Below are 72,089 nucleotides of genomic sequence, written 5' to 3'. Positions count from 1 at the left end.
ACACTTTGAAGTCTCTTTAACACTGTGGATGGTTAATTTTATGTGTGAACATGACTGGGCCATGCAATGTTGGGATATCTGATTAAACATTATTTCTAGGTGTGTCTGTGAAAGTATTTACAGAAGACGCATTTGCATTGGTGGACTAAGTAAAGCCCTTGGCTCTCCCCAGTGTAGGTGAGCATTGTGTCATTCATTGAAGGGCTAAATGGAACAAAAAGGCAGAAGAAGGTTGAATTCATTCTGCCTGACTGTTTGAGTTGAGACTATTTTCTCTTGCCCTTGGTGCTCCTGGTTTCAGGCCATCAGACTTGGACTAAAATTGACACCATTGCTCTCTAACTCTCAGGCCTTTGAACTACACCACTGACTTTCCTGGGCCTCCAGCTTGCAGAGAGCAGATCATTGGATGTTTTAGCTTCCATAATTGCATTAGCCAATACCTTACAAGAAAACTATCTATCTATCTATGTATCTATCTATCTATCTATCTATCTATCTATCTATCTATCTATCTATCTATCATACCTCTATCAATCTATCCATCCTATTAGTTTTGTTTCTCTGGAGAGAAACCTGATACAGGTTTTGGTAGCAACAGTTGCTTTAGAAGAACACAATTTTAAGGGTGAGCTTTTGGAATTGCTTTAGGAGTTCTAAACTTGGCTCTCTAATATGATTAAATTTACAGATGCTAATGACTTTATATGTAGTAGTGAGGAGAGTATTGATAGACCATGATGTGAACCAGTAATAAAGACACACAAAATATATGCATTGGATATTGCTAATCAACCCTTCATAAGAAGCAAGGATCTGGGTGACTTTATATGTAATACATTCAAACATTTTTAGAAAATGAAAAAATACAATGACGTTGGTTGTTTTCTCCTAATGCCACTGGAGAGTGGTAAAAGAAAAGGACGAGATCAAGGATTCCAGTCCCTAGTTCAAGCACCATGTGAAAGAGCGGAGGCCCTGTGTGTGCCCTGAAGGAGACCCTTATCTTCTATAGCTACAGGATTGAGGTTGCTAAAGTCTATATGAAGAAGAGTAATTCCTAGGTTGTCTTCCAGGATTTGTATAGTTTGATGTCTTACACTTAAATCCTTAATCCGTTTTGAGTTAATTTTTGCATATGGTGAAAGGTAAGGTTCCAGTTTCAATCTTCTGCATATGGTTGGCCCAGCACCATTTATTGAACAGGGATCTTTTCTCCATTGCTTTTTTTCAACCTTGTCAAAGATCGTACAGTTGTAGGTAGGTGTGTGGCTAATTTTCTGAGTTTTCTATTCTGTTCCATGGATCTATGTCTCTGTTTTTGTAACAGAACCATACTGTTTTGGTTTTTTTTTTTTTTTTTTTTTTTTTTTTTTTACTTTATTCTGCTTTATTGTCTATCTTTCCTAAATAGACTATGAATTTTTTTTTTTTTTTTTTTTTAACTTTCTATTTTTAATTTTTTTGGGTACATAGTAGGTGCATATATTTACAGGGTACATGACATATTTTGATATAGGCATGTAATGGGTAATAATCACATCATGAAAAATGGGGTATCCATTCCCTCAAGCATATATCCTTTTTGTTAAAAACAATCCAATTGTACTCTTTTAGTTATATAAAAAATATACAATTAAATTATTATTAACTGTAGTTACCACATGGTGCTATCAAATACTAGGTCTTATTATTTTTTTCTAACTATTATTTTTGTACCCAGTAGCCATTCCCATCTCCCCCAGGCCTACTACCTTCTCATTAGTCTTCCCAGCCTCTGGTAACCATCCTTCTACTTTCTGTCTCCATGAATTAAACTGTTTAAATCTTTACCTCTCACAAATAAGTGAGAACACATGAAATTTGTCTTTCCGTGCCTGGCTTATTTCAAATAACATAATGACCTCCAGCTTCATCCACGTTGCAAATGGCAGAATCTCATTCTTTTTTATGGCTGAGTAGTACTTCACTGTGTATATGTCCCATGTTATCTTCATCCATTCATCTTTTGATGGACATTAGGTTGCTTTCAAATCTTGGCCATTGTGAAAAACGCTTGCAACAAACATGTTATCTCTTCAATATACCAATTTTCTTTCTTTGGGGTATATATCCAACATTAAGATTGCTGGATCATATGGTAGCTCTACTTTTAGTTTCTATAAGGAACCCCTTAATTGTTATCCATAGTGGTTGTACTCATTTACATTCCCACCAACAGCGTATCAGCATTCCCTTTGCTCCACATCATGGTCAGCATTTGTTATTCTTTCGATAAAAGCCATTTTAAATGGGTAAGATGTCTTATTGTTGTTTTCGTTTGCATTTCTCTGATAATTAATGATGTTGAGTATCTTTTCTTATGCCTGTTGGCCATTTGTATGTCTTCTTTTGAGAAATGTCCATTCAAACATTTTGCCAATTTTTAATTGGATTATTAGATTTTTTCTTTTTTTTTTTTGTAAGTTTTTGTTTTTCTTTTTTTTTTTTTTTTTTTTTTTTTTTTTTTTTATTATACTTTAAGTTCTAGGGTACATGTGCATAACGTGCAGGTTTGTTACATATGTATACTTATGCCATGTTGGTGTGCTGCACCCATCAACTCGTCAGCACCCATCAATTCATCATTTATATCATGTATAATTCCCCAATGCAATCCCTCCCTCCTCCCCCCTCCCCCCTCCCCATGATAGACCCCAGTGTGTGATGTTCCCCTTCCCGAGTCCAAGTGATCTCATTGTTCAGTTCCCACCTATGAGTGAGAACATGCGGTGTTTGGTTTTCTCTTCTTGTGATAGTTTGCTAAGAATGATGGTTTCCAGCTGCATCCATGTCCCTACAAAGGACGCAAACTCATCCTTTTTTATGGCTGCATAGTATTCCATGGTGTATATGTGCCACATTTTCTTAATCCAGTCTGTGACAGATGGACATTTGGGTTGATTCCAAGTCTTTGCTATTGTGAATAGTGCCGCAATAAACATACGTGTACATGTGTCTTTGTAGTAGACTAATTTATAATCCTTTGGGTATATACCCAGTAGTGGGATGGCTGGGTCATATGGTACATCTAGTTCTAGATCCTTGAGGAATTGCCATACTGTTTTCCATAATGGTTGAACTAGTTTACAATCCCACCAACAGTGTAAAAGTGTTCCTATTTCTCCACATCCTCTCCAACACCTGTTGTTTCCTGACTTCTTAATGATTGCCATTCTAACTGGTGTGAGATGGTATCTCATTGTGGTTTTGATTTGCATTTCTCTGATGGCCAGTGATGATGAGCATTTTTTCATGTGTCTGTTGGCTGTATGAATATCTTCTTTTGAGAAATGTCTGTTCATATCCTTTCCCCACTTTTTGATGGGGTTGTTTGTTTTTTTCTCGTATATTTGTTTGAGTTCTTTGTAGATTCTGGATATTAGCCCTTTGTCAGATGAGTAGGTTGCAAAAATTTTCTCCCATTCTGTAGGTTGCCTGTTCACTCTGATGGTAGTTTCTTTTGCTGTGCAAAAGCTCTTTAGTTTAATTAGATCCCATTTGTCAATTTTGGCTTTTGCTGCCGTTGCTTTTGGTGTTTTAGACATGAAGTCCTTGCCCATGCCTATGTCCTGAATGGTACTACCTAGATTTTCTTCTAGGGTTTTTATGGTATTAGGTCTAACATTTAAGTCTCTAATCCATCTTGAATTAATCTTCGTATAAGGGGTAAGGAAAGGATCCAGTTTCAGCTTTCTACTTATGGCTAGCCAATTTTCCCAGCACCATTTATTAAATAGGGAATCCTTTCCCCATTTCTTGTTTCTCTCAGGTTTGTCAAAGATCAGATGGCTGTAGATGTGCGGTATTATTTCTGAGGACTCTGTTCTGTTCCATTGGTCTATATCTCTGTTTTGGTACCAGTACCATGCTGTTTTGGTTACTGTAGCCTTGTAGTATAGTTTGAAGTCAGGTAGCGTGACGCCTCCAGCTTTGTCCTTTTGACTTAGGATTGTCTTGGCAATGCGGGCTCTTTTTTGGTTCCATATGAACTTTAAAGCAGTTTTTTCCAATTCTGTGAAGAAAGTCATTGGTAGCTTGATGGGGATGGCATTGAATCTATAAATAACCTTGGGGAGTATGGCCATTTTCACGATATTGATTCTTCCTATCCATGAGCATGGTATGTTCTTCCATTTGTTTGTGTCCTCTTTGATTTCACTGAGCAGTGGTTTGTAGTTCTCCTTGAAGAGGTCCTTTACATCCCTTGTAAGCTGGATTCCTAGGTATTTTATTCTCTTTGAAGCAATTGTGAATGGAAGTTCATTCCTGATTTGGCTCTCTGCTTGTCTGTTACTGGTGTATAAGAATGCTTGTGATTTTTGCACATTGATTTTGTATCCTGAGACTTTGCTGAAGTTGCTTATCAGCTTAAGGAGATTTTGGGCTGAGACGATGGGGTTTTCTAAATATACAATCATGTCATCTGCAAACAGGGACAATTTGACTTCTTCTTTTCCTAACTGGATACCCTTGATTTCTTTCTCTTGCCTGACTGCTCTAGCCAGAACTTCCAACACTATGTTGAATAGGAGTGGTGAGAGAGGGCATCCCTGTCTTGTGCCAGTTTTCAAAGGGAATTTTTCCAGTTTTTGCCCATTCAGTATGATATTAGCTGTGGGTTTGTCATAAATAGCTCTTATTATTTTGAGGTATGTTCCATCAATACCGAATTTATTGAGCGTTTTTAGCATGAAGGGCTGTTGAATTTTGTCAAAAGCCTTTTCTGCATCTATTGAGACAATCATGTGGTTCTTGTCTTTGGTTCTGTTTATATGCTGGATTACGTTTATTGATTTGCGAATGTTGAACCAGCCTTGCATCCCAGGGATGAAGCCCACTTGATCATGGTGGATAAGCTTTTTGATGTGCTGCTGAATCCGGTTTGCCAGTATTTTATTGAGGATTTTTGCATCAATGTTCATCAGGGATATTGGTCTAAAATTCTCTTTTTTTGTTGTGTCTCTGCCAGGCTTTGGTATCAGGATGATGTTGGCCTCATAAAATGAGTTAGGGAGGATTCCCTCTTTTTCTATTGATTGGAATAGTTTCAGAAGGAATGGTACCAGCTCCTCCTTGTACCTCTGGTAGAATTCAGCTGTGAATCCATCTGGTCCTGGACTTTTTTTGGTGGGTAGGCTATTAATTGTTGCCTCAATTTCAGAGCCTGCTATTGGTCTATTCAGGGATTCAACTTCTTCCTGGTTTAGCCTTGGGAGAGTGTAAGTGTCCAGGAAATTATCCATTTCTTCTAGATTTTCTAGTTGATTTGCGTAGAGGCGTTTATAGTATTCTCTGATGGTAGTTTGTATTTCTGTGGGGTCAGTGGTGATATCCACTTTATCATTTTTTATTGCATCTATTTGATTCCTCTCTCTTTTTTTCTTTATTAGCCTTGCTAGCGGTCTGTCAATTTTGTTGATCTTTTCAAAAAACCAACTCCTGGATTCATTGATTTTTTGGAGGGTTTTTTGTGTCTCTATCTCCTTCAGTTCTGCTCTGATCTTAGTTATTTCTTGCCTTCTGCTAGCTTTTGAATGTGATTGCTCTTGCCTCTCTAGTTCTTTTAATTGTGATGTTAGAGTGTCCATTTTAGATCTTTCCTGCTTTCTCTTGTGGGCATTTAGTGCTATAAATTTCCCTCTACACACTGCTTTAAATGTGTCCCAGAGATTCTGGTATGTTGTATCTTTGTTCTCATTGGTTTCAAAGAACATCTTTATTTCCGCTTTCATTTCGTTATGTACCCAGTAGTCATTCAGGAGCAGGTTGTTCAGTTTCCATGTAGTTGAGCGGTTTTGATTGAGTTTCTTAGTCCTGAGTTCTAGTTTGATTGCACTGTGGTCTGAGAGACAGTTTGTTATAATTTCTGTTCTTTTACATTTGCTGAGGAGTACTTTACTTCCAATTATGTGGTCAATTTTGGAATAAGTGCGATGTGGTGCTGAGAAGAATGTATATTCTGTTGATTTGGGGTGGAGAGTTCTATAGATGTCTATTAGGTCCGCTTGGTGCAGAGATGAGTTCAATTCCTGGATATCCTTGTTAACTTTCTGTCTCGTTGATCTGTCTAATGTTGACAGCGGAGTGTTGAAGTCTCCCATTATTATTGTATGGGAGTCTAAGTCTCTTTGTAAGTCTCTAAGGACTTGCTTTATGAATCTGGGTGCTCCTGTATTGGGTGCATATATATTTAGGAGAGTTAGCTCTTCCTGTTGAATTGATCCCTTTACCATTATGTAATGGCCTTCTTTGTCTCTTTTGATCTTTGATGGTTTAAAGTCTGTTTTATCAGAGACTAGGATTGCAACCCCTGCTTTTTTTTGTTCTCCATTTGCTTGGTAGATCTTCCTCCATCCCTTTATTTTGAGCCTATGTATGTCTCTGCATGTGAGATGGGTCTCCTGAATACAGCAGACTGATGGGTCTTGACTCTTTATCCAGTTTGCCAGTCTGTGTCTTTTAATTGGAGCATTTAGTCCATTAACATTTAAGGTTAATATTGTTATGTGTGAACTTGATCCTGCCATTATGATATTAACTGGTTATTTTGCTCGTTAGTTGATGCAGTTTCTTCCTAGCCTCGATGGTCTTTACATTTTGCCAAGTTTTTGCGATGGCTGGTACCGGTTGTTCCTTTTCATGTTTAGGGCTTCCTTCAGGGTCTCTTGTAAGGCAGGCCTGGTGGTGACAAAATCTCTAAGCATTTGCTTATCTGTAAAGGATTTTATTTCTCCTTCACTGATGAAACTTAGTTTGGCTGGATATGAAATTCTGGGTTGAAAATTCTTTTCTTTAAGAACGTTGAATATTGGCCCCCACTCTCTTCTGGCTTGTAGAGTTTCTGCCGAGAGATCTGCTGTTAGTCTGATGGGCTTCCCTTTGTGGGTGACCCGACCTTTCTCTCTGGCTGCCCTTAAGATTTTTTCCTTCATTTCAACTTTGGTGAATCTGGCAATTATGTGTCTTGGAGTTGCTCTTCTGGAGGAGTATCTTTGTGGCGTTCTCTGTATTTCCTGAATTTGAATGTTGGCCTGCCCTACTAGGTTGGGGAAGTTCTCCTGGATGATATCCTGAAGAGTGTTTTCCAACTTGGTTCCATTTTCCCCCTCACTTTCAGGCACCCCAATCAGACGTAGATTTGGTCTTTTTACGTAATCCCATACTTCTTGCAGGCTTTGCTCATTTCTTTTTCTTCTTTTTTCTTTTGGTTTCTCTTCTCGCTTCATTTCATTCATTTGATCTTCAATCGCTGATACTCTTTCTTCCAGTTGATCGAGTCAGTTACTGAAGCTTGTGCATTTGTCACGTATTTCTCGTGTCATGGTTTTCATCTCTGTCATTTCGTTTATGATCTTCTCTGCATTAATGAGTCTAGCTGTCAATTCTTCCACTCTTTTTTCAAGATCTTTAGTTTCTTTGCGCTGGGTACGTAATTCCTCCTTTAGCTCTGATAAGTTTGATGGACTGAAGCCTTCTTCTCTCCTCTCGTCCAAGTCATTCTCTGACCAGCTTTGATCCGTTGCTGGTGATAGGCTGCGCTCCTTTGCAGGGGGAGATGCGCTCTTATTTTTTGAATTTCCAGCTTTTCTGCCCTGCTTCTTCCCCATCTTTGTGGTTTTATCTGTCTCTGGTCTTTGATGGTGGTGACGAACTGATGGGGTTTTGGTATAGGTGTCCTTCCTGTTTGATAGTTTTCCTTCTGACAGTCAGAAGGACTCTCTGTTGGTCTGTTGGAGATTGCTTGAGGTCCACTCCAGACCCTGTTTGCCTGGGTATCAGCAGCAGAGGTTGCCGAAGATAGAATATTGCTGAACAGCGAGTGTACCTGTCTGATTCTTCCTTTGGAAGTGTCCTCTCAGGGGTGTACTCCACCCTGTGAGGTGTGGGGTGTCAGACTGCCCCTAGTGGGGGATTTCTCCCAGCTAGGCTACTCAGGGGTCAGGGACACACCTGAGCAGGCAGTCAGTCCGTTCTCAGATCTCAACCTCCACGTTGGGAGATCCGCGGCTCTCCCCAAAGCTGTCAGACAGAGTCGTTCGCGTCTGCACCGGCTCCCGCTACTTCCCCTGTTGGTCTTCAGCTGTGCGCTGTCCCCAGAGGTGGAGACTACAGAGACAGGCAGGCTTCCTTGAGCTGCTGTGAGCTCCACCCAGTTCGAGCTTCCCAGCGGCTTTGTTTACCTACTTAAGCCTCAGCAATGGCGGGCGCCCCTCCCCCAGCCTCGCTGCTGCCTTGCGGATAGATCGCGGCAGACTGCTGTGTTAGCAGTGAGGGAGGCTTCGTGGGCGTGGGACCCTCCCGGCCAGGTGTGGGATATATTCTCCTGGAATGCCTGTATGCTTACAGCGCAGTATTGGGGTGGGAGTTACCCGATTTTCCAGGTGTTGTGTGTCTCAGTTCCCCTGGCTAGGAAAACGGATCCCCTTCCCCCTTGCGCTTCCAGGTGAGGCGATGCCTCGCCCTGCTTCAGCTCTCGCTGGTCAGGCTGCAGCAGCTGACCAGCACCGATTGTCCGGCACTCCCTAGTGAGATGACCCCAGTACCTCAGTTGAAAATGCAGAAATCACCGGTCTTCTGTGTCGCTCGCGCTGGGAGTTGGAGACTGGAGTTGTTCCTATTCGGCCATCTTGCTCCGCCCCCCCTGTTTTGGTTTTATAGTATAATTTGAAGTTGAGGAGTGTGATGCATCCAGCTTTATTCCCTTTGCTTAGGATTGCTTTGGCTACTTGAGCTATTTTTTTGTTCCATATGAATTTTAGAGTAGTTTTTCTAATTCTGTAAAGAATGACATTAGTAGCTTCATAAGAATAACATTGAATGTGTAAATTGCTTTGGGCAGTAAGGTCATTTTTATAATATTGATTCCTCCACTACATGGACATGGAGTGTTTTTCCATTTATTTATTTCATCTCTGATTTCTTTCAGCAGTGTTTTGTAGTTCTTGCAGCGATCTTTCACCTTCTTGGTTAGCTGTATTCCAGGGTATTTCATTTTCTGTATGGCTATTATAAGTGAAATTGTGTTCTTGATTTTATTGAACACAAGTGAAATCAATAACACAACATTATTGGTGTATAGAAATGCTATGATTTGGGGCGGAGCAAGATGGCCGAATAGGAACAGCTCCAGTCTCCAACTCCCAGCGCGAGCGACACAGAAGACCGGTGATTTCTGCATTTTCAACTGAGGTACTGGGGTCATCTCACTAGGGAGTGCCGGACAATCGGTGCTGGTCAGCTGCTGCAGCCTGACCAGCGAGAGGTGAAGCAGGGCAAGGCATCGCCTCACCTGGAAGCGCAAGGGGGAAGGGGATCTGTTTTCCTAGCCAGGGGAACTGAGACACACAACACCTGGAAAATCGGGTAACTCCCACCCCAATACTGCGCTGTAAGCATACAGGCACACCAGGAGAATATATCCCACACCTGGCCGGGAGGGTCCCATGCCCATGAAGCCTCCCTCACTGCTAACACAGCAGTCTGCCGCGATCTATCCGCAAGGCAGCAGCGAGGCTGGGGGAGGGGCGCCCGCCATTGCTGAGGCTTAAGTAGGTAAACAAAGCCACTGGGAAGCTCGAACTGGGTGGAGCTCACAGCAGCTCAAGGAAGCCTGCCTGTCTCTGTAGTCTCCACCTCTGGGGACAGCGCACAGCTGAAGACCAACAGGGGAAGTAGCGGGAGCTGGTGCAGACGCGAACGACTCTGTCTGACAGCTTTGGGGAGAGCCGTGGATCTCCCAACGTGGAGGTTGAGATCTGAGAACGGACTGACTGCCTGCTCAGGTGTGTCCCTGACCCCTGAGTAGCCTAGCTGGGAGAAATCCCCCACTAGGGGCAGTCTGACACCCCACACCTCACAGGGTGGAGTACACCCCTGAGAGGAAACTTCCAAAGGAAGAATCAGACAGGTACACTCGCTGTTCAGCAATATTCTATCTTCGGCAACCTCTGCTGCTGATACCCAGGCAAACAGGGTCTGGAGTGGACCTCAAGCAATCTCCAACAGACCAACAGACAGTCCTTCTGACTGTCAGAAGGAAAACTATCAAACAGGAAGGACACCTATACCAAAACCCCATCAGTACGTCACCACCATCAAAGACCAGAGACAGATAAAACCACAAAGATGGGGAAGAAGCAGGGCAGAAAAGCTGGAAATTCAAAAAATAAGAGCGCATCTCCCCCTGCAAAGGAGCGCAGCCCATCGCCAGCAACGGATCAAAGCTGGTCAGAGAATGACTTGGACGAGAGGAGAGAAGAAGGCTTCAGTCCATCAAACTTATCAGAGCTAAAGGAGGAATTACGTACCCAGCGCAAAGAAACTAAAAATCTTGAAAAAAGAGTGGAAGAATTGACAGCTAGACTAATTAATGCAGAGAAGATCATAAACGAAATGACAGAGATGAAAACCATGACACGAGAAATACGTGACAAATGCACAAGCTTCAGTAACCGACTCGATCAACTGGAAGAAAGAGTATCAGCGATTGAAGATCAAATGAATGAAATGAAGCGAGAAGAGAAACCAAAAGAAAAAAGAAGAAAAAGAAATGAGCAAAGCCTGCAAGAAGTATGGGATTACGTAAAAAGACCAAATCTACGTCTGATTGGGGTGCCTGAAAGTGAGGGGGAAAATGGAACCAAGTTGGAAAACACTCTTCAGGATATCATCCAGGAGAACTTCCCCAACCTAGTAGGGCAGGCCAACATTCAAATTCAGGAAATACAGAGAACGCCACAAAGATACTCCTCCAGAAGAGCAACTCCAAGACACATAATTGCCAGATTCACCAAAGTTGAAATGAAGGAAAAAATCTTAAGGGCAGCCAGAGAGAAAGGTCGGGTTACCCACAAAGGGAAGCCCATCAGACTAACAGCAGATCTCTCGGCAGAAACTCTACAAGCCAGAAGAGAGTGGGGGCCAATATTCAACGTTCTTAAAGAAAAGAATTTTAAACCCAGAATTTCATATCCAGCCAAACTAAGTTTCATAAGTGAAGGAGAAATAAAATCCTTTACAGATAAGCAAATGCTTAGAGGTTTTGTTACCACCAGGCCTGCCTTATAAGAGACCCTGAAGGAAGCCCTAAACATGGAAAGGAACAACCGGTATCAGCCATTGCAAAAACATGCCAAAATGTAAAGACCATCGAGGCTAGGAAGAAACTGCATCAACTAACGAGCAAAATAACCAGTTAATATCATAAGGGCAGGATCAAGTTCACACATAACAATATTAACCTTAAATGTTAATGGACTAAATGCTCCAATTAAAAGACACAGACTGGCAAACTGGATAAAGAGTCAAGACCCATCAGTCTGCTGTATTCAGGAGACCCATCTCACATGCAGAGAAATACATAGGCTCAAAATAAAGGGATGGAGGAAGATCTACCAAGCAAATGGAGAACAAAAAAAAGCAGGGGTTGCAATCCTAGTCTCTGATAAAACAGACTTTAAACCATCAAAGATCAAAAGAGACAAAGAAGGCCATTACATAATGGTAAAGGGATCAATTCAACAGGAAGAGCTAACTCTCCTAAATATATATGCACCCAATACAGGAGCACCCAGATTCATAAAGCAAGTCCTTAGAGACTTACAAAGAGACTTACACTCCCATACAATAATAATGGGAGACTTCAACACTCCGCTGTCAACATTAGACAGATCAACGAGACAGAAAGTTAACAAGGATATCCAGGAATTGAACTCATCTCTGCACCAAGGGGACCTAATAGACATCTATAGAACTCTCCACCCCAAATCAACAGAATATACATTCTTCTCAGCACCACATCGCACTTATTCCAAAATTGACCACATAATTGGAAGTAAAGCACTCCTCAGCAAATGTAAAAGAACAGAAATTATAACAAACTGTCTCTCAGACCACAGTGCAATCAAACTAGAACTCAGGACTAAGAAACTCAATCAAAACCGCTCAACTACATGGAAACTGAACAACCTGCTCCTGAATGACTACTGGGTACATAACGAAATGAAAGCGGAAATAAAGATGTTCTTTGAAACCAATGAGAACAAAGATACAACATACCAGAATCTCTGGGACACATTTAAAGCAGTGTGTAGAGGGAAATTTATAGCACTAAATGCCCACAAGAGAAAGCAGGAAAGATCTAAAATTGACACTCTAACATCACAATTAAAAGAACTAGAGAGGCAAGAGCAAACACATTCAAAAGCTAGCAGAAGGCAAGAAATAACTAAGATCAGAGCAGAACTGAAGGAGATAGAGACACAAAAAACCCTCCAAAAAATCAATGAATCCAGGAGTTGGTTTTTTGAAAAGATCAACAAAATTGACAGACCGCTAGCAAGGCTAATAAAGAAGAAAAGAGAGAGGAATCAAATAGATGCAATAAAAAAATGATAAAGTGGATATCACCACTGACCCCACAGAAATACAAACTACCATCAGAGAATACTATAAACGCCTCTACGCAAATCAACTAGAAAATCTAGAAGAAATGGATAATTTCCTGGACACTTACACTCTCCCAAGGCTAAACCAGGAAGAAGTTGAATCCCTGAATAGACCAATAGCAGGCTCTGAAATTGAGGCAACAATTAATAGCCTACCCACCAAAAAAAGTCCAGGACCAGATGGATTCACAGCTGAATTCTACCAGAGGTACAAGGAGGAGCTGGTACCATTCCTTCTGAAACTATTCCAATCAATAGAAAAAGAGGGAATCCTCCCTAACTCATTTTATGAGGCCAACATCATCCTGATACCAAAGCCTGGCAGAGACACAACAAAAAAAGAGAATTTTAGACCAATATCCCTGATGAATATTGATGCAAAAATTCTCAATAAAATACTGCCAAACCGGATTCAGCAGCATATCAAAAAGCTTATCCACCATGATCAAGTGGGCTTCATCCCTGGGATGCAAGGCTGGTTCAACATTCGCAAATCAATAAACGTAATCCAGCATATAAACAGAACCAAAGACAAGAACCACATGATTGTCTCAATAGATGCAGAAAAGGCTTTTGACAAAATTCAACAGCCCTTCATGCTAAAAACGCTCAATAAATTCGGTATTGATGGAACGTACCTCAAAATAATAAGAGCTATTTATGACAAACCCACAGCTAATATCATACTGAATGGGCAAAAACTGGAAAAATTCCCTTTGAAAACTGGCACAAGACAGGGATGCCCTCTCTCACCACTCCTATTCAACATAGTGTTGGAAGTTCTGGCTAGGGCAATCAGGCAAGAGAAAGAAATCAAGGGTATCCAGTTAGGAAAAGAAGAAGTCAAATTGTCCCTGTTTGCAGATGACATGATTGTATATTTAGAAAACCCCATCGTCTCAGCCCAAAATCTCCTTAAGCTGATAAGCAACTTCAGCAAAGTCTCAGGATACAAAATTAATGTGCAAAAATCACAAGCATTCTTATACACCAGTAACAGACAAGCGGAGAGCCAAATCAGGAATGAACTTCCATTCACAATTGCTTCAAAGAGAATAAAATACCTAGGAATCCAGCTTCCAAGGGATGTAAAGGACCTCTTCAAGGAGAACTACAAACCACTGCTCAGTGAAATAAAAGAGGACACAAACAAATGGAAGAACATACCATGCTCATGGATAGGAAGAATCAATATCGTGAAAATGGCCATACTGCCCAAGGTTATTTATAGATTCAATGCCATCCCCATCAAGCTACCAATGAGTTTCTTCACAGAATTGGAAAAAACTGCTTTAAAGTTCATATGGAACCAAAAAAGAGCCCGCATTGCCAAGACAATCCTAAGTCAAAAGGACAAAGCTGGAGGCGTCACGCTACCTGACTTCAAACTATACTACAAGGCTACAGTAACCAAAACAGCATGGTACTGGTACCAAAACAGAGATATAGACCAATGGAACAGAACAGAGTCCTCAGAAATAATACCGCACATCTACAGCCATCTGATCTTTGACAAACCTGAGAGAAACAAGAAATGGGGAAAGGATTCCCTATTTAATAAATGGTGCTGGGAAAATTGGCTAGCCATAAGTAGAAAGCTGAAACTGGATCCTTTCCTTACCCCTTATACGAAGATTAATTCAAGATGGATTAGAGACTTAAATGTTAGACCTAATACCATAAAAACCCTAGAAGAAAATGTAGCTAGTACCATTCAGGACATAGGCATGGGCAAGGACTTCATGTCTAAAACACCAAAAGCAACGGCAGCAAAAGCAAAAATTGACAAATGGGATCTAATTAAACTAAAGAGCTTTTGCACAGCAAAAGAAACTACCATCAGAGTGAACAGGCAACCTACAGAATGGGAGAAAATTTTTGCAACCTACTCATCTGACAAAGGGCTAATATCCAGAATCTACAAAGAACTCAAACAAATATACGAGAAAAAAACAAACAACCCCATCAAAAAGTGGGGAAAGGATATGAACAGACATTTCTCAAAAGAAGATATTCATACAGCCAACAGACACATGAAAAAATGCTCATCGTCACTCGCCATCAGAGAAATGCAAATCAAAACCACAATGAGATACCATCTCACACCAGTTAGAATGGCAATCATTAAGAAGTCAGGAAACAACAGGTGTTGGAGAGGATGTGGAGAAATAGGAACACTTTTACACTGTTGGTGGGATTGTAAACTAGTTCAACCATTATGGAAAACAGTATGGCAATTCCTCAAGGATCTAGAACTAGATGTACCATATGACCCAGCCATCCCACTACTGGGTATATACCCAAAGGATTATAAATTAGTCTACTACAAAGACACATGTACACGTATGTTTATTGCGGCACTATTCACAATAGCAAAGACTTGGAATCAACCCAAATGTCCATCTGTGACAGACTGGATTAAGAAAATGTAGCACATATACACCATGGAATACTATGCAGCCATAAAAAATGATGAGTTTGCGTCCTTTGTAGGGACATGGATGCAGCTGGAAACCATCATTCTTAGCAAACTATCACAAGAACAGAAAATCAAACACCGCATGTTCTCACTCATAGGTGGGAACTGAACAATGAGATCACTTGGACTCGGGAAGGGGAACATCACGCACTGGGGCCTATCATGGGGAGGGGGGAGGGGGGGAGGAGGGAGGGATTGCATTGGGGAGTTATACATGATATAAATGGTGAATTGATGGGTGCTGACGAGTTGATGGGTGCAGCACACCAACATGGCATAAGTATACATATGTAACAAACCTGCACGTTATGCACATGTACCCTAGAACTTAAAGTATAATAAAAAGAGAAAAAAAAAAAAAAAAAAAGAAATGCTATGATTTTTGTACATTGATTTTGTATCCTGAAACTTTACTAAAGTCATTTATCACTTCTAGAAGCCTTTTGGCAGAGTCTTTAGGATTTTCTAGGTATAGAATTGCATCATCAGCAAAAAGATTGACTTCTTTTCCTATTTGGATACCTTTTATTTCTTTCTCTTGCCTGATTGCTCTGGCTAGGACTTCCAATACTAAGATGAATAGGAATGGTGAGAGTGAGCATTCTTGTCTTGTTCCAGTTTTTAAGGGGAATGGTTTCAGCTTTTGCACCCACAGTATGATGTTGCCTATTAGTTTCTCATAGATGGCTCTTATTATTTTGTGGTATGTTCCTTTGATGCCAAGTATGCTGAGGGTTTTTATTATGAAGAGATGTTGGATTTTATTAAAAACTTTTTCTGCATTTATTTAGATGATCATATGGTTTTTGTTTTTTATTCTATGTGGTGAATTGCATTTATTGATTGGCATTTGTTGAGCCAACTTTGCATTCCAGGAATAAAGGCTACTTAATTGTGTTGTATTAACTTTCTGATATGCTGCTGGATTTGGCTTGCTAGTGTTTTGTTGAGAATTTTTGTGTCTATGTTCTTGAGAGATGCTGGTCTGAAGCTTTGATTTTTCATTGTGTCTCTGCCAGGTTTTGGTATCAGGCTGATGCTGGGTTCATAGAATGAGTTAGGGAGGAGCCTCTCCTCCTCCATTTTTCAAAATAGTTTCAGTAGAATTGGTATTAGTTCTTTGTACATCTGATAAATTTTGCTGTGAATCTATCTGGTCCAGAACTTTTTTTTGGTTGGTAGATTCTTTATTACCGGTTCAATATTGGAAGTTGTTATTTGCCTATTCAGGGTTTCAGTCTTTTCTGATTCAATCTTCAGTGATTGTGTGCTTCCAGGAATTTACTCATTTCCTCTAGATTTTCTAATTTGCATGCACAGAGTTGTTTATAGCAGTCTCTGAGGGCCTTTTGTATATCTGTGGGATTAGTTGTAACATCACCTTTGTTGTTTCTGATTGTACTTACTTGGATCTTCTCTTTCTTTTTCTTTGTTAATCTAGTTAGGGGTCTATCAATCTTATTTATTCGTCTGAAGAATGGACTCTTGGTTTCATTGACCTTTTGTGTGGATTTTTGCATCCCAGTTTCATTAAGTTCTATAATTTCACTTATTTATTTTCTTGTGCTGGTTTTGGAATTGGTTTGTTCTTGTTTTTCTAGTTCCTTTAGGTGCAAAGTTAGGCTGTTAATTTGAGATCTTTCTGATTTCTTGATGAAGGTGTTTAAGGCTGTAAACTTTTTGAATGGATCCCAGAGATTTTGGTAAGTTGTGTCCCTATTTTCATTTATTTTAAAGAACTTCTTATTTCTGCTCTAATTTTGATGTTCACCTAAGAGTTTTTCAGGAGTAAGTTAATTTCCATATATTTGTGTAGTTTTGAGAGAGATCTTTATAGTACTGATTTATATTTTTATTGCACTGTTGTCCAAGAGTGCACTTTTTCACTTTTTTGGTTTATTGAGGTTTGCTTTATGACAGAGTAATATGGTTGATCCTAGAATATGTTCCATGTGCAGATGAGAAGAATGTATATTCTGTGTTTTTTGGGTGAAGTATTCTATAGATGTCTATTAGGTCTAATTGGTCAAGTTTTAAGTCCAGAGTTTTTTTGCTTGCGTTTTGCTTGACGATCTAACACTTTCAGTGGGGGTGTTGACATCTCCCACTATTATTTTGTGATTGTCTAAGCCTTTTTGTAGGCCAAGAAGAAGTTTCTTATGAATCTGCGTGCTCCAATGTTGGGTGCATACATATTTAGACTACGTAAGGCTTCTTGTTGGTTTGTACCTTTTATCATTTTACAATGCCCTTCATTCTCTTTCTTAATTTTTATTGGTTTAAAGTCTGTTTTATGTGATATAAGAATAGCAACTCCTGGCCTTTTTTTGTTTGTTTGTTTTCTGTTTGCATGGTAGATCTTACTCTGCCCTTTTAATCTGAGCCTGTGGGTTCCATTACGTGTGAGATGGGTCTCTTGAAGACAAGAAATGGTTGGATTTTGACTTTTAATTCAAGCTGCTACTCTGTGTCTTTTCCGTGGGGTGTTTAGCACATTTATATTCAAGGTTAGTGTTGGTATGTGTGATTTTGAACCTATCATTGTGTTGTTAGCTGATTGCTATTTAAACTTTATTGTGCAGTTGCTTTATAGTGCCTGTGGACTATGTGTTTAAATATGCTTTTGTGGTAACAGGTGTCATCCTTTCAAATCCATGTTTAGCACACCCTTAAGGATCTCTTGTAAGGCTGGTCTAGTTTAAATATATTACCTCGACATTTGCTTGTCAGAGAAGATTTTATTTCTCTTCACTTATGAAGCTTAGTTTGTCAGCATATGAAATTCTTGATTAGAATTTCTTTTCTTTACAGACACTGAGAATAGGTCCTCAGAGTCTTCTGGCTTGTAAGGTTTCTACCGAGAGGTCCGCTGCTAGCCTGATGCTGTCCCTTCTGTAGGTGACCTTCTACTTATCTCTAGCTTCCTTTAAGATGATTTCTTTTGCATTGATTTTAGTGAATCTGATAACTGTGTCTTGGGGATTGTCACCTTGTACAGTATATGGCTGGGATTCTCTGTATTTCTTGGATTTGCATGTTGACCTCTCTGGTGAGATTAGGAAAGTTTTCATGGACTATCTCCTCAAGTATATTTTTCAAGTTGCTTATTCTCCCTCCTTCTCTCAGGAATGCTGATGAGTTGTAGATTTGGTCTATTACATAAACCACCTGTCTTGGAGGTTTTGTTCATTTTTCTTAATTCTTTTTGCTTTATTTTTGTCTGACTGAGTTGATTCAAAGACCCAGTCTTTGAGTTCTGAGATTCTTTCCTCAACTGGATCTGTTTCACTGGCAATACTTTCAATTATATTATGAAATTCTCCTAGTGAATTTTTCAGCTCCAGAAGTTTACTCTGAGTCCTTCTTAAAACGAGGATTTCATCCTTCAGCTCTTGAATCATTTTACTGGATTCCTTGGCGTCTTTGGATTGAGTTTCAATGTTCTCTCAATCTAGATGAGCTTCCTCGCCATTCAGATTATGAATTCAATGTATGTCATTTCAGACAGTTCAGGCTAGTTAAGAATCATTGCTAGGGAGATAGTAAGGTCATTTGGAGGTAAGGGGACATTCTTGCTTTTTGAATTGCCGGAGTTCATGTACTAACTCTTTATCATCTGGAAGTGGTGATATTCCTTTAATTTTTTTATAAACCGAGTATAGTTAGTGGCTTAGTTTCTGGAAGTTTTCAGAGGGCTAAGGCTCTGAATAAGATCTCTGTTGTTAAATTCTTGCTCTTGGTTTCTCTGGGAGGGAGAATTAGTAATGATTTTTGGTGGTGTAGTTAGGGATGTGATCCAGCAGATGGCGCCTGAAGGCACTGGACAGTAAATAGGCTCTTAGTCATGCAGTTCCTTTGTGTATCTTCACGGTTTTTTAAAATCTGTTCTGTGGTGCAAGGGGAGAGCTGTGATCCCCTCACCAGGTCTGCTCGTGGGCCTTGGGGAGTCACCTCCAATTGCTGGCACTGTGCCTATGATTTTTTGTTGTTGTTGTCATTGTTAAGTCTTTCAGGCCATGGGGTTCCCTTAGGGAGAGGCCAGGTAGGGAGATAGGCCCCACCCTTACCGGACCAGCTCTGTGGAGGCAGACACAGCTAGGTCCCACACCAGCCTTCGAATCTATGCAACTCAGTCCTCTCAGTCTGAGAGTGTGTGATCCTCCCCCATTCCAGTGCAAAGCCCAGATTCCACCTTGGCACTCCTGAGCCACAGGCCACATCCTTGGGGTGCTTGGAACGGTTGTCAGCTCCCTCCTTCGGATGCTCAGGGTTGGATTCCAGGTGTGGTGCAGGATGGCAATGGCTCCCAGCTGGAACGCACTCAGGTGGAGCAAAGCATCCAGACTGGGTAGCGGAGGTTTCCGTTTGTACCTGCTCCTTCAGGGCAGCCAGGCAGGGGCTCTGGGAGTCTGATGCTCAGTCAGGCCTGCAGAACAGATGTGTCCCAGGTCCATTGGGAAGCAGGCCTTGCTTTCTCCCAGTGCTTACCTGGGGCTAGACTTTCTCGGAGGCAGACAGGCAGCCCTGGCTGGTGGGCTTTTATGACTGGATTCTGCTGGAGCTAACCTGTGCTCTGCTCCATCTAATCTCTGAGAGATCCCGCTTGCCAGCTCACACAACCTAGGGGTGTGGGTCCCCTGTAGTAGGATCCCAGAGGTTTGTGGTGAGAGTGGTCAGTCCTCTAGTCCCCTCACTTACCCCTTCCTCCGGTGCTGTTCAGGGCTGGGAACCAGTTATAATGTTCAGGCATCCCATGAGGAGTTCCCAGCTCCCTCCCTCTTCAGCCTCAGCAACTGCAGCTTTTCTGTATCCATATTTGGCATTTTCTCTGCAAATAATCTGTTCAAATTATGTTGGTGTAGTTGAAATCATTGTCTCTTCTGGTGGGAGCAGCACTTCGGCTGCATCTAGTTGGCCACCTTGGTAAAACCTAAATTTAAAAAAATTAAATACCTTTTACTGTGCCAAATAGGCTTCAGGAAAGGGAAACTGGAATCAGGGACAGTAAAAAGGAAACTTAGTTACTATCGTCCAATGTGTCTCAAACAAGATTACATATCAGAATAAACTGGGTACCTTTTTTGTGCAAAATATAGATTATAAGGTATTACTGTACAAATAGTAGTTCAACAATAAGGCCTAAAAGTCTCCATTTTTAACATGCTCCCCAAGTGACTCAAATGCATGCAAAGTGCTTAGTCCTTGTGTGATATGACTTTTGGGGTGATAAGGAGGACAAGGCAATAGATTCAAAAGAATTTCAAATGTAGTATCATAAAGACTTAATGACATTTTGGATATGTAGGGGGTGACCAATGAAGGAGAATGGAATTATATGGGCTGGGCAGATGGCCATCAAAAATGCAGATTGAGAGCTCAGATGTATTGGCAAATTTGTGGAAGGAGAATGTAAAAAGTAAAGTAGAGGTTCCTCTTCAAAGACTTTCCTCCCCGTCTAATTAGGAATAAATACTAACTTCTCTTAGAAGCAAAATGTATTCAAAGACCCGTGCTAACATTCTTAAATATCTGCTAGCCGTAATAAAGAAATCAATGTACTTTATGTTCTTAGCTCCCACAGTTTAGCCTAAATATTTGCCCTGGCATGCTTATACTGGTCCAAGCAAGCATTAGGTCATAGCTTGTTCCTCTTCCTTATTTAAAAGTGTTTTTACCTTTCTCAACATTTGACAAATTACTTCCTGCTTTGTTTGTTCTCCTCTACCTTTGCCTCTTTTAAAAGGTTCTAAGTTGCTAGCTAATTGGGACAAATACAGAATGTGAGGTCCTGTTCCAGCTAATGGAAACCGGACACAGCAGTAGGGTGGATGCGTAAGGACGCGTCTCCTTTGTTGTACTCTTGTGGCAAAACTGCTGGTGAGTGTACCCTTTCTGCAGGAAGTAAAAATGGCCTTACTAAATAAATTAAATTTTTGCTCCAGTGCTATTTCTTTACAGCACGGGAACAAGAATTTCAAACAGAGAATCATCTGAATATCCCTGTCAGATGAACTTAGTAGTATGAGTCTACTGGAACTTACTAGAAATGATGACTCGGTTTGGAATAAATGAAGGCATCATTATGGAAGACCTAGCAATTGGAGAGTACACAAAGAGGAAGGAAAAACTCAAGGAAGTTGTATTACAGGGGTGATAATATGTATATGCCTCATTTATTAGAATTGTTAGCCATCCCCTTTTCTTCTACATGTGTCTTGGTGGTGGGAAGAAGTCACCACCCATTCTAGAAACCAGAGAGCTATAAACACACTTTCACGTTTATCTTGCACCTAGAGTGAAACACTTGATCTGAGTTTGGCCAGTCAAATTGTAACTGCCAGAGGGGTTCTTCTTGCTTGCTGCACAAACAAAAGTAATTCACAGAGAAGATGGCATTGCAGTAAAGGAAGGTGGCAACAGGCCAGCTATACCACGTGGGAGACAAAGTTAGTACCCAGATGAATCTCCCCAAAGGCCTGTAGTTAGGGGTTTTTCAATGGCAGTTTGGGGGAAGGAGTGGGGATGGCCAGGTAATGGGTGCTTACTGCTGATTTGTTGGGTCAGAGATGAAATCGTGGGGGTTTGAAGCTATCCTCCTGTGCACTGAATCACTCTGGGTGGGGCCACAGGAGATGGGTTGGTGGGTCCAGGTGGAGCCATGGGTGTCAGACATGCAAAAAAACCTGAAAAGTATCTCAAAAGGCCAGTCTACAATACTGCTATTATTTTCGAAAAGATATCTCAAAAGGCCAGTCTACACTACTATTATTTGCAGGAATGGTTGGCAATCCTTTATGTCTAAACCTTAGGAGGATTCCGGTTCCTTTCCTCCCCCAACCTGAAGGTCTTTCATTAGCTTTACAAAGCTTGTTGAGTTTTGGGGAAGGCCTATTATCATTTAAACTATAAACTAAATGTCTGTCCAAGTGAGTTCAGCCCAAAAGCCCAGGAATAATTAAGGGAAAGGCATAATAGGAGGTGGGTTAGATCAGATCTCTTTTACTGCCATAATTTTCTTACTGTTATCATTTCTGCAAAGATGGTTTAAAAACCAACCCTCTATAGTGTTGCAATTTGGAGAGGGAAGATAAAAGTACAGGAACAAAAGAGAATTTGGTAGCAAAGGCAGCAATGACAAGACTCCAGCTAATGCATCCTTGAGTTTGGCAACAGTGGCATCAGCAGTGGAGGCTGTGGCACCCAAGTTCAGCAGCAGTAAGAACAGTCCTCATCCAGCTAGTGTTGGAACATGGGTTCAGCTGTTGACTGACTGTCCCGCTTCCTTCTGTTTCTGCCTATTTTTCCAGCTGATCCTCCAACCTCCTTAGCATTTCTATTTTAGACAGATTTCCACGTAATAAATTCACTTCCTGTTGTAACTGAGAGTCCTGGCTCAAACAAAAGAGAGACAAGAAAGAGACCAAAAAAGGATACTGAAGGAAGTGATCAGAGAAGCAGGAGGGAAACCGGAAAGCTGAGAGTTGTAGACATAAAGAGGGAAGGATACTCAAGAAGGACAAAGTATAGTACAGGGCTAAATGCCAAAAAAAAAAAAGTTATAGCAAGACAAAGAGTGAGCAGAGATCTTTGAGTGTGAAAATTAAAAGATTTTTGGTGATGTTAGTAGAGCACTTGTGTCAGAGTTAAGGTCAGAGAGTAATTCAAAATAAATGGGAAACAATGGAAAATGCTCCAGAATGCTCCATGAAATGTGGAGAATGGTTGGCATGTTTTCACTGCCCATAGACAAATGTAAAAAAGAATTTCCCATAGAACAATTTAATAAAAGTTTTCAAAAGAAGAGAGGAGAGGAACACATTTAAAGGAGAAAGAGAAGTGGAAAGAGAATTTGGGCAGGTGAAAAGAAAACAAGATGGAGAACAGAGAAATAAGCAGAGAATTATGGGGTCGTAAATGGAAAAGTGCGGGAAAGACAAGCCAGAGAGGGAGAGAGGAAGTACCAGAGAAAGACTGAAGTGGAACAAAATGGAAAGTCTCAAAGGCTTGAAGATAAATATTTACCCTAATGAAACGGCATTGTTTGTCTGGGGTAATATCTGAGGTTCGTTGCCTCATGCCAAGGAAATCAAGGACACGGACACACTAGTGTGAAGTTAAGAGCAGAAGTTTAATAGGCAAAAGAAAGAGAAGAGCTCTCTGTGCAGAGAGCGGTCCTGGAGAAAAATGGGTTGCCAGTTTCACGGTTAAGTGCACAGGGTTTTATAGATGAGCTTGAGGAGGCAGCGTCTGATTTACACAGGGCACGAGATTGGTCAGGCCAGGCGTGCTGTTTGGATAGCCCTCTAAGAAGCTGGCCTCCCCACCCTAATCTTTTACTATGTATATAGGTTCTCTACCTGGCTGGCACCATGTTGCCTACTCCCTGACTGCACACGTGGTGACAAAGAAAAGCAAAGGGAAGGTGGAGCCTCCATGCTGAACATGCCTGGCCGCTAGGTAGCCTATTCCTATCGGCACAGCTGCCAGCATTTACCTATGCAAGCTTCTAGGTTGCTTATCTATGTTCGCAGCTTGGTATTTCAGGCTGCTCTTTGTTAGAAAAGAAATGATTTGGGGGCTGCTTTTTATTGAAAGGGAAGCCTTGCCCAGGACTCCTTTATCCTGTCTGCCTAAATAATTTCTTTTTAGCTCCTGTATCACTAACTTCGGTGTTCAAGTGTCAATCTGGGAATCTTTTCTTCTCTTTTAATTAAAATTTCAAACCTTATTTTCTGAACAGAATTTGTATATAAAAAGGAGATCTGATTTTAAGTTTTACTTTACAAGCTTCAAGTTGTTTATTAATATATTAGCATTATCTGAAAGTTCTTTCCATATTTAAAAAGTTATCATTGCGATTATTAAAACAGACTTTTTCTAGTAATTCTGCTGTTTTACTGGAAAGCAACTTTTTCTCTCACATTTTTTTTTTAGCAAAATGAAGTTGAGCCAAAGCCTTGAATCTTACTCAGGATATAATAAGCAGTGCTGAGAATTTCATTTGTTAAATGTATTTTTATTTGGAATAGGTTTCTTCCACATAATCCCAAATCAGTAAATAATTGAGAATTCTTTCATTCATTTTGTTTGGGATTACTTATTATATCATAAATACTGGAAGTAGTATTGGAGTAGTGAAGGTGTATTTTCTGCATATTTTCCACTATATATTAAATAATCAATAAAATAATAGTAAGAAGCGGATGGAAGGATAAAAGAGTTACTATTTCAATGACTTAGCTAAAAGTGTTAATCAGAGTTGTGATTTATGATACAGAATGAGTCTTTTTAAAAAGTCATCAGAAAGATTTCCATATAAGAAGCATTAGGACCCAAGTCTTTAAACCCAGTTTTAAATTGTTTACAGTTCTAGTTCACCACCACATCTCTTATAAAGTCATTATAGTGAAAGTAACAGGTGAGAAAATATAATTAGAGAAATTAATTTACCTTTGCAGCTATTTTGCATATTCAGATTTTAGTTCATGAAAATAAAATAGATAATTCACTAATAGCTTTGGCATCTTACATCTGGCTATTTTGGCATCTTGTAAACCCAATCTAAATTTACTATAAATTAAACACCATTTTCAATATTATATGTAAAGAATAACAAATATTATATAAATCGTTTCTGACTTACCCATCTCTTGAAAGAAATTGTGGAAATCCTTTAAAAGTATTAGATTTTCTAAAGTAGACAAAAATACAACAGCACAGGAATGACAATAACACAGGTAGCACTTCTTTGTACATAAGTTTGCTATGGAGGCTTCATTTTCCATATTCAGAAAAATGTCATTTATATAAATTTGCTTTAAATGGAAGAGTCAACCAATTGCATGTACTACCATGTGCTTTTGATGGAAGAGGAAGGAGTAGAGGACTGAAATTCCTCCAATAGCACCCAAGGTTTCCCTTTAGGGCAAGTTAAGTTGCATTACTGTGCACTATAGATTTGAATGTGTATAAGAAGTCCAGGCTGTCCTGCAGGGCATTATAGACTTTGAAACCATAAACATCAAGTCATTGTATACAGGTCTAGTTTAACAATTGAAACTGAAATTGCACTTTGTGCCACTATTTTCTACCATATATATATATATATGGTATATATATATATATATATACACACACACCTCAGATTATATATAATATTCCTTTCCCTGTGGTCTTTGATTAGGTGGTCTTGTCTGAGTTAATGAAATCATGATTTTAATAAGGCCAAAAGTCTAGATTACCCTAAGGAGCCAACTCCAAATGAAAGTGTCCTCATGAAAACTGCCAATTAAATTCCACATATCACTAGTTCCCAACTTTGAGTTGAAATCTGTGAAAAATCTTATTAGCAAAGATCAAAGAGAAAGAGAAAACAAAGACCACAGAGGGAGGTGGCCTAGGTCTCTGTTCCCCAGATTTCAATTCCTGTACATATTTTGGAGATCTTGTTAAAATGCATATTTGGTTTCAGTAGTTCTGGCATGGGGCTCAGAATCTTCTTGTCTAACAAAGTGATGCCTGCTATCCACAGGGCCTTTATCATTGAGGACTTAGATTATCAGAGAGGCTAGATCATTGAGAAACAAAAAATTATAAACGTGGCTGACAATCAGAGAGAGAAGCAGGGAGGAGCCAGGTGAAGCCAGGAAGGTAGTGTGAGTGGGACCACATAGCACTTGGGAGCTAGGTCAGGGACTTTGTTCTTTATACCAAGAAAGGAAAACTGTGGAGAAATTGTAAGTATAGTGGTAACATGTTTAGATTCGCATTTTTATCTTTGACAATATTCAGCGAACATTCACTTAGAAAAATAAAACTTAGTTTACTCATTTGTGACATTAAGATTTTATAAATGAATAATGATATGTAACTATCTCTACAATAAAAAATGTTCTTAAAAATGTTCAATCTAAACTGGGGTTATGGCTGGCAAGATACTGGGAGAAAGCATAGGGCATGTTTTATGGTAGACTCATTAATCAATTATTCTCCTTTCTTAAGATTTTGCTAGTGAAAGACAAAGAAGCAGAGGAAAATAATAAAGAGGAGTCAATGTGAAACCTCTGCAGAAGTGTGGAACAAGCAGCGTGATGTGCAGAGGTAGCTTTTAACATGACCAAAACTTGACTTGAATGTATTGCCTTCTTAAATTTTGTATAATTACCTCCTAACTCATTTTGTTGCCTATCTGTGAGTACAAAAGCACTGTAGTGCTGCACCAACAATAGGTAGTCTTTTCAATTTTGGTCTTTTAAATTATTGGGTCATGGCATCTCATTGTGGTTTTAATTTGCATTTCCCTGGTAACTAATGATAGTGAGTATCCTTTCCTGTCCTTATATGACATCTGTTCGTTTTCATTAGTGAAGTGTCTGCGTAATCCTTTTGTTTATATTTCTTTTTTTTTTTTTTTTTTTTTTTTTTTTTTTTGAGATGGAGTCTCGCTCTGTCACCCAGGCTGGACTGCAGTGGCCGGATCTCAGCTCACTGCAAGCTCTGCCTCCCGGGTTTTTTAAGTCATTCTCCTGCCTCAGCCTCCCGAGTAGCTGGGACTACAGGCGGCCGCCACCTCGCCCGGCTAGCTTTTTGTATTTTTAGTAGAGACGGGGTTTCACCATGTTAGCCAGGATGGTCTCGATCTCCTGACCTTGTGATCCGCCCGCCTCGGCCTCCCAAAGTGCTGGGATTACAGGCTTGAGCCACCGCGCCCGGCCTTGTTTATATTTCAATTAAATTATTTGTTTTATTATTTAGTTTTGAGAATTCTTCATATATTCTGAATACAAGTCTTTTAACAGATATGGAATGTGTAAATATTTCTTCATGATTGCCTGCCTTCAACAAGGCATCACACTGATTCATTACACTGATGACATTATGCTGATGGTACCTAATGAGCAAGAATAGTGACTACTCTGGACCTATTGGTAAGATGTTCGTCTTAACAAAGGATGGGAAATTAATCCGACAAAAATCAGGAGACTTCTACCTTGGTAAAATTTCCAGGGCTCCAGTGGTGTGAAACATGTGAAGATATCCCTTTTAGAGTGAAATCTGGCTCTTCCTACAATCAAATGAGAGCAACATATTCTACTGGGCCCTTTTGGATTCTAAAATTAACATATGGCCCATTTGGTTTTCTTACTTTATTCCACTTACCTGGTGACCCGAAAAGCTGTTAGTTTTGAAAAAAGTACATGAAAGGAAAGGCTCTATAATAGGTCTGGGCTGCTGTGGAAGATGCTCTGCCTCTTGACCACCTAATGGTGCTAGAAGGGTCAGAGGCAGAAAGGGATGCTGTCTGGAGACGTTGATGTGCCTCTACTGATGAATCACAGCACAAGCCCTTTGAGTTTTGAAGCAAAGCCTTGCCATCCTTCACAGATAACCATTCTTTTGAGAAACAGCTCCTGTTCTGCTACTGGCTGGGCATTAGTAGAGACTGGACACTTCACTATGGACCACCAATTTACTATGTGACATGAGCTGCAAATCATGAATGGAGTGTTTTCTGACCCAATAAGTTGTAAAGCTGAGCATATACAGCAACACTCTAACGTCAGATAGCAGTGGTATATACACAATTGGGTCTAAGCAGGCTCTGAGGATAATAGTATATTACTTAAAAAATGGCCCAAATGTACATGGTCCCCACTTCTGCTACACTGCCTTCTCTCTCCATTGCTTGCACCAATGAACTCCTGAGGTGTTCTCTGGAGAGTTTGAAAGAGGAAGAGAAGACTGGAGCCTGGATACAGACATTTCTACAGGATACGCAGACACCCCAGAAAGTGCACAGCTGCATCACTGGATACCCTTTCTAGGACATCTCGGAAAGAGCATGATGAAGGGAAATCCTCTCATTGTACAGAACTTAAGAGTGGTGCGCTTGGTCATTTACTTTTCTTGGAAGGAGAAATAGTAAGACTTGTGATTATACATTGGCTTGTGGGATGTAGCCAGTGGTTTGGTTGGATGCTCAGGAACATGGAAGAGGAATAATTGGAAATTTGGTAACAAGGAAATTTGGGAAAGAGGTATGTGGATAGACATCTCTGAAGTGGCAAAAAATATATAAATATTTGTATGCTCTGTGAATTCCAACCAAAGGATGACCCCAACAGAGACGGATGGCAATCATATTAATAGAATGATGTATTCTGTGGACATCTGAAATCCACTTTCTCCATCCACCCCCATCAAACTCAATGGACTCATGAACACAGTGGCCATGGTGGGCAGGAATGGAGGATAGACAAGGTCTCAGAAACATGGACTTTCACTCACCAAGTTTGTACTGGACATGGTCACTGCTGAGTGCCTAATTTCCTAGCAATGGATATCAACAGAGTCATTAATTTGCCACCATTCACCAGGGTGATCAGCCAGCTACCTGATGCCAGGCTGATTACATTAGACCACTCCCAAAAAGGAAGAGCCAGTGTTTTGTTGTTACTAAAAAAGCTGCTTGCAGCCTGGCGCAGTGGCTCACGCCTATAATCCCAGCACTTTGGGAGGCTGAGGGGGACAGATCACCTGAGGTCAGGAGTTCAAGACCAACCTGACCAACATGGAGAAATCCCATCTCTACTAAAAATACAAAATTAGCTGGGCGTGGTGGTACATACCTGTAATCCCAGCTACGCAGGAGGCAGAGGCAGGAGAATCGCTTCAACCCAGTAGGCGGAGGTTGCAGTTAGCCAAGATCGCGCCATTGCACTCCAGCCTGGACAATGAGAGTGAAACTCTATCTCAAAAAAAAAAAAAAAAAAAAAAAAGCTACTTGCTTTGGATACACATTTGCCTCCCGTACACCAATATTTTTGTCAAACCACTGCCCTTGGACTTACAAAGAACTTACACACCTCATGGTATTTCATACAGCATTGCTTTTGGTCAAGGAACTCACTTCACAGCAAAAGAGGTGAAACATTGAACCCATACTCTTGGAATACACTAGGCTTGCCATGTTCTCTACTATCCCAAAGCCACTAATTTGATGAAAAAAGTAAATGGCTTTTTGAAGACCGAGTAACAGCATGGTATTGTCACATCAGAGATGTGGCAGTACCTGATAGGGCTGGGACAAAGTTTTCCAAAACTCTGTACATGCTCTGAATTAGAATCCAATATATGATGCTGTTTCTATCATAGGATGCTTGGGCCCAGGAAAGGAACTGGTGAAAATGAGAGTGAGGTCACTCACTATTAGCCCTAATGATCTTGTTTGCAAAATTTGTGCTTCTGGTTCCCTGACCTTATTTTTCTCCTGGCTTAGAGATCTTAGTTCCAGAGGAAGGAATGTTCTACTAAGACACAGAACAATGATTTCACCAAACTGAAAGTTCATACCACCACCTGGCCACTTTAGGTTCATCATTTCTCTGAATTCCTAGGCAAAAAAAAAAAAAAAAAAAAAAAAAAAAGAAGTGACTGTGCTGGCTAGGGTGGTTGAGATTTGGGTCACTATACCAAGTGAAGACCCATGACCAGCTGACGTGCTTACTAAAAGCAATTAGAATGAAGTATGGGTAATGGAAGAAGGTTGTATATACCAGCTTCGACCACATGAACATTTACAGAAATAAAGAATGTAATTGGCATGAGTATTTTCTGTTTGTTTTGAGTGCATTTATGTTTGTGCATATATATAATAAAAGTCCTTGTTTTCTTTCTTCTATTATTTCTTTCTTTCTTTTTTTTTTTTTTTTTTTTGAGATGGAGTTTCGCTCTGTCACCCAGGCTGGAGTGCAGTGGCGCGATCTTGGCTCAATGCAAGCTCCGCCTCCCAGGTTCACACCGTTCTCCTGCCTCAGCCTCCCAAGTAGCCGGGACTACAGGTGTGCAGCACCACGCCCAGCTAATTTTTTTTTTTTTTTTTTAGTAGAGACAGAGTTTCACCATGTTAGCCAGGATGGTCTCGATCTCCTGACCTCATGATCCACCTGCCTCAGCCTCCCAAAGTGCTGGGATTACAGGCATGAGCCACCGCGCCCGGCCTTCTTCCTTCTATTATTTCTTTATCATGTAACATAAGATGTATTGACTTTATATCACAGTTTTAAACTATTGTTAATTTTGCATCATAGTATTTTAGTTCCCAGATATTAAAGGAAAGAGTAAATATTAACAAAGATCTTTACCTCCAATCCTGGGGAAGATGCATTGACAAGTGGTGCCAGGGGATGATTTTATGCATCAACTTGACAAAGCCAGAGATGCCCAGATATCTAGTTAAACCTTATTTCTGGGTGTGTCTGTGAGGGTATTTCTAGCAGATACTTGCATTTGAATTGGTGGACTGAGCAAAGCAGATGACTCTCCTCAGTGTGAGAGGGTATCAGTCAATTTATTTAGGGCCTGAGTGGCATAAAAAGACAGGGGCAGGTCAGATTTGCTCTCTGGCTGACTGAGCTGGCACATTGATTTTCTCCTGCCCTCAGTATTCCTGGTTCTCAGGTCTTCAGACTTGTAGTATAACTTATAACAGATGTATATTTTAACTCTTTCCTAACATCTCTTGAAATGACAAAATGACAAAAAAGATTATAAAGAAATAATTTGTGTCAGGAAGACATAAAATAGTTGGAATTATATTCAGGAACAAACTAGAGAACAAGTACATGTAGACTAGACATTTACAAGAAAAAGGCTTCAGAAGTCTGAGTTTCTGAGAGGACCTCTTTCATACTCATCCAACATAAAGTATGACTTAACCTGCTACACATCTTGCCACATGCTCATAGCTTGATATCTACCTTCTCATTGAAGAGAAAGGCCAATCAGGGAACTAGACCTTTAAAATGGTGAAAAAAATGGACATCAGATGCTCACATTACCAGTCTAATCTTTGAGTTATAACAATGGACAAAAGACAGATAATTCACAGGAAACCATCAGTACAATGAAAATATTACAGAGCAATAAAAATTTTTAGAAAAGCTACAGACACATGTAATAACATGGATCCTCTAAGGGAAGGAGTAGCGGCAGTTGAAGTGTTCCATTCACTCTGTTTCCTGGAGATTGGGGGGATTCCTTGGGGGAACAAAAAGAGAGTAGATGATTTTGTTAACTGGATGTCCACAAATGTAGAATAATATTTTAAATATTTATATATTTTATCCTTTATATGAAACATCTAACTGAACAGCTTCTCCATGATACTTTCTCCTACTCTATGACAGAAACCAATCCTAGAAATAAGAATATAAATAATTTACTTAGGTGTATAATATTTTCAATTGTTATGAAGGAACATAAGGCAAGTTGCCATGCAGCAGACATCCCAGGCTCAGTAATCTCCTTGGGCTCATATCAAGGTTAAAAAAGACTGATGCATTCTTACTGCATTCTAGGAATTTGTGCTGTCAGTTTCATTTTAATTTTGTAAATATTTCATAAATACTTATTTAGGCCCTTATGTGAATAAGCCACTGTCTACACCCTGCAAAATACAGAAAGAGTAGTAAGACTATATATTGTAATCTACAAGATCCTTTGGTTCAAAAATAAATACTACGCAAGGACAATTTTGGCCTAAAAAGAAGAAAAAAATTGCTAAATATTTCAAATGAGTTAGTAGGAACATTTGAGATAGGTCTTGAAGAAAGAGTGCCATTTCAATTGTAAATGAGGATGGATGCAGTCAGGGGAGGAAAGTTTCTCTGTGGATGGACCTATCTGAGAAAAGCATATACCTGAGAGACTAAAGTGTGTCCAGAAGTCTCTCAGTAACTGATTTTGACTACAACACATATTCCATTAGGATAACTGTAGAGAAGGAGACTCCAGTTAAACCAAGGTTTCACTGGAAAGGTGAGCAAATGCAATGTTACAAAGATCTATCTATCATCTATAAACACATACACACATATAGTTGGCCCTCTATATCTGTTGGTTCTTCATTTGTGGATTCAAACAATTGTGGATCAAAACTATTCGAGAAAAAATAATTGTGTCTTTACTAAATATGTACAGACTGTTGGTTTTGGTCACTATTTGCTAAACAATACAGTATAACAACTATTTATCTAGTAATTTTAAGTAATCTAGATATGATTTAAAGTACATAGGAGGATTTGCAGAGGTTATATGCAAAATGCTATGCCATTTGATATTAGGGACTTGAGCACCCATAAAGTTTTGTATCCGAGGGCAGTGCTAGATCCCCCACAGATCCAGAAGACCCAGGGATACAGAAGGATGACTGTATATACATACTTATTTATTTAGATTCTATATTTATGTATTTTATGTGTACGTGTATCTACGTATATATCAAAAAATCTGTACATACAAATTAACAATTAAACATGGATAGCTACATGCAGTCACGCATCGCTTCATGATGGGAATACATTCTGAGAAATTTGTCATTTTGATTACATCCTATAGTGTTCTTGCAAGAAGTAAGTGATTTTGTCATTGTGAAAACATCCTAGAGCATACTTACAAAAAATCTAGATGGTATAGTCCACACACCTAGGCTATATGGTGTCACATGTTGCTCTGGGCTACAAACCTGCACATCATGTTACTATACTGAATACAGTAGGAAATTGTAATACAATGGTTTGTATATCTAAATATATCCACACATAGAAAAGGTAGAGTAAAAAAAGACATAAAATTTAAAAATTGTACAACTTACCATAAACGGAGCTTGCAGCATTGGAAGTAGTTCTGGGTGCGTCAGTGAGTAAGTGATGAGTTAACGTGAAGACCTAGGACATTTCTGTCCACCACTGTGGACTTTACTTTATAAACACTGTACCTGTAGGCTACCTTAAATTTAGTTCAAAGTTTTTTCTTTCTTCAAAATTAAATTAACTGAGCTTACTGTAATGTTTTTACCTTATAAACTTTTAAACTTTTTAAAACTTTTTGACTTCTTTGTAATAATACTAAGCGTAAAGGCAAACATGTTGTACAGCTATACAACAATATTTTTCTTTATATTCTATTCTATAAGCTTTTTTCTATTTTTAGAATTTTTATTTAATTTTGTATTTTTAAAACGTTTTATTAAAAGCTAAGACACAAACACACACATGAGCTTAGGCCTAGTTAGGGTCGAGATCATGAATATCACTGTCTTCCACCTTCACATCTTGTGCCACTGGAAGGTCTTTAGGGGAAATAACATGTATGTAGCTCTCATCTCCTATGACAATGATGCCTTCTTCTGGAATATATCCTGAAGGACCTGCCTGAGACTGTTTTATAGTTAACTTTTTTATATAATTAGAAGGTGTATACTCTAAAATAATTATTAATAGTATAATAAATATATAAACCACTAACACAGTTGCTTATTGTCACTATCAAGTATTATGGATGGTACATAAATATATGAGCTATACTTTTGTATGACTGATAGTGTAGTAGATTTGTATACACCAACATCACCACAAACACGAGTAATGTGTTGTACTGTGACATAATGATGGCTATGATGTCACTAGGTGATAGGAATTTTTCAGCTCCATTGTAATCTTATGGTACCACCACACCATATGCAATCAAAATGTCATTATACAGTACACAACTATATTCAGTTCTAGGAACATATACCTTATATGCATGTAATCTGGTAGTAATGACAATTCATTAAAGGTTATTGAAAAGGGATATGATTCAATGAGAGTCTTGTTTATGAAAAATTATCTGGCTGCAGTGCTTGGAAGGTAAGACAGTAAGAGCCAGATGAAAAAGATAAGAAACTTGAGTTTGCAAAACACACAGCTGAGTATGTTTTGGGGTGGGGACCTGAGTGGTACCAGCATGAACTCACAGAATTTCAAGTGTGGAGAGAATAAAGGCAAGGATGACCTGAAGATGAATCTCTCATATTTAAAGAGCATTGAATTTGAGGAAAGCTATCAAGGACTTTTCAGCAATAGAATATTCAAACCCTTGTTCACTTTCATGTCTTTTCTATCACCCTCTGTGCAGTACGACATAATACATAATAATTTTATCTGTACTTTTTTCCCTGAAACAGTGTCTCACTCTGTTGCCCAGGCTGGAATGCAGTGACATGATCATAGCTCACTGCAGCCTCCACCTTCTGGACTCAAGGGATCTTCCTGCCTCAGCCTCCCAAGTTGCTGAGACCACAGGTGCACACACCATGCCTGGCTAGTTTTAAATATTTTTTTAGAGATGGGGTCTTGCTATGTGGCCCAGGCTGGCCTAGCTGTACTTTTGTAGTATAAAGTTCTCATCTAAAGTCCCCACTTGTAAGTGAGAACAGGTGTTACTTGTTTTTCTCTTCCTGTGTTAGTTTGCTAAGGATAATGGCCTCCAGCTCCATCCAAGTCCCTGCAAATGCATAAAGTCACTCATTGACAAGGGAACATTACAATAACCTATAAATATCACCGATTTCTTGATCTTACAAGCTTCCTTTTTTTTTTAATTCAGGGAAAATTAAGACCATTCAATTCTTATTCTGCCACTTCTATTTTATTTCTCTGCACTCATCTCAACTTAATTATTTAGTCTAATCTGTTAGCACTCCAAATTAGTAAAGGTTTTCAGATTGCCAACAAACATATAAACACAGTTGGAAAGGTTCTTAGAAGGCATCACAAACACGGAGAGGCAACTGGCCTCTCCTCACTCACAGAAGCACACTGAACTAAGAGAATCCTCTCATAGTTTCCTATTTCTGTTCATTTCCGTCTATAATATGTGAATTGAATGTCTACAAGAAAAGAAATTAACCATTTCCCAATAAAGTGGAAAAAAACACTTCATGATGGTTAGCTGAATTCGTGAGATTTGCTTGGGTTCATGCAAACACAAACTTGTTCTATGGAGGAAGTGTGCTATGAATCTCCAGTTTATAAACCTGTATTAGTAACAAAGACATCATACTCAACTTGTTATTAGAGGATCTACTATTGTAGCACTTGATCCATTTATAAAGCCACATTGAAGAGCAAGAAACATGTAAAATGCTTTTATTTTTTCTGCTCTAATTATTCTAGTATGTCATGAACAGTTGACAAAATTTTCTGGTGTGCTTTTCAATAATATATACAAATATCTTAAGGAATTTATTAGATACTAATGACATGAGTCATTAAAAAGTTAGGACAATTGTAATTGCAAAAAACTTTAAACATACACTGACATATACTGACACCTAGCCTGCATAATTATGTGACTTTAAATAAAAAGAGAATACATTCCAGTATGAGATCTAAACATTTCCTTTTAATGTTTTTGTCAGTGAATCTATGACTTGCTTATTTCTCAGGCTGTAGATAATGGGATTTAAGAAAGGAATGATGACAGTGTAAAATAGAGACTCCACCATATCTTGATCATCTGCTTGTGGAGATGCAGGGTCCACATACATGAAGAGAAGGGGGCCATAGTATAAACAGACAGAGAAGAGATGGGCTCCACAGGTGGAAAAGGCTTTTCTTATGCCTTTGACCAACTTTTTTTTTAAGATTGTAAAGAGGACAAATGCATAAGAGACAAGAACAGTCAAAATAGTGAATACCTGTATTGAACCAGACAAAATAAAAAGCATTAAAAAATTAATAGAAGTGTCAGTACAGGAAATTTTTAACAATGGGATAATGTCACAGTAAAAGTGATATATTATGTTAGAATTACAGAAGGTTAATCTGAATAAAATGCCTTCATGAATTAAGGCATGAAGAAAGCCACCTATAAATGACAAGACTAATAGCCGGATGCATAGTCCATTGGTCATAATCACTGGATAAAGTAAAGGTTTGCATATGGCTACGTAGCGATCATATGCCATTGTTGCCAAGAGAAAACATTCTGTGGTTGCACTGATTCCAAAGGAAAAAAATTGTATCTTGCATTCAGAGAGAGAAATCGTCATACTCTTAGTGAAGAAGCTGGTCAGCATCTTAGGGGTCACTGAGGATGATAACCAAGCATCCGCAAAGGCTAAACTCCCAAGGAATAAGTACATTGGAATGTGAAGGTGTGAGTCTTTCCAGATGACAGCAATCAGACCAAGATTTCCCATGATGGTGATGAGATATATTATTAAGAATGCCAGGAATAGGGATATTTTCCACTCTGATTGATAGGTAAGTCCTGTGAGAAGAAACTCTGTCAGCAATGTTGCATTTTCCTCATCCATGTCCTCACTGGATGTACCCTGAGTGAACTGAAATAAGCATAAAAAGAATATTCAATAAGGATTTATAAAGTGAATACTAGAGGAGAGGAGTTAAAATAAAATCATACACTCATCAGAATGTCCTCTTTGTGTATTTATTACACTGTGCTGATGAAAACTATAGTAGGGGAATTGAAGAGGTGGAAAATGCAATTATTTGAGTTTATAGAATGTGCATGAATAAATATATTTAAGCAAAAAGAGAGGCAGTCTATGGATGTGATTAATCTATGTGGACACTGGAGTACGGTACAAAATTTCTGTGTCTAAGACATGGATACAAGGTCAAGGGAAAAGATCTTTGTAAGGTCAGAAACACAAAATGAGTTAAAAGCCATGTGAAGGACTTTGAACTGTATTCTTCAGGAAATAGTCATGAATTTAAAATTTTAAGACAGATGGTGGCATGTAAGATGTATTTTAAGTTAAATAATTGGTGTTATAGAAAACAGGCTGCAAGGAAGGGAACCTGCAGTCAGAGATACTAATCAGGAAACTGTTTCTATTGCAAAGGAATCCCAAGCCAGATTACATATCAGAATTGTCTGGGGGAACTTTCTTACCAAAATACAGAATATGAGGAATTACTATTAAATTCTGTAGTTCAAGAATGAGGTCTAGGAATATGTATTTTTAAGAAAATGCTATTCATGTGATTCAAATGAATGCAAAGTACCTACTTCATGTGTGATAAGGAAGTGATGAGAAAGACAAAGAAATAGATTGAAAAGAATTCAGAATGTAGAGTCACCAGGGCTCCATGACATATTAGATGGGAAGAGGGTAGTCACTGAAATTAAGAGGAGTCATTTGGTGATTCAAAATGAGATTGAGAACTCAGGTTCGTTGGCAGATATGGGGAAGGAGCATTCTTTGAACATCCAGGTGAGATGTACTTAGAAATGTGACTCTACTAGAACTTAATAAAAATAATGATATGAGAGGCATTGGGGGGTAGTTTAAGGCATAGTTGCAGATGTCCTATGCATTGGAGAGTGTATCAAACACAAAAGAGGAACAGAGAGGGAATACAACTAAAATTATATTAAACAGGTTATAAAGTGTATCCCCTTTACAGGTCATTTATTAGATGGCCAGCCCCTGGTCCTCTTTTCTACCACATTAATCTTGGTGGCCGAGAGAGAATACTACCGATTTTAGAGTTAGAAACTTACTTTTCCATCCTTCTTGCACCGAGAATGAGGCTACCTGACTAGGTTTGGCCAGCCAAACCCACCAACATAGATTTGGAATTTGGAAGGTGGAAAACAAAGGAACAGTGATCAAAGAGAACTTTTGATGCAAAAGCAGCCAAAGCAGCAATATCAAGACCCTTACAAAAGCATCCACACACAACAATGGAACTGACAGTGTGAGCTGTGGCATTTGAAATTTCAACCATGACAGCGGGAGCTTTTGTTGAGCTAGTGTTGGGACATGATTTGGCTGTTGACTGGCTGTCTTACTTCATTCTGTTCCTGCCCATTTTTACAGCTCATTCTTCCAACTTCCCTGGCATTTCTATTTTAGATAGCTTTCCATTCAATAAACTCATTGCCCAATGCAACCAAGAGTCCTGGCTCAAACAAAGAGACAAGGGTGATATCAGAAAAAAATATTGAGCAGAGTGATCAAAGAAGCAGGAGGGAAACTGGAGAGCTGAATACTGTAGACATAAAGAGAGGAAATATACTCAAGAAGGACAAAGTACAGGGCAAAATGCCAAAAGAAATGCTCTGGTTGGACTAAATATGAAGAGAGATCACTGATTGTGGAAATTAGAGATTTTTAATGGCTTCAGTGAGAGCAGTTTGCATTTGCTGATAGAATTAAAGCCAGAAAAAAATAAGAAGTGAATGGGAAACAAATGGCACAACAGTGAGGTGAATGAACTACAGCACTCCAAGTAACGCAAACAACATTTTCTATTTGCCTACTGTTGGAGAAATGTAAATAAGTTAGTCCAACCATTATTGAAGACATAGTGGTTATTACTCAAAAACCTAAAGACAGAAATACCATTCGACCTAACAATCCCATTACTGAGTATATACCCAAAGGAATATAAATTATTCTACTATAAAGACACATGTATATGTATGTTCACTGCAGCACTGTTCACAATATCAAAGACATGGAATCAATGATGGAATCCAGCCTATCAATGATAGACTGGATAAAGAAAATATGATACATATACATGATGGAATACTATGCAGCCATGAAAAAGAAGGAGATCATGTCCTTTGCAGTGACATGGATGGAAATGGAGGTCATTATCCTTAGTAAACTAACACAGGAACCAAAAACCAAATACTGCATATTCTCACATATAAGTGGGAGCTAATTCATGAGAACACATGGACACATAGAGGGGAATAACACACACTGTGACCTGTTGGAGGGTGGAGGGTTAGAGAAGGGAGAGGATCTGGAAAAATATAATAACTAATGGGTACTAGGCTTAATACCTGGGTGATGAAATAATCTCTACAACAAACCCAAATGACACAAATTTACCTATATAACGAACCTGCACATGTACCCCTGAACTTAAAAATAGATGTTTTCTGTAAGCCTTTTTAATAAAAGTTTTCAAAAGTAAGGAGAAGAAAGGAAGGCAGGAAGAGGAGGAAAGGAAGCAGAGAAGTGGAAAAGAAAATCTGGGTAGTGAAAAGAAAATAAAAGAGAGAACAGTAGAGAACAAAAAAGGCATATATGAATGAATGTAGAAAAGACAAGAGAAGCAGAAAAGATACCGGAAAGCTGAGTGCTGGAAAGCCAAATAATAGGAAGAGAGGAAGTATCAGAGAAAGACAGAGGATTGGGGGTAAATAGATGTTTTAACCCTAAAGTTCATTAAAATATGTGAATTAGATGTGAATTCTAGGAAACTTTTCTTTACTATTACTCAAAATTCAAACTTTAGTTTCCTATGGACTTTTTGTATGAAAACAAGATCCAATTTTAAATTTTACTTACAAACTTTGTGTTGTTCATAGATACACTAGCACTGTCTAAAAGTTCTTTCTATATATAAGTTACTTTGTCTTTGTTATTCTAGTGGTTAGAACTGACTTTAGGAATTCTGCTGCCTTTACTTGAGATCTCTTTCTTCTCCAACAATTTTTTTGTAGCAAGATAATATTGAGCCAAGACTGCAACCTGAAACATGCTATATACATAGCCAACAACAATAATTTCAGATGTATTTTAATTTGGAATTAATTAAATTAACTTGGGCTCCTTTCACACAATCTCAATAGAAAAATAATTGAAAATCTCAAATTCTATTTGTGTGTGGATACTTTTTAAGTCATAAATATGGAAAAAGCATTGGAGGGACATTTTTCTGCATTTATATGTATTTTCTGCACATATGTAAATATAAATACTCAATGAAATTATTTTCAAAAGTGGGTAAAAAGCTAAGTATTTAAGTGACACCTTAAAAGTTTTAATCATAATATGTATTTAATTAAACAATAGATTATTTTATCGGAATCAACAAAACAATATCTTATATAGTGATCATTATAATTGATTCTTTAAACTCAGTTTTAAGTTGTTCTGGTTCACCAAAACTTACCTTATAAAGTCACTATAGTGAGGTTAACAAGGTAATAAAACATCATTGAAGGGAGCAAATCAGTATTACAGCTATTTTGCTTGTTCAGCCTTTATTATTATTTTTATTTTCTAACTACTAGAGAATTAAGGAACAGACTTTAATTGTAAAAATAATGTATGCAGATAATTCACTAATACTTTCCATATCTGCCTATTGTAACGTCTTGTAAACCTAATCTTAAATTATTATCAAACAAATTTTAAACTTTCTACCTAAAGAATAATAAATACTATAGAAAACATTTTACTCTTACCCATATCTTGGAAGAAATTGTGGAGCTCCTTTAAAAGTGTTAGGTTTTCTAAAGTAGAAATAAACACAATTATAGCACTAAAATGACAAAAACGTCGGTAGCAATCCTGGCACACTGATTCATTTCAGAGGCTTCATTTCCTAAGTTGAAGAAACATGTGTACAAATTTTCCTTGAACACCAGAGTCAACTAATTGTACAACTGTACACTTTTGCCAAAACAGGAAAAAGTGGAGAACCGAAATTGCCCCAAGAGAGCTTGAGGATCCCCTTAAGGACAACGTTAGCGGTTCTACTGGGCGTTGTAGGATTTGACATGTATGAAAAGTTCAAATTGTTCCACAGGGGATTACAGACTTCAGAATCATAAACATCAAGTTATTGTAGACAGTTCTAGTTTTAAGAATTGAAATTATACTTTATGCCATTATTATTATTATTATTTTTACCACAGATGACACTACTGACATATTTGCACGAACTTTGGTTTACTTACATAATTTGATGGTCTGAGTTCTTTGGTTAGTATGGTCTCATCTGAGTTAATGAAAACATGATTTTAATAAAACCAAAGAGCTAAATTCCTTTCAGAAGCAAACACGAAGTTGTCCTCTTCATGCAAACTGTAGCTCAAATTCCAGACATATACCTAGCTCCCCAAATTTAGTATAAAGTCTGAGGAGAAATTTTTCTAGGCAAAAGTTAGGGGGAGGAGCAAAGAAAATAAAACGCAAAGGACCTCTGTGGAGGGGGCATAGATCTGTGCTTCCCAAATTTCAAGGCCTGTGAATTTCCTGGAGACATTGTTAAAATGCAGATTCTGTTTCAATAGCTCTGAGGTGGGGCTCAAGAGTCATCCTGTTTAAGCCTGCGCGGTGACTCACGCCTGTAATCCCAGCACTTTGGGAGGCCGAGGTGGAGGGATCATTTGAGGCCATATGAGACTAGCCTGGCCAACATGGTGAAACTCCCGTCTTTACTAAAAATACCAAAAAAAAAAAAAAAAAAAAAAAAAAAAAAAAAAAAGGCGGGGCACTGTGGCTCAGTCGGTAATTCCAGCACTTTGGGAGGCCAAGGCGGGCGGATCACCTGAGGTCAGGAACTCGAGACAAGCCTGACCAACATGGAGAAACCCCGTCTCTACTAAAAATGCAAAAAAAGTAGCCAGGCGTGGTGGCACATGCCTGTAATCCCAGCTACTCGGGAGGCTGAGGCAGGAGAATCAATGGAACCCGGGAGGTGGAGGTTGTGGTGAGCCGAGTCTGCGCCATTGCACTCCAGCCTGGGCAACCAGAGCGAAACTCTGTCTCAATAAATAAATAAATAAATAAATAAATAAATAAATAAATAAATAAAATAGCTGGGTGTGATGGTCCATGCCTGTAATTCCAACTACTTGAGAGGCTGAGACACAAGAATTGCTTGAATCCAGGAGGCGGAGGTTGCAGTGAGCCCAGATGGCCTGGGCTACAGAGTGAGACCCTGTCTCAAAAAAAAGAAAAAAGAAAAAAAAAAAGCAGTCTTCCTGTCTAACAGAGTGATGCCTGTGGACACTTGCCTTCCACACAACGTTCATCAATGAAGGGCTTAGATGGTAAGAGAACCTAGATCCCTGGATAAACAAAAAATGACAAATGTGACTGGCAATCAAAGAGAGAAGCAGGAAGGAGCCAAATGTGGCCAAAGAAGCAGTATGAGTGGGATTGGAAACTAGGTCACAGACTTTGTTCTTTAATCCCAATTTGGAAGAAAACTATTGACAGATTGTGATTGTGGTAGTAATATACTCAGATTTTCTTTCTGAGAATTAACATAGAAACTTCTCAATGAGCGTTTATTCAGGAAAGTAAAAATGTCCTTATTTTTGGCATTTAGATTTGATATCTGAATAGTGATAAGTAACTACCTACACATCAACTTTTTTAAAACTTTAATCTCCACTAGCAAGATAGGAGAAAGCAAAGGGCATATCTTTTGGCAGATTTATTAATCAATTATCTGACTTTCTTTGAATTTTTCTAGTGAAAAAGAAATATACAGAAGAAAATTGCATATATAAAAGCAAAGTAACTGTGAATGCGCCGCAGAAAGGTGGCGTCAACAATATAATGTGCCGAATTAGCTTTTCACCCAACCAAAACTTGACTTAAATTGACTACCCCTTTAAATTTTATGTAATTATCTTCTAACTTGTTGCCTAGTTTTTACTACCAAAGGGCTGCATCATTGTTTTCAGTATAAATAATCTTTTCAATTCTATTTACTTAAATATGTAGCTCATAGCATCACACTGAGGTTTTAATTTGCATTTCCATGATGACTAATGATCCAGCATGTATTTATGACCTTATTTGACATATTTGTATTATTTTTGGTGAAGTTTCTTCTGTTAAAATATTTTGCTTATTTAATAAAATTGGGTTATTAGGTTTCTTTTCATTGATTTTGAGAGCTTGGTATATATTCCAGATACAATTCTTTTGTCAGATATATGAGTTGCAAATATTCGGGACCTTGATCCGCTTTCTTTTCCACAAGATATTCCACTGATGATATACTGATGACATTGTGCTGATTATTCTGATGACATGCTGATTGTCCTATTAAGCAAGAAGTAGCAACTACTCAAGACTTGTTGGTAACACATTTGCATGCCAGAGAGTCGGAAATACATTTCACAACTATTCTGGGGCTTTCTATTTCAGTGAAATTTCTAGGGGTCCAGTGGTGTGGGGCCTGTTGAGCTATCCCTTCTAAAGTGAATGAAAAGTTCTTCCAATGAACCTATCCTGCAGGCTAGAAAGAGGCATAAAGCCTTAATAGGTTCTTTGAATTTTGGAGACAATATGTTCCTAATTGGAGTGGAGTGTGTTACTCTGGCCCATTTAACCAATAACCCAACAAGCTGCTGGTTTTGATTGAGGATCAGAACACAAGAAGGTTCTGCAACAGGTCTAGGGTGCTGTGCAAACTACCTAGAAGGATAAAGGGGGATATCATGATGCTACCATTTTCTATTGCCCTCAAATAAGTGTCATGTAGAAAGTACTTTATTAGATAAAGTAAATATCATACAATTGTAGCAAGTGCATATCTTATAGATGAACTTTTTAAAAAATTTAAAATAATTTTGTGGGTACATAATAGGTGGTATATATTTATGGTGTACATGAGATATTTTAATAGAGGTATACAATTCATAATAATCAGATCAGGGTAAATGGGTTATCAATTGCCTCAAGCATTTATTCTTTGTGTTACAAACAATCCAATTATACTTTTAGTTATTTTTAAATGTACAATAAGTTATTGTTGACTGTAGTCACAATGTTGTGCTATCAAATACTACATCTTATTCATTCCACCTAACTATATTTTTGTACCCATTAACCATAACCACTCCTTCCTGCCTACTATCCTTAACAAACTCTGGTAACCTTTCTTCTACTCTATCTCCATGAATTCAATGTTTTGATTTTTAGCTCCCACAAATAAGTGAGAAGATGCAAAGTTTGTCTTTCTGTGCCTGACTTATTTTACTTAACATAATGACCTCCAGTTTCACCCATGTTGTTGCAAATGAAAGGAGCATACTTTTTAATGGCTGGTTATTACTCCATTGTGTGTATGTAGCACATTTGCTTTATCCATTGTCTGTCAATGGACACTTAGGTTGCAAATTTTGGCTATTGTGAACAGTGCTGCAGTAAACATGGGAGTGCGGATATCTCTTCTATACAATGGTTTTCTTTTCTTTCCTTCCTTCCTTCCTTCCTTCCTTCCTTCCTTCCTTCCTTCCTTCCTTCCTTCCTTCCTTCCTTCCCTTCCCTTCCTTCCTTCCTTCCTTCCTTCCTTCCTTCCTTCCTTCCTTCCTTCCTTCCTTCCTTCCTTCCTTCCTTCCTTCCTTCCTTCCTTCCTTCTTTCTTTCTTTCTTTCTTTCTTTCTTTCTTTCTTTCTTTCTTTCTTTCTTTCTTTCTTTCTTTCTCTCTTTTTTCTTTTCTTTTCTTTTTTCTTTTTTCTTTTTTTGGCTATATACCTGCCAGTGGGATTGCTGGGTCATATGGTAGTTCTGTTTTTAGTTTCTTGAGGAACCTCCAAGCTGTCTCACAGTGCTTGTACTAATTTACATTCCCAACAACAGTATATGATGGTTTCCTTTTCTACACACCCTAACCAGTATTTCTTACTACCTATCTTTTGGATATAAGCCATTTTAACTAGGGTAAGATGTTATCTCATTGTAGTTTTGATTTGCATTTCTTTGATGATCATTGATATTGATCATCTTTTCATATACCTGTTAGTGCTTGTATGTCTTCTTTTGAGAAATGTCTATCATATCTTTTGCTGATTTTTAATTAGGTTGTTAGATTTTTTTTCCTATTAGTTGTTTGTGTTTCTTATGTATTCTGATTATTAATACATTTTCAGATGGGTAGTTTGCAAATATTTTCTCCCATTCTGTGGCTTGTCTCTTCACTTTGTTGATTGTGTGCGGTGCAGAAGCTTTCTAACTTCATATGATTCTACTTGTCCATTTTTGCTTTGATTGCCTCTGCTTTTGGGGTATTACTCAAGGACGCTTTGCCCAGACCAATGTGCTGCCCAATGTTTTCTTGTAGTAGTTTCATAGTTTCAAGTATTCTAGTTCAGTCTTTTGTCCATTTTGATTTTTGTATATGGTGAGAGACAGGCGTCTAGTTTCAATCTTCTGCATATGAATACCCAGTTTTCCCAGCACCATTTATTGAAGAGACTATCCTTTCCTCAATGTATGTGTTTGGCATCTTTGTTGAAAATGAGTTCACTGAATGTAGATGTATGAATTCGTTTCTGGGTTCTCTAGTCTGTTCCATTGGTCTATGTGGGTATTTTTATGCTAGCACCATACTGTTTTGGTTATTATAGTTCTGTAGTGTAATTTGAAGTCAGTTACTGTGATTCTTCCAGTTTTGTTCTTTTTACTTAGGATAGCTTTGTATATTCTGAGTCTTTTGTGGTTCCATTCAAATGTTAGGATTGATTTTTTCTATTCCTGTGAAGAATGTCATTGGTATCTTGATAGGTATTGCATCGAAGCTGTAGATGCTTTAGGTAGTATAAACAATTTTAACAATATTGATTCTTCCAATCCATGAACATGGAATATATTTCAATTTTTTGGTGTAATCTTCAATTTCTTTCATCAGTGTTTTATAGTTTTCATTACAGACATCTTTCACTTTTTTGGTGAAGTTAATTCCTAGGTATTAAATTTTATGCATGGCTATTGTAAATGGAATTAATTTTTTCATTTCTTTTTCAGATTGATCACTGTTGGTATATAGAAATGCTACTGATTTTTGTATGTTGATTTTGTACCCTGCAACTTTATTGAATTTGTTGACCAGTTCTCATAGTTTTTTGGTGGAGTCTTTAGGTTCATCCAAATATAAGATCATATCATCTGCAACAAGAATAATTTGACTTCTTCCTTTCCAATTTGGATACCCTTTATTTCTTTCTCTTGTCTGATTGCTCTAGCTAGGACTTCTAGTACTATGTTGACTAAAAGTGGTAAAAGTGGACATCCCTGTCATTTTACAGATATTACAAAAAGTAGTTATTCCCCATTTAGTATGATAGTAGCTGTGGGTCTTTCATCTATGGCTTTTATTATGTTGAGGTATGTTTCTTCTATAACCAGTTTTTTGAGAGTTTTTTTCATAAAGGGGTATTGAATTTTATCAAATGTTTTTTCTGCATCAATTCAAATGATCATATGGGCTTTGTCTTTTATTTTGTTGATATGATGTATCACATCAATTGATATGCATATGCCCAACCATCCTTCCATCCCTGGGATAAATCCAATTTGGTCATGATGAATGATCTTTTTAATGTGATGTTGAATTTGGTTTGCTACTCTTTTGTGGATTTTTACATGAATGTTCATGAGGAATATTGGCCTGTAGTCTTCTTTTATGGATGTCTTTGTCTGGCTTTGGTAGCAAAGTAATACTGGCCTTGTAGAATGAAGTTGGAAGTATTCCTACCAGCTCTATTTTTGGGGGTAGTTTTAGGAGGATTGACGTTAAGTTCTTCTTTAGATATTTGGTAAAATTCAGGAATGAAGCCACTGGGTCCAGGGATTTTCTTTGCTTGGAGACTTCTTATTACAGCTTCAATCTCCTTACTTGCTATTGGTCTGTTCAGGTTTTGGATTTCTGCATGGTTCAATCTTGGTAGGTTGTTTGTATCTAGGATTTTATGCATTTCTTCTACATTTTCAAATTTATTTACATATGCTTACTCATAGTAGTCCCTAATAATCATTTGCATTTCTGTGGTATCAGTTGTAATGTCTCCTTTTTTCATCTCTGATTTTATTTATTTGGGTTTTCTGTCTTTTTTTCTTAGGTAGTCTGGCCAATGGTTTGTCAATTTTGTTTATCCTTCCAAAAAACCAACTTTTCATTTCCTTGATTTTTGCATTGTTTTCCTTTTTTCTGTTTCATTTATTTCTGCTCTAATTTTTATCGTTTATTTCCTTCTACTAATTTTGGATTTGGTTTGCCCTTGCTTTTCTAATTCTTTAGGATGCATTTTTAGGTTGTTTATTAGAAGTTTATCTATGTTTTTGTAGGTAGGCACTTATGACTATAAACTTTCTTAGTACCAATTTTGCTTCATCCCATAGGTTTTGGTATGTTGTGTTTTCATTTTTACTTGTTTCAAGAAAATTTTCAATTTTCTTCATTGACTTACTGGTCATTCATATACATATTGTTTAATTTCAATGTGTTTGTATAGTTTCCAAAGTTCCTCTTGTTATTGACTTCTAGTTTTATTCCATTGCATTGAGATGGTACTTGATATTATTTCTTTTTTTAAAAATTCTTTGAGACTTGTTTTTTGCCATAACATATAGTCTATCCTCAAGAGTGATCCATGTGCATAGGAGAATAATGTGTATTCTGCGACTGTTGGGTGAAATGTTCTGTACACATCTATTAGGTCCATTTGTTCTATAGTGGAAATCACATTTAATTTTCTTTGTTAATTTTCTGTCTGAAAGATCTGTCCAATGCTGAAAGTGCAATGTTGAAGTCTCCAGCTCTGATTGTATTGAGGTCTATCTCTCCCTTCAGCTCTAGTAATATTTGCTTTATATATCTGGGTGCTCTAGTGTTGACTGCATATGTATTTACAGTAATTATATCTTCTTGCTGAGTTGACCTCTTTATCCTTACATAATAACTTTCTTAGTACCCTTTTACACTTTTTGCCATGATAAAATGATGCAGGTGGTGACAGGCAAAATAGCCAGTACAAAGAGAAATAGAACTGACTGGATATAGCTGAAAAACACACTACAAGAACTTCATAATGCAATCACAAGCATTTGCCCAAGTACATAATTTACCTATTTTCTAATATTCCACTAAATACAAAAATAATGCACTAAAAGGAATAAATCTATAACAGAAATGAGAACGAGATTATATCAGTGGACTAGCAATTTTGGTGAATTTCTTGAGGGCATAAAGTAGTTGGGATTATATCTGAGGGACATACCAGAGCAGATACATTTTTTAACTAGAAACATACAGGACAAGGCTGCAGAGAAAGTCTCAGCTCTTCAGAGCTCCCAATTGCCTGTTCCATTCCTCCAACTGCCACCCCACCTAAAATAAGACTTGAGATGCTATATGCCCTGTCCATGTATTCATAGTTTGTTTTCTACCTTCTCATTCAAAGAAAAGGCCAACTGGGTAACTAGACCTTTAAAATGGCAGAAGAGACACCAGATGCTTGTATTAATATTACCAATCTTGTCTTTGGGTCATAAGAGTGAACAAACAAGCAAAATATAGATAATTGACTGAAAACCATAAGTACAATAAGAATGTTATAGAGCAATAAAAATCAATAAACTATAAATATATGCAATAACATGGATTCTCTGGGGAGTAAAAATAAAAGCAGCTATACTGTAATCCATTAGCTCTGTTTCTTGCTACTTAGCAGGTACCTCTCTGGGGAACAAAAAGAGGGCAAATGATCTGGTCTAATTTTGTGAGTGGAGCTCTGAAAATATGAAATAATGAATTTTGTTTTAAATATTTATATGTTTTGTATCCTTCAATTTTTAAGATTGAATAGCTTCTCCATGATATTTTGTCACATTCTATACAAAGAGCCAATCCTCATGAAAAGGAAAGCAAGAGCAATTCACTGTATTCTACGCATTTGTACTGTTGGTTTCTATTTGATTTCACAAATATTTCACAAGTACTTATTTTGGGCTTCATGTATGTAAGCCATTGAGTCTCCCATAGCAAAAGAAAGAAAGCACAGTAGGACTTCTGATTTGTAATGTAAAAGATCTTTAAGACAATAAATAGAAAGCCAAATGTAGCTTAGGAAGCATAAATGAGGGGAACAAGATGGCAGATTAGAAGCAGCTACAGTGTGTTCCAGTCATGGAGAGGAATGAAAGAGTCAAGTGAATATAGCACCTTCAACTGGAATATTCAGGTACTTGCACTAGGACTGATCAGGGAAACAACTCAACCCACAAAGAATAAAGAAATGCTGGGCAGGGTGATGGCCTTCCCAGGAGTGACAGTGACATGGCACTAAGCGAACACCCACCTCCCAACCAAGGGAAGCAGTGAGTAAATGTGCAACCCTGGGAAGTCACACCACAACCTTTGGATCAGGAGATCCGCTTGTGAGCCCACTCCACCAGGGTCTTGGTTCCGACACCCAGGGCTGTGTAGAGTCTCAGCAGAGTGCCCACTCAGGCACACACAGAGACCCAGGAGCTTTACATACAATGGCTCTGAGATCTCCAACTGCAACTCAGGCAAGGTGGAGGTCCACACATATCCCTAGGAAGGGAGCTGAATCCAGGGGGCCAATCAGCATCACCATGTGGGCCCTACTTCCATGGCACTTCACAAGATGAGACTAACTTGGAATTCCAGCCAGCCACTAGCAACAGGATAGAGCCTGACTGAGACAGGACAGAGTCCCCAGAGGAAGGGAAGGTCACCATCTTTGCTCTTTGGACAACTCAGCCATTCCAGCCTGCCGGCTTTGGGGTATCCAAAGGGTCCAGATAAGGAAGAGACTGCCCAGCACAGCACAGCTTCTTTAATAAAACACAGCCAGACTATTTCTTTAAGCGGGACCCCAATCCATTACTCCTTACTGGGTGGAACCTCTCAGCCAGGGCCTCAAGCCATGCCTGCCCATATTCTTTGGACAGAGCTCTGATCTCTCCCTGGTACAGACTGCCTGGGTGGAGGGGCAGGCTGCCACCTTTGTTGTTTTGACAACTTGGTCATTCCAGCCTGTGGGCTTTGGAAAGGCTAAGCTGATCAAGGCAGATGCAGTTCTCTGGCATTACATAGCTGTTCTGTTGAGGTGTGGCCACACTGCTTCTTTAAATGGGATCCTGATCCATTCCTCTTTGCTGGGTGGATCCTCCCAGCCTGGGCCTTCAGTCACCCCTGCCCATGTTCTATGGCTGACAGAGTTCTAATTTCTCTCTGGGATGGAGTGCCCAGGGGGCAAGGCAAGCCAATGCCTTTGCTGTTTGGGCATTTCACCCAGTCCAGCTTGCAGGCCTTGGAGAGCCCAAACTGATCAGGGGCTGAAGGGATCCCCAACACAGCACAGCTGCTCTGCTAAAATGCAGCCAGACTGCTTCTTTAAGCAGGTCCCTGATCCTGTTCCTCCTGACTGGGTGAGACCTCTCAAATGGAGTCTCCAGTCACCTCCTACAGGTACGTTCAGGTTGGCAACATGTCAGTATTCCCTGGGATGGAGCTCCTAGAGGAAGGGGCAGGTTGCCATTTTTGCTATTTTGCAGCCTTCACTGGTAATACCTCCAGGTACTAGAAAATCTGTGGTAACTAGGATCTGGAGTAGAACCCCCAGTAAACTGCAGCAACCCTAAAGAAGAATGGCCAGACTGTTAAAAGAAAAACAACAACAACAACAAAACACAAAAATCCCATCCAAAGGTCAGCAACCTCTAATATTGAAGTTAGATAAGCCCACAATGATGAGAGAGAATCAGCACAGAAACACTGAAAACTGAAAAAGCCAGAGAGCCCCCTTTCCTCCAAATGACTCCAGCAAGGATTTGGAACTGGGCTGAGGCTGAGATGGTGGAAATGACAGAAGAAGGCTTCAGAATGTAGATAAAAATGAACTTCACTGAGCTAAAGGAGCACATTGTAGCCCAATGCAAGAAAGCTAAGAATCATGATAAAATGATGCAGGTGGTGACAGGCAAAATAGCCAGTACAAAGAGAAATAGAACTGACTGGATATAGCTGAAAAACACACTACAAGAACTTCATAATGCAATCACAAGCATTAATAGCAGAATAGACCAAGTGGAGAAAAAAATCTCAGAGCTCAAAGACTATCTTTCTGAAATAAAATAAGCAGACAGACAAGAATAGAGAAAAAAGAATGAAAAGGAATGAACAAAACCTCCAAGAAATGTGACATGGGATTATGTAAGGGACTGAATCTATGCCTGATTGGGGTACCCAAAAGAGATGCAGAGAATGGAACCAATTCAGAAAACATATTTTAGAATATCATCCAGAAAAACTTCCCCAACCTAGCTAGATAGGCCAACATTCAAATTCAGGAAATGCAGAGAACCCTAGTAAGATACTACATGAGAAGATCATCCCTAACACACATAATCATCAAATTCTCCAAAGTCAAAATGAAAGAAAACATGTTAAAGGCAGACAGAGAGAAAGGTTGCGTCACTTACAAAGGAAAGCCCATCAGACTAACGGCAGATCTCTCAGCGGAAATGATACAAGGTGGAAGAGATAGGGGCCAATATTCAACATTCTTAAGGAAAAGAAATTCCAACCCAGAATTTCATATCCAGCCAAACTAAGATTAATCAGTGAAGGAGCAATAAGATCCTTTTCAAAGAAGCAAATGCTGAGGGAATTCATTTCCACCAGACCAGCCTTACAAGAGCTCCTGAAGGAAGCACTAAATATGGAAAGAAAAAACTGTTACCAGCCACTACAGAAAACACACTGAAGTACACAGACCAGTGACACTATGAAAAAACCACATAAACAAGCCTGTAAAACACCAAGCTAGCATCATGATGACAGAATCAAATCCAAACATAACAATACTAACCTTCAATGTAAAGGGACTAAATGGCCCAATTAAAAGACACAGAATGGCAAACTAGATAAAGAACCAAGATCCATGAGTATGTTGTCTTCAGGAGACCCATCTCACATGCAAAGATACACATTGTCTCAAAATCAAGGGATGGAGGAAATTTTACCAAAAAAATGAAAAAGAGAACAAACCAGGGATGGTAATCCTAGTTTCTCACAAAAAAGACTTTAAACCAACAAAGATCAAAGAAAATAAAGAAAGCCATACATAATAGTAAAACGTTCAATTCAACAAGAAGAGCTAACTATTGTAAATATCTATGCACTCAATACAGGAGCACCCAGATTCATAAAGCAAGTTCTTAGAGACCTTCAAGGAGACTTAGACTCCCACACAAAAATAGTGGGAGACTTTAACACCCCATACTAGACAGATCATTCTGACAGAAAATTAACAAAGGTATTCAGGACCTGAACTCAGCTCTGGATCAAGTGGGCCTAATAGATATCTACAGAACTCTCCACCCCAAAACAACAAAATATACATTCTTCTTATTGCCACATGGTACTTACTCCAAAATTGGTCACATAATTGGAAGCAAAACACTCCTCAGCAAATGCAAAAGAACTGAAATCATAACAGTCTCTCAGATGGTAGCGCTGTTAAATTAGAATTCCAGCTTAAGAAATTCACTCAAAATCATACAACTACAAGGAAATTGAACAACCTGCTCCTGAATCACCTTTGAGTAAATAATGAAATTAAGGCAGAAATCAAGAAGTTCTTTGAAACTAATGAGGACAAAGATACAATGTACCAGAATCTCTGGGATGAAATTAAAGCAGTTTTAAGAGGGAAATTTATAGCACTAAATGCCCACATCAAAAAGCTAGAATGATCTCAAGTTAACAACCTAACATCACAACGAAAACAACTAGAGAACCAAGAGCAAATAAACCCCAAAGCTGGCAGAAGAGGAGAAATAACCAAGACAAAAGCAGAACTGAAGGAGATAGAGACATGAAAAACCCTTCAAAAGATTAACAAATCCAAGAGCTGATTTTTTGAGAAAATTAACAAAATAGATAGACCGTTAGCCAGACTAATAAAGAAGAAAAGAGAGGAGATTCAAATAAACACAATCAGAAATGGAAAAGGGGATATTACCACTGACCCCACAGAAATACAAACAACTATCAGAGAATATTATGAACACCTCTGTGGACACAGACGAGAAAATCTAGAGGAAATGGATATATTCCTGGACATCTGCACACTTATGAGACTGAACCAGGAAGAAATTGAATCCATGAATAGACCAGTAATGAGTTCTAAAATTGAGTCAGTAATAAATACCCTACCAACCAAAAAAATCCCAGGACCGGACAGATTCACAGCTGAATTCTACCAGAGGTAAAAAGAAAAAAGAAAAAGGCAGTACCACTCCTACTGAAACTATTTTTTAAAAAATTGTGAAGAAGGGCTGCAGTGGCTCACACTTGTAATCCGAGCACTTTGGGAGGCCAAGACAGGCAGATCACGGGGTCAGGAGTTCGAGACCAGCCTGACCAACATGGTGAAACCCTGTATCTACTAAAAATACAAAAATTAGCTGGGCATGGTGGCAGGCACCTGTAATACCAGCTGTTCGGGAGACTGAGGCAGGAGAATTGTTTGAACCTGGGAGGCAGAGGTTGCAGTGAGCCGAGATTGTGCCTTTGCACTCCAGCCTGGGTGATAGTGCAAGACTCCATCTCAAAAAAAAAAAAAAAAAAGAAGAAGAAACTGCTCCCTAATTCATTCTATGAGACCAGCATCATTCTGATACCAAAACCTGGAAGAGATACAACAATAACAAAGAAAACTTCAAGCCAATATCCTTGATGAACATCAATGCAAAAATTCTCAACAAAATACTGGCAAACTGAATCGAGCAGCACATCTAAAAGTTTATTCACTGTCAAGTAGGCTTTAACCCCAGGATATAAGGTTGGTTAAACACAGGCAAATCGAAACATATGATTTGTCACATAAACGAACTGAAGACAAAAACTACATGATTATCTCAATAGATGCAGAAAAAGCCTTCAATAAATTTCAACATCCTTTAATGTTAAAAACTCTCAATAAGCTAAGTATTGAAGAATCAATTCTTAAAATAATAAGAACCATATATGACAAACCCACAGTCAATATCTTGTTGAGTGGATAAAATCTGGAAGCATTCCCGTTGAACACTGGCACAAGACAAGGTTGGCCTCTCTCACCACTGCTATTCAACAAAATATTGAAAGTTCTGGCCAGGGCAATCAGTCAAGAGAAAGAAATAAAGGTATTCAAATAGGAAGAGAGGAAGTCAAGCTATCTTTGTTTGCAGATGATATCTAGAAAACCCATTGTCTCAGCCCAAAAGCTTCTTAAGCTGATAAGCAACTTCAGCAAATTCTCAGGATACAAAATCAATGTGCAACAATCACTAGCATTCCTATACACCAACAAACAAGCCTAGAGCCAAGTTGCCAATGCACTTCCATTCACAATTGCCACAAAAAGAATAATATGCATAAAAATACAGCTAACCAAGGAGGTGAAAGATCTCTACAAGAAGAACTACCAAATACCTCTCAAAGAAATCAGAGATGACACAAAAAAATGGAAAGACATTCCATGCTCATGGATAGGAAGAACGAATATCATTAAAATGGCCATACTGTTCAAAGCAACTTATAGATTTAATGCTATTCCTATCATTAGATTCTTCACATAACTAGAAAAAACTATTTTAAAATTCATATGGAACTAAAAAAGGGCCTGAATAGCCAAGGCAATCCCAAGCAAAAAGAACAAAGCTGGAGGCATCATACTACCCTACTTCAAACTATACTACAGGTCTACATTAACCAAAACAGCATGGTACTGGTGCAAGAACACACACATAGACCAATGAAATAGAATAGAGAACCTAGAAGTAAGACTGCACACCTGCAACAATCTGGTCTTCCACAAATATGACAAAAACAAGCAACAGGGAAAGTATTCTTTATTTAATAAGTGGTGTTAAGAGAACTAACTAGCCATATGCAGAAAATTGAAACTGGACTCCTTCTTTACACCATATACAAAAATCAAATCAAGATGGATTAGAGTCTTAAATGTAAAACCCCAAACTATAAAAACCCTAGAAGAATACCTAGGCAATATCATTCACAACATAGGCATGGGCAAAGAGTTTATGATGAAGACTCCAAAAGCAATTGCAACAAAAGCAAAAATTGACAAATAAGATCTAATTGAACTAAAGAGCTTCTGCACAGCAAAAGAAACTATCAACACAGGGTAAAGAGACCACCTAAGAATGAGAAAAGTTTTGCAATGTGTGCATCTGACAAAGGTCTAATATCCAACATCTATAAGGAACTTAAACATATTTACAAGAAAAAAGCAGACAACCCCATTAAAAAATGGACAAAGGACATGAATACACACTTCTCAAAAGAAGACGTACGTGCAACCAACAAACATATGAAGAAAAACTCGACGTCACTTATCATTAGAGAAATGCAAATCAAAATCACAATGAGATACCATCTTGTATCAGTCAGAATGGCTATTATTAAAAGGTCAACAAAAGCACCAGATGCTGGTGAGGTTGTGGAGAAAAAGGAATGCTTATACACTGTTAGTGGGAGTGTAAATTAGTTCAACTATTGTGGAAGACAGTGTGGCAATTTCTTAGAGACCTAGAAGTAGAAGTACCATTCAACCCAGCAATCGCATTACTGTGTATATACCCAAAGGAATGTAAATCATTCTATTATAAAGATACATGCACATGTATGTTCACTGCAGCATTATTCACAGTAGCAAAGACATAGAATCAACCTAAATGCTCATCAATGATAGACTGGATAAAGAAAATGTGGTATGTATTTATCATGGAATACTATATAACCACAAAAAGGAATGGGATCTTGTCATTTGCAGGGACATGGATGGAGCTGGAGGCTATTATTCTTCGCAAACTAGCACAGGACTAGAAAACCAAACACTGCATGTTCTCACTTGTAAGTGAAAGCTGAATGATGATGATACATGGACACATGGCAGGGAACAACACACACTGGGTCCTGTTGAAGAGTGGTTGGTGGGAGGAAGGAGAGGGTCAGGAAGAATAGCTAATGGATGCTGGGCTTCATACCTGAGTGATGGGATGATCTGTACAGCAAACCACCATGGCACACATTTACCTATGTAACAAACCTGCACATCCTGCACCTCTGAACTTAAAAGTTGAAAATTTTTTAAAAAAAGAAGCATAAATGAAGTGCTAATTGTTTTAAGTGAGTGAGCACTCCAATCCTCTTCCAGGTAAACAGAAAAAGCTTTGTGGATGAAAACTTTATGAAACGGTAACATTTCATACACACCTTGAAGAAAGATATCATTTCAATTGCAAATGATTTACAGGTGAATTGCAGTAGTAGGGGATTCTCTGTGGAGAGAGCTATATTAACAAAAACATGCACCTGACAGAGTAAGGAGCATACAGAAGTTTCCTGGTAACTCACTTTGGCTGCAACACAGGTTCCATTAAGAGAATCGTGGAGGAAGAGTCTCCAGAATTAAACCAAATTTTTTTGCAAAATATCTCAAATAATTCAGGGTGAATAAATACTAGTTGAGGAATATATATGCATATTATACAATCTGTACAGACATATAAACAAACATATCCATATGTATATATTCATATCTAGATATGTGTACCACATATGTATATCATCTGCTAGCAATGACAATCCATTAAAAGTTAATTAAGTAGAATATGACTTAATTAAACTTAAATGCACTAATTATCTGGCAGCATTGTTTAGGAAATAAGAGACTATAAAAGGATAAGGGAGATACTAACTAGAGTCTTGCCAAACAGACAGATGAGTTGTTTTAAGTTGGGGACCTGGGTGATATAAACAGGAACGTAGATGAAATGATATAAATAGGAATATAGATGAAATTTTAGTGTCGAAAGAGTAAGAGTGGGGGTGACCTGACAATGGATCACTCATAATACAGCAAGAGGAGGTAGTGTGAGGAAAGCTAAAATTTAAGGACTTTTGAGTCACAAAACATCCATACTCTTGCTTATTTTGATACCTTTCCCAGCCACCCACTGGACTCAATGAGATCATATCATTTTAGCATTATTTGATCTTTGGTAACATGCATTTAAGGCCACTTTTTATCCATAACAAATGCCAATAATTATGGAAAATTACTGATTTCCTTTTCTCATTGCTTTCATTTTTTTAATTCTAGAAAAATTGGTATCATTTACTTTCTCCTCTGGCATTTTTGTTCTCTACAGCCACACTAACTTAATTTTTATATTATCTGGTAGCTTTCTGAATTCGTTAGCAATGTGAATCTTTTCATGTTTTCCAGTATCATACAAATACAACTGTAATAGGCCTCTGAAGTCATCATAAGTAAAGAGAAACAGCTTGTCTCTTCTTATTACTCATAGAAATGAATACAGGTAAAAGTGCCCTCTTAGAGTTTGGCCTTGCCTGGCAGTTTCAACTCACTTCTCATTTTACGATTGCATTTTCCATTCTATTTATTGCTTCAAGTGATATATGAGTCAAATTCCTATAAGAAGTGAAATTCACCATTTCCAATAATCTGCAGTAAAAGACCTTTTGAGGGACAGCAGATTCCTGAGATTTTGATCAGCTCAACCAAACACAAACCTGCCACCACAATGCAGTTAAATGTGATGTGTTTCCAGACCATACCATTCTGTCAGCTGTACTATATTTCCTACTCAAATACTTTTGAGAGGAACTACGGTGCTTTAACACTTAATGCATTTGTAAAGCCACATGAAGCGTATTTAAACCTGTAAACGTTTTCATTTGTTTCCTCTTTTAATAATCTAATATGACATGAACACCTCGTTAAAATTCCTTGAATGCTTTTGAATAACATATATAAATATTTCAAGGAGTTTATTAGGTATAAAACCTTAAGGCACTCAAATGCTAAAACAATTATAATTACAATAACTTTGAACACTTAACAAAACACCTTATCTAACTGCAAAATTCTTTTTACTAAACATGAGAGATAATACTATGAGATCTAAACATTTCTTTTTATCATTTTTGTGAATGAATCTATTACTTGCTTATTTCTCAGACTGTAGATAATGGGATTTAGCAAAGGAATTACAATTGTATAAAATACAGAGTCTATCATATCTTGGTCATCTGCTTGTGGAGATACAGGGCACACATACATGAAGAGAAGTGGGCCGTAATATAAAGAGACAGATAAGAGATGGGCTCCACAGGTGGAAAAGGCTTTCCTTATGCCTCTGAGAGACTTCTTTTTTAGGACTGTGAAAAGAGCAAATGTGTAAGAGTTAAGAACTGTCACAATGGTGAATACCTGAATTGAGCCAGACAAAATAAAAACCATCAGAAAATTAATAGAAGGGTCAGTACAGGAAATCATAAACAATGGTATAATATCACAGTAAAAATGATGTATTATGTTGGAATTGCAGAAGGTTAATCTGAATATAAGGACTTCGTGAATTAAGACATGGAAGAAGCCAACTAAAAATGAGAAGGCTACCAGCCGTACACACAGTGAATTGTTCATAATCACTGGATATAGTAAAGGTTTGCATATGGCTACATAGCGATCATATGCCATTGTTGCCAAGAGAAAACATTCTGTAGTTCCGCCAAATGCAAAGGAAAAAAATTGAATCATGCATTCAGACAGAGATATCATCCTGTTTTTGGCCAAGAAATTAACCAACATTTTGGGAGTTACTGTGGAAGATATCCAAGCATCAACAAAGGCTAAACTCCCAAGAAATAAGTACATGGGGATGTGAAGTTGTGGATCATTCCAGATAAGAGCAATCAGACCAAGGTTCCACATCATAGTGATGAGATAGATCACCAAGAACACCAAGAACAGGGGCATTTTCCACTCTGGTTGGTATGTAAGTCCTGTGAGAACAAACTCTGTCAGCAATGTTGCATTATCCTGTGTCCTCATTTGACATCCCTGAAATGAAATGCAGTAAATGTAAAAGAGCACTCACTAAGACTTATAAAGCAAATAGGGAGGGAAGTTGAGAGAAAAACATACTCTTATTATGATACCCTTTTAATTTTCTTTCATATTCCTGTAATAGATGGAAACTGTTTTGAGAAATAGAAGAAATCAAATGCAATCATTTTAATTCTAAAAATGTGATCAAATAATCTACTTTTAAAATGCAGGTGACAGAAATGCATGTAATGTGTGTTAACTGAAGAAAATCACTATTGGTAAGTTTAGAAAAGGAGAGAAGACTTATTTCTTATAAGGGGTTATAGCCTGCAAGGTGGCCATCAAGTAGGCTGGGAAGCATGCCTCTGGCCAAGACCGGAGACAGGCACATCAAAGGAGGAGGGCTTAAGGTAGGAGCTTTAGGCTAAATAAGTTGGCTAAATATACATATTCAACAGGTTACTGGAGGATCTATGAGTATTCATGAAGGTGGTTTTGGCACATGCATATTGAACAAACATGTATGTAACATACAACCCATGTTCACATTGGAGTGGAGACTTAACATTTAAATGTGTAACAGTTAGGCCCTATACATCAAAAGGTCTTCTCAGGACATGAAGGCACATAAATCCACTGTCTCCGTAAACCAGCCAGAACCAGTCCATGGTCGGTTTTCTTCTGATCTGGAGAAAGTTACTGAAATCAGTCTCTTGTCCAATCAAAGCTGTAGTTGTGTCTGTTAGCAGGGGGTTCAGTTACTGAGCATCTGGTGCAGCTGCAAATTGTTTTAATCTTGCTTATCTTGAGGCCAGTGCCTGTTTAGCTGCTAAAGAAAAAGAAAAAATCCTTCTGGCAGTTAGAACACAGTTTTTTCTTTAAGTGTAGAGGTGCCTGATTTAAACCTTGCCTGGTGTGGTCTTATGTTCTGTTTATAATTTGGAATCTTATTGTCATAAAGAGTATGTTCTGTCAGTCTTATAATCTCTATCTTAATACCGGTCAGTTACCATGTCTAAACCACAAAAGAGAGGAAGTATAACAAGGCACATCTGACTTCCCACCCTGTCATGACTAGGAACTGGTTTTACAATTTTTCTGGAGACCTTTTGGTCAACAGGGTGTTTGTTCTGTTGATGGGGGACTTAGGATTTTATTAAGTTTACAAGTGCCTAGTCCATGTGTATTATAATCTTGCAAATAATGAGGATGAAGAAATAGATTCTAAAGCATTCGGAATGTAGTGGCACTAGTCACATATTTGATAGAAAAGTATATTCAGTGAAGGAAAAAGGAGTCACTTTGTGAGTAGACAGATTGTCATTCAAAATAGAGACTGAGAACTCAGATGCATTGACAAGTTTGCAGTGGGCTTTGAACATGTAAGTGAGATGTTTAGTATTGGTAATACAATTCTACTAGAGTGATAGAAATAATAACTTGGGAGTCATTGGAGTAGTTGAAAGCATAGTAATGGATGTCTTATCTATTGGAGAGTACATTAAGAAAAGAAAAGCATAACACCGAATACCCTTGATAGTATAACGACCTAATTTCCTTTGGGTATATACCCAGTAATGGGCCTGTTGGGTCAAATGGTAGCTTTGTTTCAAGTTTTTGAGAAATCTCCAGGCTGCTTTCCACAGTGGCTTGAACTAACGTATTTCCACCAACAGTGTATAAGCATTTCCTTTTCTCCACAGCCTCATCAGCATGTTTTGTTTTTTTAGTAATAGCCATTACGACTGGTGTGAAATGGTATCTCATTGTGATTTTGATTTGCATTCTTCTGATGATTAATGATGAGCATTTGGATTTTTTTCATGTGTGTTGACGGCCTGCATGCCTTCTTTGGAGAAGGATCTGTTCATATCCTTTGCTTATTTGTTAATGGGGTTAAACTTTTTTGCTTGTTTATCTGTTTAAGTTCCTTATACATTCTGGATATTAGACCTTTATTGGATGCATAGTTTGCAAACATTTTCTGTCATTCTGCAGGTTGTCTGTGTACTCTATTGATGGTTTCTTTTGTTGTGCAGACGTTCTTTAGTTTAATTAGGTCACACTTGTTAATTTTTGTTTGCATGGCAATTGCTTTTGAGGACTTCGTCAAAAATTCTTTGCTAAGGCCAATGTTGAGAAGAATATTTCCTAGGTTTTCATCTAGGATTTTTACACCTTGAGGTCTTACATTTAAATATTTAATCCATCTTGAATGAATTTTTATATATGGTGAAAGGAAAGGGTTCAGTTTCATACTTCCACATGTGGCTAGCCAGTCATCCCAGCACCATTTACTGAATAAGGGATCCTTTCTCTATTGCTTGGTTTTTGTCAGCCTTGTTGAAAATCAGATTATTGCAAGTGTGTGGCTTAATTTCTGAGTTTGTTACTCCATCCATTGGTCTATTGTCTGTTTTTGTACCAATACCGTGCTGTTTTGGTTGTTAAAGTCACATGCACTCCTATGTTCATTGCTACACTAGTCACAATGGTAAACACATGGAATCATTTTAGGTGCCCAGCAGGGGTGGACTGGATTTTTAAAATGTGGTACATATATAACATGGAATACTACACAGCCATAACAAAGAATGAAATCATGTACTTTGCAGCAGCATGGATGCAGCTGGAGGCCATAATCCAAAGCAAACCAACAACACAGGAGCAGAAAACCAAATGCCACATTTTCATTTACAAGTGAGAGCTAAACATTGAACACACACAGACATAAACAAGAGAACAATCAACACTTTGGACTAGTGCATGGGAGAGGGAGGGGAGGATGGGTGGAAAACCATCTATCGGGTACTATGCTCACTACCTGCATGCAGTATACCCATGTAACAAGCTTGCATATATACCCTCTATATCTAAAATAAAAATTGAAATTTCTAAAAAAAGGAAAAATATACTTGAGAAGTTACATTGAAAGGTAATGTAGGGAGTGGATGTCATTTATTGCATGGTCAACATCTGATACTTTTACTCCCACATGGATCTTAGTGGCAGACAAAGAATTTGACCTTGATATGTATAATCAAACCCACTCAACCTAGATTTGGATACAGAGAGATGAAGACAAATGTACATGGACAATTAAAAATTTAATACAAAGGCAGTTGATGCAAAAATATCAAGATCTCAGGACATGCATCCTGCATTTAAAAAACAATGGTGCAGATAATATAAGCTGTGTCATTGGCAGTTCATCAGCAGAAACAACCACACTCATGAAGCTACTGCTGGAACAGGATTTTGGCTGTTGACTGGCTGCCTTGCTTCCTTCTGTTCCTGCCATTGTTTTCCAGTGAATTTCTCCAACTTTCCTACCATTTCTATGTTAAACTCAATATCCATTCAATAACTTATTTCCTGTTACAGCCCCCAAAAACCTGGATGTTCAAAAGAGACATGAGGGAGAGAACAGAAAATGATATTGAGCAGAAGGATCAAGGGAAGAAGCTGGAGGGGAACTAGAGAGCTAAGTGCTGGGGACATAAAGGGAGGAAAAATACAAAGAATGACAAAGTGAAGTACTGGGCCAAATGCCAACATAAATGGTGTAGTAGGACAAGAAGTGATGGAAAATCACTTTTGTGTTTGAAAAAGTACGTGATTTTTGGTGGCTTTAGTGAGAACAGTTTCCCTTATGTAATTGAATAAAGGTCAGCAAATAAGAAGTGAATGGGAAACAAATGGCAAAACAGTGAGGTGATGAAATAGAGCACTCTGTGAAATGTGCAGACTGGTTAGCATTTGTCTGCTGCTCATAGACTAGTTTAATATTTTTTCTTCTGTAGAATATTTAAGAAAAGTTCTCAAAAGAAAATATAGATGAGAAAGAGGACAGCAAAATATTTAGAGGAGAAAAGGGACAGAAAAAGTGGAAAGGGAAATTTGTGTGGGTGAAAATAAAATCAGAAGGAGGAAGAAAAATAGGTAGAAAATAATCATGCCATATAGGGGTAAGTGCAAAAAAGACAAGCCAAAAAAGAGATGGAGAGGAAGTCTCAGAGATACATGGAGGCAAATAAAGGGAAAAGCTCGGAAACTTGGGTTGAATGTGTGCATTAACTCTGATGTTCACGAATGTGACAGAGAGCTCGGAGAGTATTTTCACTTTCTTGTTTAAAAAAATTCAGTTTTTTTCCTTTGGAATTTGTGTATGATGAAGAGACTTTTACTTAAAATTTTACCAATAAATGTTCCACTATTCATGACTATATTGGCACTGTCTGAAATTTTAGTCCATATTCAAATGTAGCTGTATCTTTATTATTATGGAGCTTAAAATGAAATGAAATATTGAGAGCACTTTATTCTCCATCAGCACTTTGATTGCTTGTTTTTCAGCAGAATTAAATAAACCAAAGACTGCATCCTGAGACAGACTATATAAAGAACAAAGGGCAATAATTCCACTTGTTAAGTAAATTTTTATATAATTGGTTTATTCCATTCAAACCCAATTAACAATATAATCAAACATTCTCAAAGTCAATTTATGCAGGTACTTTTTAAAATTATAAATGTCAAAAAAGGTAGGGGAAGTATATTTGCTGCATATTTTGTGAGATGTATATATGTGAATTAGTATTACTAGTATTATTTATAAATAAAATACTCAATAAAAATATATTTATTTCTATGTACTAATTCTATATATTATTTATATGCCTATATTTAATATGATCGATGAAATTATTGTCACAGGTACTGATGATAATAGAGGAGTTAATATTTAATTAACAGATCTTAAAAGTTTTAATCAGAAATGTGACTACACAGAATAAACCTTTATGTCAGAATCATCAGAAAGATTTCTTATATAAGAATAGAAATGAATTAAAGCTTTAAACCCAGTTTTAAAGCATTTAATATTCTAGTTATCCAGAATTTATCTTACATAGTCATTAGAGTTGGGTTTAAAAGATAATATATCAGGGTTCAAAATTTTATTTTATAGTTATTTTGCTTATCTAGATCTTAGATAAGATTTTAGATGTAGATTTTAGCTATTTTCTTTATCTAGATAATAAAATAGGAAGATTATTCACTTCTTCTGTTCCGTTTGCCCCTGGCAATTTTGGTATGCTGTAAACCAAATACAAAATTCTTATAAGTTAAATAGCATTTTAGACTTTCATTAAAAATAATAATATGAAAAATAATTTCTCTCTTACCAATATTATAAGAAATTACGGAGATCCCTTCATAAGTGTTAGACTTTCTAATGCGTGGAAAATTGCATAATAGAACAGAAATGACGATAACACAGGTAGGAATTCTTTGCACACTGATTCATTATGGAGGCTTCATTTTCAATCTTAGGAAAATGTTGTTAACATAAATTTGCTTTCAATACAAGGGTTCACCAATTGTATCTCTTTATTTTTTGCCAGGAGAGGATGGTGTGGAGGATTGAAATTCCCCTAAGAACAGTTTAGGATTCCCTATAGGATAAAGTGAAGATCTTCAACTGGGCATTGTGGATTTAGATGTGTATGAGAAATCCAGATTATCCTACAGGGTATTACAAAGCTCAGAATGGTAAACTTTAAGTTACTATAGCTAGTTCTGATTTTTACAACTGAAATTACACTTGATGCCACTATTTTCCACAAGTGGTGCTTCTGACATTTTACACAAACTTCAGTTTATATATAAAATTGGATGCTCTGAATGCTTTGATTAGCATGGTCTTACCTGAGCTAGTTAAAACATGATTTTAATATGGCCAAAAATCAAGATTTCCTTCAGAAGCTGACTCCAAGTGAAGTTGTCCTCCTCATGCAAACTACAGCTTACATTCCAGACATAACAGCCTAGCTTCCAGACGAGCTGATAACTGATAAGAAATTTTGCTAGACAAAGCAATCTTGCAATTTATCGCCACCCAGCTCATGCTGTAGGTATGTTTTATAATAAAAATGTTATCATAGGAGCAACTGGGGAGGTTAGGAACCTTGTAGTGTCTGGCTGCAAGACTCCTGTGCCATAATTTCTAACTTTGTGGTGCTTAGGTCCACGACTATGCTAAATGTCATGCCCAGGGTTAGGTTCCAGCCCATGCTGAGGTCCGAGGGGAGTGGGTGGGTGGCAGATAGCTGAAAGACACTCAGCGGGGTGGTGTAGGCAGGTGAAATGTAGTTTTATTCAGCAGGTCTCTGATCAGCAGCTCTTTTACACTGTCTGTCTTTATGTCAGCTGTCTGTTCCGGCTCTGCAGCTCCTACCACTCCTGTGCCTGCAGCTGCACTCCCTGGCCTACAAGCTGCACTTGCCAGCCTCTCTCCTTATGGGAGAGCAGCTTAACTCACTCTGGGCACAAGCTGGTTCCTAGTTCCCCTCCTGTCAACCTTCAAGGGAACCGGCTCTCCCTTACAGGGGTCAGTAGCGTTACTCTCTCTCTGGGTGCATGCAAGCTGAGCCTGTGCAGTGTCAGCAGGGCAGTTATACATTTTTCAAACAATAGTGGCTCCAAGCCAAGTATGAGCTTATACCAACAGGTTATATAACAAGTAGAATTATGTGCCTGTGCTCCAAACTCATGCAGGCCTAGATGTCTGCCTTGGCTTAATTCCATGTACCTTATGTTGGCTAACTGGTTAGTTTTACAAAGGCGGCTTTGTTCCCAAGGAAGAAGGGGGTTTTTGTGAGGCGCGGTTATCATCTTTGTTGAAACCATAAACTAGTTCAACTTAAACTAAACTGATCCCAAAGTTAGTTCAGTCTACATGCAGGAATGAAGAAGGGTAGCTTGAAGGTTAGATGCAGTGTCTCATTTTCTTATGTCAGATTCACTATCATAATTTTCCTATGTGAGATTTTTCTCATTGTCATAATTTTTGCAAAGATAGTTTCATCTATATTGCAGGGGATTATCCCTTACCTCATAACCCTGAATCTACTAAACCTTTTGCTCAGTTATGTTTTCACTTCTAATGATAAGAAGAATCTAGACAAATGCCTTATAAAGTCAGTTTCTCAGATCAACCAGTCCTGCTTGCCTTTTTTTTTTTTTAAACAGAGTCTCATTCTCTTACCCAGGCTGGAGTCCAGTGGCGCAGTCTCGGCTTACTGCAACCTCCATCTCCTGGATTCGAGCAATTCTCCTGCCTCAGTTTCCTGAGTAGCTGGGATTACAGGCATGCGTCACCATACCTGGCTAATTTTTTTGTATTTTTAGTAGAGGCAGAATTTCTCCATGTTGGCCAGGCTGGTCTTGAACCCCTGACCTCAGGTGATCTGCTCACCTTGGCCTCCCAAAGTGCTGGGATTACAGGCGTGAGCCACTGCACCCGTCCCAGGCCTGCCTTCTTTAACTGCTTTTACATGTTGGTCAAAATCTGGCTCAGAGCAATAGTGAAAAATGTCCCTGTGATGCAGGATTGTTTTCACTGTCACATCACTAGCCAGAGACCTCTGCAGCCAGTGACATCCATGCCTGGGCCTCACTTAGGTCCTGGGCTTGCTGCAGGAGACACCCCCTCACTCAGCCTGGTGGGCTGTGCTTGTCTTGCCCTCCTGCCTGGATCCTGCACTCACCGCAGAATCTGTGCTTAGCCTGCTGGGTATGAGGGTAAACAGGTTAAAAATCCATACGCAAATTTCAAGAAGATGACACCTTTGAAAGAAAAAAGAGGTATTTGTAAATTGGGCAAGTGAAAAATAGTAAAAGTATTTGTATTCTCCACAAATATTAGTAAAAAGCTTTAGTCAACTGGGCAAGACATCTTAACTTGTTCCAACTACCAGAAACACAATTCAAGTCTAGGTATTCTTTTATAAACTAGTGAATTCAGTATTATTATACCTGACACATGGCTACAATTTTAGGATAAACACTATAAGGTGTGATTTTTTCTGTATATTTATGTATGTCTATGTACGTTTGTATGTGTGACACTTTTCTAACTCTAGATGATACCGCCAAAATTAAATTATATTTGAACTCTATTTAACTAGCTTATAGAATAAAATATACTTATATAAATTAAGAATTCCTTAAACTCTTTTTTTTTTTTTTTTTTTTTTGAGGCGGAGTCTCGCTCTGTCGCCCGGACTGGAGTGCAGTGGCCAGATCTCAGCTCACTGCAAGCTCCGCCTCCCGGGTTTACGCCATTCTCCTGCCTCAGCCTCCCGAGTAGCTGGGACTACAGGCGCCCGCCACCTCGCCCGGCTAGTTTTTGTATTTTTAGTAGAGACGGGGTTTCACCGTGTTAGCCAGGATGGTCTCGATCTCCTGACCTCGTGATCCGCCTGTCTCGGCCTCCCAAAGTGCTGGGATTACAGGCTTGAGCCACCGCGCCCGGCCTCCTTAAACTCTTAGAACAACAAAAACTAACCAAAATATTTTTCAAGTCCTCATGAGCTGGGATAATCTCTGGTAAACAAAAGCTATTTTAAGTTTGTTGGTTTAATTAAAGTATACATCTTTTTAGAGTTTTTAGCATTACATATAATACAAGAATACAACTACCATTCAACATGGGTTTATTAGTCAAATAAGTTTAGGTTATCTTTATCTGAAATTCAGCCTAAGACAAAAGGTGAAATTTTGTGTTTACTTCATATAAATCAAGCACATCAGTAAAACAAAAAACTCATGTACTTGACTTTTAGGTTTTTGACTTCACGACTGACATGCGTGTGCTGTGAATATAATTAGCAAAAATAATGTGAGATGTTGATTCACTATGTCTACTGTCTCATGGAATTTTTATGACTAATGCACATACAGTTATTAAGAACGAATTAGGACTAGCAAGTGGAGCAAGATGGCAGAATAAAAGGCTCCACTGACTGTCCCCTCACAAGGACCTCAATTTAACAACTATCTGCACAAGAAAATCACCTTCATAAGAACGAAAAATAGGGTGAGCACCACAGTACCTGGTTTTAACCTTGTATCACTGAAAGAGGCAGTGAATAAGTAAAAAAAAGTCTTGAATCTCCAAAATTACCCCTCCCCAGCCCCTCAGCACTGTCAGCCTGGTGTAGAAAGTGTTTCTGTGTTGTAAATTCAGCTATGGCAGAAATGCCATAAAGCCAATGAATGCATTCTTCATCTATATCAATAACATGTACAGTGTGAGCTGTCAAATTATGGCCAGAAGTGGGAATATGAATACAAAAGTTAATTTTTAAGTGACCTTAACAGTTTTAGTCTAAGAATGTGAATAATTAAAAAGAATGAGTATTTTTATCAGAATAATCTGAAAAAATTCTTAGAATCATTATGATAAAAGCAGTCTCATTTGTTTAATGTCCTACATCACCACAAATTGTTATATAAAATCATAATAAGGTTAACAAAAAATAAAATATCATTAAAGGCACAATGTTGTCTTATAACTATTTATCCTATCCATATCATAGCTATGAAACTAAAATGTAGACATAGGCCAGTAATAGTTATCTGATTTCAACTTGGTTATTTTGACAGCTTGTGCACCCAATCAAAAATATGGTAAGTTAAGTAGCATTTTCAACATTTCTACAAAGTGTAATGAAAATTATAGATATTTTTTCTTTCTTGCCCATATTTTGAAATGAATTTAGGAGATCCTTTAAAACCATTAGGCTTTCTAAAACAGAAAAAAATACAATTGCACAGGAATACCGATAACACAGGTAGCAATTCATTGCCCATTCATTATTTTTGGAGGCTTCTTTCCCCAAGCTCAGGAAACTGTTGTTTATGTAAATTTGGTTTGAACAGAAGAGTCATTCAATGGTACAACTCTGTACTTTTGCCAGAAGATGATAGGGTGGAAAACTGAAATTCTCATAAGAGTGCCGAAGGATTCCCTGTGGAACAAACTGAAGCTGTTCTAGTGTGCACTGTAGATTCAGACATATATGAGAAGTCCAGATTGTCCCAAAGGGCATCACAAACTTCTGGAAACATAAACATCATCTCATTGTAGACACTTCTAGTTTTAACAATTGAAATACTATATATATATATGTATATATATATTTTTTTTTCTTTTTTTCCTTTTTTTTTTTTTTTTTTTTTTTTTTGAGACGGAGTCTCGCTCTATCAGCCAGACTGGAGTGCAGTGGCGCAATCTCGACCCACTGCAAGCTCTGCCTTTCTGGTTCACACCATTCTCTTGCCTCAGCCTCCTGAGCAGATGAGACTACAGGCATCCAAAATAATATTTTATGCACTATTTACCACCACAGATGACACTTCTGTCATGTTTGTGCAAACTTTAGTTCACATATGAAAATTACTCTTAGTGCTTTGATTAGTATAATCTTGTCTGAGGTAATCAAAACATAATATTAATAAGGCCAAAGTTTCTGATTCCCTTCAGGAGCCAAACCCAAATACAGTTGTCTTCCCCATGAAAATTGCAGCTGAAATTTTAGACATATACTTAGTCCTCCCATTTTGTGATAAAATCTGATGGGAAATCTTATTAGACACAGGCCAAGGGATGTGCCAACGAAAAACAAAGACAAGGACTGCAGTGGGAGGTGCCCTAGAACTTTGCTTCTCAAATTATAATAGCTAAGACCTCTCTAAATGCAGATTCTGTTTTAATAATTCTGGTGTGAGTCTCCCAGGAGCCTTTATTTCCAAAAAAAAAGTAATGTCCATGGACATTTGCCATCTAACAGGCCTTCATCATGGGAGGACCTGGATTATCAGAGAACCTTGATCATTGGAGAAGCAATAAATAGCAAATGTGGTAGGTATGCAATGAGAGAAGTAGGAAAGGACCAGATTTGTTCAGGGAGGCCAGCATGAGTTGGTTTTTGAGGGATCCTCGAGGGTAGTTCAGGGCTTTGTTCTTTAACCCAACTAACTGAAAAATCATTGATGGGTTACTGAAGGATTTTGAAAATGGTGGTAACACGTTCAGAATTTTCTTTGGAGCATTAACAGAGCAATATGTTAATGAGCATTCATTCAGGAAATAAATCTAATGTACTTATTTGTAATATTTATGTCCATATTCAAATTTTATTGACCGTGAAAGGACTCTTTAAAGAAAAAAAAATTTCCTCTTGGAAAGATGGTAGGATAGGAAGGTCTACTGCTCTCTCCCCCAGCCTCTCCTGCAAGGTCACCAAGTTCATACCCATCTGCTCAGAAAAAAATACCTTCATAAGAACCAAAAGTCAGGTGAGCACTCACAATGTCTGGTTTTAATGTCATAGCTCTGAAAAAGACACTGAAATGATAGGAAAAACAGTCCTGAATCAGCAACACCACACCTCTCCCACCCATCAGCAGCAGCACGGTGCTGAGAGACTCGCTGGGCCTGTGGGAGGGAGAACACAGCTATTGTGAGATATTGAACTCAGTGCTGTCCTGTTAGAGCAGAAAGGAAAACTAAACAAAGCTCTGCTGAGGTTTGCCCACAGAGAGAACATTGAGACCATCCTGAGCCAGAGGGGAATCACTGATCCTAGTGGTCCACATGAAAGTCAGCAAACCTCACCACCAAGGGCCAAAGTGCTCTCAGTCTCTAAGTAAATTTGAAAGGCAGTCTAAGTCATAAGGACTGCAACTTATAGGCAAGTCCTAGGGGAGAACTAAGCCCAGAGACAGTGGACTGGCGGGAGCACATATGCTATATACTGAGAAACCAGCTGGATCAGCCAAGGGAGTGCTAGCATCACCCCTTTCCTAGCTGTCCAGGCTGCACAGCTCTCAGCTCCAAAAGAGACCACTTCCTTCAGCTTGAGGAAAGGAGAGGAAAGAAAGGGGAGGACAGTGTCTTGCATTCTTAGATACTAGCTGAGCCACACCAGTATAGGGCACTGGTCACATTCAAGAGGCTCCCATTCCAGGCCCTATCTCCCAGATGACATTTCTAGATGCACCCTGGGCTGGAAGAGGACCCACTACCTAAAAGGAAAAGACCTAGTCTTGGCAGCATTCATCAACTGCTTACTAAAGAGCCCTGCAGTGATACCCAGGTACAACATCAAGGGACTTGATGAGCCTCTGAGACTTGCTGGCTTCAGGTGAGACTTAGCACATTATGAGCTGTGTTGGCTACGGGGCAAAATTTCTTCTGCTTGAGAAAAGCAGAAAGAAAAGTAAATGAAGCTTTGTCTTGCACCTTAGGTACGAGCATCACCACAGTTGGGAAGAGTACCAAGCTGGCTCTTGTGGTCCTCAGTTCCACCAGCTGACTCTTCAACAACATTTCTAGACTTTCCCTGGGCTTGAGAGGAGCCCACTGCCCTGAAGGGAGAGTCTCGGGCTAGGCGGTATTTACCACAAGCTGATTTAAGAGTCCTTGGACCTTAAGGGAACATCCAGGGTAGTCTTACAGTACTCCCGTGGCCAGGGGTGGCAGTGCAACAGGTTGAGGCTCCTCTCCCTTTGGAAAGGGAAAAGGGGTAGAATTGTGTCTCGTGGTTTGAGCGCCAGCTCAGATGCAAACAGGAGAATACCAGGTAGACTTCTAAGGATTTTGACTCTAGTCGCTGACTCCCAGATGTCACATCTGAGATTAGGGGGACCTTGTTTCCTGAACGGATGGACACAGGCTGGGCTGGTTTTGCCACCTGCTTATTGTAGACCTCCAAGGCCTTGAGTGAACATAGGCAGTAGCCACGGAGTGGTTACAGCAGGCCCCAGATGAGACCCAGAGCTGTGCTGGCTTCAAGTCTGATCCAGTGCAGTCGTAGTGCTGGTGGCCCCAGGGGTGCTTGTGTCATTTTACTCCAGCTTTAGATGACTCAGAACACACACACACATACACACACACACACACACACACACACACACACACACACACACAGAGAGAGAGAGAGAGAGAGAGAGACAGAGAAAGACTGTTTGAGGAAAAATAAGGGAAGATAGCAAGAATTCTCCTGGATCTTGTTCAAGACCATCAAGGTGGTATCTCTATAAGTCTGCAAGAAATGCAGCATTACTAGGCTTGAGGAGCCCCCTAAAGCAGATACAGCTTAGATCACAATTCTGAAGTTCTTTCAAATAACTGGAAAGCCTTCCCAAGTAAGACATATACAAATAAGCCTAGACAGTGAACATGACAATAAATACCTAACTCTTCAATGCCCAGACACTGAAGGACAGCTGCTAGCATCAACACTATCCAGGTAAACAAGATCTCAAATGAACAGATTAGGCACCAATCCTGGAGAAACAGCGATATGCAACTTTTCAGACAACGCAAAATAACTGTGCTGAGGAAATTCAAAGAAATTCAAGATAACACAGAGAAGGAATTCCGAATTCTATCAGAAAAATTTAACAAAGAGATTGAAAGAATTAAAAAGAATCAAGCAGAAATTCTGGAGCTGAAAAATGCAATTAACATACTAAAGAATGCATCAGAGCCCTTTAATAGCAGAATGGTTTGATCGGAAGAAAGAATTAGTGAGCTCGAAAACAGGATATTTGAAAATACACAATCAGAGGAGACAAAAGAAGAAATAACAAAAACCAGTGTAGCACACTGACAGAATCTAGAAAGCAGCCTCCAAAGGGCAAATCTGAGGGTTATTGGCCCTAAAGAAGAGGTAAAAAGAGATAGGGGTAGAAAGTTTACTCAAAGGGAGAATAATAGAGAACTTCCCAAACTTAGAGAAAGATATTTATAGAACTTCAAGCAAATTTAACCCAAAGAAGACTGCCTTAAGGTATTTGATAATCAAGCACCCAAGATCAAGGATAAAGAAATGATCCTAAAAGCAGCAAGAGAAAATAAACAAATAACATACAGTGGCTCTCCAATACATCTGGCAGCAGACTTTTCAATGGAAATCTTACAGGCCAGAAGTGACATATGAAAGTGCTGAAGGAAAAAAACGTTTTACC

The 72,089-nt window shown here is 38.5% G+C and overlaps 2 protein-coding genes across 2 annotated transcripts; both read right to left on the bottom strand.

Moving 5' to 3' along the window:
• Window positions 1-35,179: 35,179 nt before the first annotated feature.
• LOC104654537 (olfactory receptor 5H8) lies at window positions 35,180-36,115 on the bottom strand. Its single transcript, XM_010353740.2, has one exon. The coding sequence runs from the start codon at window positions 36,107-36,109 to the stop codon at window positions 35,180-35,182; it is 930 nt and encodes a 309-aa protein (XP_010352042.2). The 5' UTR covers window positions 36,110-36,115.
• A 21,223-nt stretch (window positions 36,116-57,338) lies between these two features.
• LOC104654544 (olfactory receptor 5H2) lies at window positions 57,339-58,272 on the bottom strand. The gene has a single exon (XM_010353748.2). The coding sequence runs from the start codon at window positions 58,269-58,271 to the stop codon at window positions 57,339-57,341; it is 933 nt and encodes a 310-aa protein (XP_010352050.1). The 5' UTR covers window position 58,272.
• Between the last annotated feature and the right edge of the window lie 13,817 nt (window positions 58,273-72,089).

This window comes from Rhinopithecus roxellana, chromosome 1 (genome assembly GCF_007565055.1).
Source record: "Rhinopithecus roxellana isolate Shanxi Qingling chromosome 1, ASM756505v1, whole genome shotgun sequence".
NCBI classification, from domain to species: Eukaryota; Metazoa; Chordata; class Mammalia; order Primates; family Cercopithecidae; genus Rhinopithecus; species Rhinopithecus roxellana.
The sequence above is the reverse complement of the archived record's forward strand: the minus strand, read 5'-3'. Positions and strand labels throughout refer to the sequence as shown.

What these genes read in the sequence shown, in the direction of transcription:
- LOC104654544 (XM_010353748.2), bottom strand. Translation starts at nt 58,271, where the DNA reads ATGAGGACACAGGATAATGCAACATTGCTGACAGAGTTTGTTCTCACA.
- LOC104654537 (XM_010353740.2), bottom strand. Translation starts at nt 36,109, where the DNA reads ATGGATGAGGAAAATGCAACATTGCTGACAGAGTTTCTTCTCACAGGA.